General features: G+C 41.1%; 2 protein-coding genes across 3 annotated transcripts in view; one reads left to right on the top strand and one right to left on the bottom strand.

Annotated features, from left to right (window-relative positions):
• RFK (riboflavin kinase) overlaps positions 1-4,362 on the bottom strand; it is a 5,489-nt gene extending 1,127 nt beyond the window's left edge. The window contains exons 1-4 of the mRNA XM_036433762.2: positions 4,140-4,362; positions 2,956-3,107; positions 834-936; positions 1-153 (exon numbers count right to left, since the gene is read on the bottom strand). The exon at positions 1-153 is cut by the window's left edge and continues 18 nt beyond it. Of these exons, the coding sequence (XP_036289655.1) occupies positions 23-153; positions 834-936; positions 2,956-3,107; positions 4,140-4,221 (468 nt within the window). The 5' untranslated portion in view covers positions 4,222-4,362 and the 3' untranslated portion in view covers positions 1-22. The remainder of the gene's footprint in view (positions 154-833; positions 937-2,955; positions 3,108-4,139) is intronic.
• Positions 4,363-38,550: 34,188 nt separating this feature from the next.
• GCNT1 (glucosaminyl (N-acetyl) transferase 1) lies at positions 38,551-69,597 on the top strand. 2 transcript variants are annotated; one of them, XM_045580104.1, is made up of 4 exons: positions 38,551-38,676; positions 39,700-39,813; positions 64,987-65,104; positions 66,573-69,597. In XM_045580104.1, exon 4 carries the CDS (start codon positions 66,710-66,712, stop codon positions 67,994-67,996), a length of 1,287 nt encoding a protein of 428 aa, XP_045436060.1. In that variant the 5' UTR covers positions 38,551-38,676; positions 39,700-39,813; positions 64,987-65,104; positions 66,573-66,709; the 3' UTR covers positions 67,997-69,597. The 2 variants fall into 2 exon arrangements, with proteins under 2 accessions (XP_045436060.1, XP_036289652.1); XM_036433759.2 differs by having other exon boundaries at positions 64,987-65,133.
• The last annotated feature ends 2,492 nt before the right edge of the window (positions 69,598-72,089 follow it).

Here is a 72,089-nt window from a genome sequence, read left to right as displayed (position 1 = left end):
GAATAAGTAAGATGATTTTTCATCAGTGGCCATTCATTATTTTGCCTTTTGGAACCTGGAAGAAATTGTCTTCTTTGAGTTTCAAATGTTCTGGTAAATCTAGTCGTTTCTTAGCTTCTTCAATATCACCTTGAATTGCAGAAATAAGTGACTCTGCAGAGAGAATATAGATAAAAACAATGAAAACTGCTGCTACACTTTATACTACTCCTATGTTCAACCTCTCCAAAATACTCCCAAGGCTGGCTGTGTCTGTGCAACAGGATATTTGTCTAGTAATTGTTCTACCCATTCTTCCAGACTTAAGTAAAAAGTAAAAAGATGTCTCTATCTTATTGCAATTTCTTAGAGAAAGGCATTAACAAAAAGGTATATTGCAAATACCTAATGGAACAAATATTCTCTCAATTCTCTTCAGCATTTACACTTGTAAACAAAACTCTACAATTAAAACCACCACATTATACTAAGATACTTGATACCATTTGTTTCAAATGTTTTATCATTTTACACCAAACATTGCAACACATCCATCATTCGTTACAACTTATTTACTTGTTCTTAAAAATATGAAAAGGAAATAAAGGTTTTATTAACTGCATACTGCTGGGTTTAATAACCTATGGTGCATCACTTACTATGTGACCCTGAGAAAATTATGTAACCTCTCTGCAGAATAATCCCTCATATGAGGATAAAATAAGTTAATCTATGTAAGGCACTTAATACAGTGCCTGGCACATATTAAATGCTCAAATATTATTGTGTACTGACACGATTATTATTAGAAGCAGTAGTTGCAATAATACTTTATGATATAACAAAGAACTTACCTAAAGAATCAAAGTTCTTTTCTGGTCTGAGGTAGCCAGCAATGGCCACATTGAGGATTTCCCCATAGAAGTCCTCTTTGAAGGTATGCATGATATGAGTTTCCTACAGGCAAGAAATGTTTAGAAAATAATTACCATCACATTGCAGAATAAAGCTAAAATATGGAATACACATATTAATAGTGGAGTAAATTAAATAAAACAATCAACCCTAGTTAGATCTTGGGTTAAAACTTAGAAATAGTTTTTCCTGAATCTTCTTCCACTGCTCCTGTTCCTGCCCCTGGCCTTACATGTAAACATTAGTACTGAGTAAGGTAGAAGCTATACCACAAATCTGACATGATTTGCTGTTTATAGAAAAAAATGCCATGTTGTAAAGCAATTTAAGAGTCTTACCAAGGTGAAAAAACTGAGCAAAGACATCAAAGAGGGAATGAATGTAAAGTATTAAGAGATGTTACCACTAATACAACTAGCTCTAAAGTTTACCTCTAACACACACACTCATTTCAGAAACTATCAAACTATCAAAGCTGAAGACTGATGTGGGGGGTAGAAGAGCCCAAGCAGGTTCCTGATGCAGGGATGGTGTAACAAATGGGCACAACATGTGTTGGAACAAAATGGTGCAGGGGGTAGAAGCAGCTCTGGAAATCTGAACTTAGTAGATGCCTATAAAAAAAACAAATCTGAGCTCAGAAAGCAGAAAAAGCAATGTAAAGAGCAAGCAAATGCACAAGGCAGTGGAAGCTGGATTGGGATGGAGTCACTGGGAACCAAGAAGGTTACACAATTTAGAAACATGTAACTTGAGACTAGAAGTATATTTTGAAGTGTATGACTTAAGAAAATTTAACCTATAAAGTGATCCTTAAATCTGAAGTAGCTGTTACAAATCCGCTAAGTATTGCTAGATCATTCATTAATATAACTGAGATATAAGAGCAACTTATGCTTAATATAAATATGATCTACCTAAAAGAAATCAAAGACAAAAATCTGAGTAAACATAGCAAACATAGCAAGTTCACCCTGAGCTTAAAATAATTCAGACCAAAAACAAAAACAAAATTTGCACATAGATTCTTCTATTAAGGTAAGCTTTTTTTCCTCTCTTACATAAAACTAGAGGCCCGATGCATGAAATTCATTCAAGAGTGGGCATTCCCTCCTCTGGCTGCCTGCAACTGGCTTCCCTCTGGCACCAGGGACTGGGCTTCCCTCGAAGCCTCAGCTCACTCCGGAAGGGGAAGGTTGTCTGGTCTAATTAGCATATTATGCTTTTATTATTATAGATAACCCAGTCTCTCATAATGTTTTGAGTTTGTTTGGATGGGGGCAGGGCCATGATCCTTTCAGGACATTAATATGGGCTCTCTCCAAGTGTCCCTAACTAAGACTCTGCATGCAAATTAATGGTATTTATGGATCTTATAAAGTCCTGATTTAAACAATTTTTTAAAAGAAAATATGGATATTAGAAACTTCTCTTAAAGCTCTTATTAGAGCTTTGATTTTGTTAGATAACTAAATCTTTTGTCATACAAGAGTTGAACGTAAGCAAGGAAGTACTGTAGCAAGAGCACCAAGTTAAAGTCTCAGGTCACACATTTGGCTTTCAAAAGGATACCGTAACCTCTCTGGGGCTCAGTTTTCTCATCTGTAATTGAAGGATGAGTTAGAAGACATAGATGTTTCCATGGCTTTGAACTAATAAATTTGACTTGCCTCCTTTCTTTCCAGTAAATTTTTGAACCAAAAGGAAACTCAGATGTGTAAGAGCTTGACACTATTTTAAGAGAAACAGCAAAAATGTTCACTTTCCCTAAATTTATATACAGATTCAATGCTATGCCAATCAAGAGTCAACTATACACTTATGAGATTCACTTTAAATCCAGAGACCAAGATTTAAAATGAAAGGAACAAGTTAATTACATTCAAATAGTAACTAAGTACTTCACTTTTAAATCCTTCAAGTGTGATGCCAAAAACTTAGAATTTAAACTATGTTGTGATTACCACTGAGGTAGTCCATTACCTCTATATGTGTATCTAATACTGCATATTGCTCTAAATCATCATCCATTTTCAGTTACAGAGTGAAATACATTCTTACCATGGACTTTTTCGTGTTCTTGTAGTATGGGTTCCATCCTATGCTCACCACCATCTTATGGACTTCTCCACTTCCCACACTAGCCCATCCATAATAAATGCCAGTGGATACATCAGCGGGAAGATTATCTACCACTTGTTCAGGAAAGTTCGCTTAAAAACAGAAGTAAATGTTATGAGTGTTAACAGTTTCACAACCTTTATAAAAATCATACCCAAAGCTAATCTAAATAATTAGGTTCAAAAGACTCGGAGGGCTTTTCCTATGGGTTAACCCTACCATTTCATATTCTTTTTTTTAACTTTTGTTTTTTAATTCTTTATTGTTTAAAGTATTACATATGTCTCCTTTTCCCCATTGACCTCTCCCGAGCAGTTCCCGCTCCATTTGCCCTCACCCCCCTGCTGTCTGTGTCCATGGCTGCTGCTTATATGCATGCATACAAGTCCTTTGGTTGATCTCTTACCCCACCCCAACCCCCTCCTCCCGCTCCATCTGAGGTTGGATAAATTTCTCCTTTTTAGGTGTCTAGGTTAGGAACAAGGCAACAAGTACATGAACTGCTGTAATTTTTAGACCTGGTCTTTTGGAATCACTTGAAACACACCTATCTCTAAACTCAGACTGCTTTCATAGGTCTGGGGGCAGCTATGACTAAAACGAAAGTAAAAAGAAGAGAGGGGGGGGGGAGGGGGAGGGAGAGGGGGAGGGGGAGGGGGAGGGGGAGGGGGAGAAGGAGAGGGGGAGAGGGAGAGGGAGAGGGGGAGGGAGATTTTTCTCATTCAGCTATCACTTGGACACCATCTAATAGATTTTTTTAAAAAATAACCCTACAATTGGCTTGAGAATTTAACAACCTGCCCAAATTAATTACGTTTCCTAACGGGCTAGGCTCCTGCCATGCTTGACAGCTCTATCACAACAGGCAAAGGGGGACCCCAAAACTCAGCTCCAGCTTCCTGCTCTCTCCACCCCTCAAGCCAGGTGGTGCCTGGAGAACCCAAAGCCACGGCCCAGGACCTGCTCCCTCAGTCCCACTGAAGACCCTCCGCCTAAACAGCGCAGGTGTCACCTCCGTCCGCAGCCCTACAGCCCTGCCCCGAGCCCCGAGCCCCGACTGACGTCCCGCCCCCACGTGACCGGTCCCAGCGGCCCGCGGCCCCCCCCCCCCCCCCCGCGCTCACCGGTGGGGATGCCCAGCTGCTTGGAGCCGCGGCCAAAGCCCCGCACGACTTCGCCGCGGCAGAAGTACGGCAGGTTCTTCATGACGCCGTCCGCTCGGGGCTCAGGCTGCGGCCCGGTGCTCAGGTCCGGAGGGGCCGCCGTGGAGGCGGTGCCCGGACCCCCGGACCAGCCGGGGGATGCGGGCGGGAGTCCGGCCGGCGGGCCGGGCGGAAGCACTGCGGGCCGGGAGGCGCCGAGAACACGCCGCGGCAATCCCTCCGCTGCTGAGCCAACAAAAGCTGCCAGGCGACTGGGACGCTGTGTCTGGTTCGGGAGCGGCGCGGCCGGCCGGGATAAATGCGATGGTGGGCGTGGAGTGCGCTGGGGGCGGGCCTTCGCGGAGGGACCCCCAACCCCCTCAACCCATGGAGCGCCACGCGCCTGCGCAGATTCACGGTCCTGAGAAGCGGAGCGCCTCCGGCTTCCGTAGCCCCGCCCCCACGAGCCCGGCTCCAGCTTGGCCCCGCCCCCTCCTGGCCCCGCCCCCAGGCCTGGCGCAGCTTCAGGGATTTTCCGCTCCCAGGTCCTTGGAATTGCGGATTTGAAATAACCGTTCTAGTACTAAGTGTTTTTGTTTGTGGTTTTTTTTTTCCCCCTTCCTCGTTTTCACTAAAATCCTAACGCCAAATAGAAACATTCTTTAGGTCCTCAGTAACCGCTAGATGGCTTGTCATTCGCCGCTCATCCGGCTCTTAAACATTTATTTGTTAAAGTTCAAAGTCCCAGTTCAGAGGTCACCTCTCCACAGAGGCCTCTCCTGCCTGCCTGCCTGCCCTAAGCGGCCTCCATTTGAGCATGGTCTGAATTTCAATCAGAATGTGAGCCCCAGCCCTGGCCGGTTTGGCTCAGTGGATGGAGCGTCGCCTGCAGACTGAAGGCTCCCAGGTTCGATTCCAGTCAAGGGCACCTGCCTGAGTTTCAGACTCTGTAAGGGGGCATGTAGGAGGCAGCCGATCAATGATTCTCTCTCACCATTGATATTTCTATCTCTCCCTCTCCCTCTCTGAAATCAATAAAAATATATTTTAAAAAAAGAAAAGAATGTGAGCTCCAGGGGCACAGGGCCTTGTCTGTGACCAGTGGAAGGTTTCAATAATGAGGTTCCCTCCCTTCTCACCTCCTCACCCCAGGAGGCTTGCAGACCCCTCTCCAAGCTCCCTCTACGGGCTGTGTTCTTGGCAACTTCAAGAACCAGATGAAAGCCTTGATCTCCACTGAAATGCAAACCTGTGAGCCTCTGGCCCTTGCAGGTAAAGGTTACTATCCCCAGAAGTACAGCTCAGGAGATACACGTGACTCACAAAGTCATCTTCCCGTCTTGGTCTTGAGAAAGAAGTTTTAATTGTTCTCTCTTACCTTTCTCTGCTGAAGGCGAGCAGAGTTTGCCACCCCCAAAATATGCCTCTTTGGGGGTATGGGTTATTTTAGGCTGGTGAATATAAAAAAGCAAATGTGGGGGAAGCTCTGAAAACCAAGCATAAGGAGGTCCCCTTTGTAAGAGAACATTCACATTGGTGAGGGAACGCTGCAAGGGTATTGCCCTCACTGTACCCGGAAGAGGAAGCTATCACAATCTCTGTAAAACTGTTAACAATGAAGAGGGCGTGGACTTGTGCCTAACAATCTTATCCTTGTTAACTGCTTTTCCTGGGTACCTCCCGTAACGGACTCCCACCCCCAACATCTTCCTTTGCCTTTAGCTGAAGGTGGCATGTAAGGTGATGGCTTCCACCATTTTGCCAACTTACTCAGTGTTCCCGGGTCTCTCCTGTGGGTAAGGAGGCATGCGTGTTATTAAATTTAATTCTTCTTCTGCTAATCTGCTTTGTGTCGATTTAATCGTTACACCACCCAGGAGAACTCTGAAGGGTAGAGGAAAATTTTCCCCACCAACACTACAAATGTGTGTGAAGTTTTGTCCAGACTTAGCAATTACTTTTGTTACAGAGAAAATCCACCAGCCCAGAATGCTGTCACTTTGTGCTGTGTCCCTGGATACCAACTCTATGATCAATGGAATGAGGAGCAGAGGTTTATTCCTCCAGGCTCATGTCTGGCAATGCTGAAGAATGACCTCCACAGACCGGAAGATTGAAACAAGAGTGTGGAAAATTTATTACAAGCAGATTCAGACTCTCCTCATGGGGAGTCGGGGCCCAGTAATGGGCTGCCCCCTTAAGCCTTGTAGTCCAGGGATACATATTTGCTACAATTTACCCTGTTTGTATATCTGTGTCACCTGACTGATTCCCTCATTGTTCTTGCCCAGCCAAGGACCTGAACTTTCCCTGTTTCTATGTGTTCTTTCTCTGTTTCCACTCGTTCGTACACATTGTTGCTACAGGCCCTCCCTTGTTTTCCTATGCCTCCCGCTTTGCTGCTCGGTTGGTTCCTGTGATTATGCTTGCTCAAACTGCGTGTCTGCCCCTGCCTTTTCCTCCTGCCTTTGTTTCCCACCCGAGCCCTGCCCTGTCTGCCTGCCTTTCAAGTTAACCCTCTCACCTAGATTTAACACCTGACCCTACTGCTGTTTCCAGCTTTCCCAATCACCAAAGGACTATCTGTGTATACAGGGTGGATTCTCTTGACAAAGGGGTTACTAACCATTCACTGGTGGGACCGAGAGGGACGAAGCGAGATTGCTCATCATGCTACTTAGAATGGCAGGCAATTTAAAAACGTATCCATTGGTAAGTATATGATTGTCTAACCACAATGCTGTACACATGGAACCAATACAAAATAATATTTTAAAACTTTAAAAAATAAAAGTAAATAAGATTCATTGCTATAGAAGAGTAAGAAGCTAGTAAAATTCCAGGACACGTGAGATAGGGAAGCTAAGACAATTAAGGTAAATAGCAGTTTCCAGCCACCTAGTAAATCCTATCTTCCCTAAACCCAGGACACTTAAGAGTAAATGATTTGTACTTCTCCTCCCTAACCAGAAGGTAAATAGTTTAAACCACCCCATTCAGGGAGACAGATAACAGAAATTCCCATTAGGTGCCATTGGCCAACCACACCCAAGGACAGACAAATTAAGAGAATAAATCTCATTTTGGTACATCCGCTTAAAGCTGATGAATATTCTATTGATCTGCCCCTAAAAGGGAACACGGCCTTGCCATTCCCTTCCCCCACATGCAGGTGTACCCTAACCTCTAAGGGACCCTGTGAGACTGAGCAGCAGCTCAGACCCAGGACACTCTCCCTGCAGGATGCATGCCTGTGCCATCCCCTTCCCTCTTCCTTCCCCCAAAGGAGCTATCCCCTAACCTCGAAGGGACCTAACCTCTAAGGGACCCCATGATATTTTTGCTATGGTCAATACATTCTTGCTTGCTTTTCTACCTTTGTCTATTGATTAAAATCTTTCTCTCAAGAAGATAAGAACTGAGGGTCTCCCACCTCCCCAGAAACAGTAATTAGCTAGATATTAATGAGAGAAAGGAATATTGGACAGAGCCTGTTTGCTTTGCCAGGAAGCTACAGCTTCACAACCCATAGATCATTGGGAGAAGGAGTAGAGGAAGGGGACGGAGGTAAGCATGTGGGCAATGAAGTCAGAATGGCACAGTGGGAGGTGGTGACCATAGAGGCCTCTACCCTGAGAAAAAGATAATTGGTTACTGGGATGGAGCCAGTGCAAGCACGAGAAAGTTTGAGAAGCTGGTTGGTTATTTTGGAAAAGCCTCTTGTTCCTCCTAAGCTGAGAATACATAATCCCGGGTGAACTAAGATGCTCTTTCTCCCTCAGTGACCAGCACTCACTCGTTTGTCCTTGTTCTATCCTGCCCAGGAGCTGGAGACCCAGTAGGCTCCAAAAAGAATAAGCTTTAATATGAAGCAGAAACTCTGGCCCTGCTGAAGACAAGATTGGACATTTTCCATGGCAGGACTGAGGGAGATGGAACATTGGAAGCTCAGGGTCAGCCATCGCAAATGAATCATCTTGCCACAGCCATAACACAATCTTCCATGCATGAATCCTTGAAATGCTTTTCTCATGATCCCGTGGAAGAGCCTGTTTTCAATGGACAACAGTCCACTTCTGGAATTTTCCACTTAATATTTTTGGATTGTGGGTGACTGTGGGAAGTGGAATCTCAGATAAGGGGGTTCTGCTAAGAATCAGCATCTTATCATAGTGATCCCTCAGTAATAGCTATTATTATTATGAGTACCTGTTGATTGGTAATAGAAAATTTACTATAGCCAGACTATTATACAAATGACTTGGCTGAGGTATAATGGCTTCAGAATTTCATCCTTAAAAACAAACATAAAATCTCCCATGAAACCTAATATAAAAAAAGAAACAAAAATTATATTTTGTCACCACAAATGTACTTTGTAGTTCAAACTTGGAAAATTTTACTTTGTATAGTTAAATTTACTTGACTGCTTCTGCACCCTTGCTGCCCCCCACCATCCCTACACACATACACACACTGGGGATTGAGTCTGCAACCCAGGTATGTGCCTTGAGCAGAATCGAACCTGGAACCCTTCAGTCTGCTGCTCTATCCACTGAGCCAAACCAGCCAGAACCACTTTAACATTGTTTAAAAACAAAATTCAATGAAGTTAAATTGAAGATTTAATGCTTTGAAAAAACCAAGATGATGGCTTAAGGTAAACACCTGTACGTGCTGCCTCTCACAACCACATCAAAACTACAACTAAAAGACAGAATTACTATCACCCAGAACCACAGGAAAACTGGCTGAGTAGAATTCTACAGCTAGAAGGAAAGAAAAAAGTGCATTGAGACTGGGTAGGATGTGCAGAGGTAGGAAAAGCAGAGGTACGGAGGTGCGTGAATTGTACCTGCAACTGGATGCGCTATTTTTTTTTTTTTTTTCAACCAGGAAGGAAATACAAGCGCCCTACTGCTCTGCACTCCAGTTTCCAATGAGACTCTGGACTGTCTGGCATCAGGTCGGAAAGTGAGGGTGGCTTTCTTGTAGAGGTGTGGGCAGGAATCATTGTTTACTGCACTGGGGCGTGGGGTGTGGGACCTGGAAACACGGAGACACAGAGACGGCTGCCCAGCAGCCATTGCTGTTTACTATGTCCTGGTGATTCCCTGAGACCCAGCGCCACCCAATTTACATACCCACCCAAACTGTGCATAGTGGCTTTTGCATATGAATAGCTGCCCTTTTACAGCTTAACCTAACAAACTGCAGCTGGGTCAGACAGCTCTAAAACTTCCAAACCCCAAACAAAGAGGAGAAATCTGCAGGTCTCGCTGTAGCTCCTGCTGGGTGGCCTCAAGCAGTAGGTGATTTGCACCTCCTTGGAGATCCAGGAGCCAATGTACCTAGTGGTCAGTGTGAGATGACACCAGATTTCAACTCCTCACATCCATAGTGACACACTCAAGAGGCAGACTCAGTGAGCACCAAAGCCCTACGGTAGCAAGTCCTACCCCATAAGGATGTCTCCAGCACAGCAATTCTTCCATTATAGACACAGTGGGTCCTCACAGCCAATTGGCCTGGAGGTCAATTCCTCCCAGTGTACCAACAGCAATCAAGGCTTAACTACAACAAGACTGTGCACTCAGCCCACAAAGGGGTGCACCAAGAGTGTTCACCTCAGATGATTGGTGAAGCTGAGCCACTGGACCCCATAGGTCACCTACCACACAAAGCCACTCCATCAACATAGGGAAGCAACCAAAATGCAAAGACAAAGAAACATATCATGAATGAAAGAAATGGAGGAAAGCAAACTACTGAATATAGAGTTCAAAACAACAGTTATAATGTTACTCAAGAATCTTGTAGAAATCTCTGAGGAACTTAGTGAGACCTTCAAGGATCTTAATTAATGAGAATGCAAAAAAAAAAAAAAGGCCAGTCAGAAATTAAGCATACACGGTCCTGAAATAGAGAATAATATACAAAAATTCAACAGTTGATTAGAGGACCCCAAGAATCAAACCAAAGATTTGAAATATAGCAACCAGAAAAACAAAAAGAAAAAATAATCCAAAAATATGAAGATAGTGTAAGGAGCTTCTGGGACAACTTCAAGCATACCAACCAAATTATGGGGCTGCCAGAAGAAAAAAGAGAACAAAATATTGAAAACTTATTAGAAGAAATAATGACAGAAAACTTTCCCTACCTGGTGAAAGAAATACACTCACAAGTCCTGAAAAGCGCACAGAACAAGAGGAATCCAAAGAGGACCACACCAAGACATATCATAATTAAAATGCCAAGGGCAAAAAACAAAGAGAAAATCTTGAAAGCAGCAAGAGAAAAACAGTTACCTACAAAGGAATACCCATATGACTGTCAACTGATTTCTCAACAGAAACTATGCAGGCCGGATGAGAGTGGCAAGAAATATTCAAAGTGATGAATAGCAAGAACCTACAACCAAGATTACTCTACCCAGCAAAGCTATCATTTAGAATGGAAGGTCAGAAAAAGAGCTTCACAGACAAGAAAAAAGCTAAAGGAGTTCATCACCACTAAACCAGGATTACATGAAATGCTGAAGGGTATTCTTTAAGAAGAGGAGAAAGAAGAAAAAAAAAGGGTAAAGATAAAAATTATGAACAACAAAGTGACAACAAATATATATCTATCAACAAGTGAATCTAAAAATCAAGTGAATAAAAAATCTGGTGAACAGAATAAACTGGTGAATATAATAGAATCAAGGGCACAGAAAGGGAGTGGACTGACAATTTTTACAGGGGAGAGGGTATGAGGGGTGCAGGAAGAGATTGGACAAAAATCTTACACCTACGGATGAGGACAGTGCTGGGGGGTAAGAGCATGTGGTGGTGGTGAGGGGGGGGGGTGGAATCAGATGGAGAAGAATTATGGGAGGAAAAAAGAGGAGCATCTGTAATAATCTGAACAATAAAGATTTATTTTTTCAAAATTTTAAAAAAGATCTAATGCTTTTATTAAGTGAATCATGAATCACAAATAAATCTAGCTGATTAGATTGTACAGATTGAAAGGTTTTCATAGGAAGCAGTGTCAGTTGGACAAGGGAGCTATTAATAAAAGAAAAGAAAGGATTATTTTGAGGCCCAGTCATCTTTCCTAGGTATCATCTTTTCAGAGAAGAGAGTGGGAAGGATTTTTATCATATACCGTACATTGTCTCTTCTTTCTATCAGGGGAATGGAGAGGACCCATAGTGACACATTAGCCTATTGGTGTTCAACTAGAAAATTCCAGACTGATTAAGATTACATTACAGTGGGATCAAATATTAAATCTAGGTTTGGTATCATAGGCTTTGAGCATCAGTAATGCCATTTTGAGCCTGTGGTTTTCTCTTTAACATGTAGACAGTCTCTAATACATCCAATTTTGGTTCATATCACTGTATATAATTTTTTAACATACTGAATTCAGGAAATATACATTTACAATAAAATTTGAATCTAATTTTTTGGCACTTCTTCAAGCACACAGTGGGAAAACCACTACTCTGGTCTAACACTATCATTTCAAAGAAAAGGAAATTGAGACCTAGAGTCTGAGACTTGCTAATGCCCCCAACCCAAATGATATTCTATAAAATATTGGAGAGCTGTCTCACCCTGAATTCTGTCTTTACAGTGAACCTATGATCACCCTTTCTGGGAGAATTAACTGATCTCCTGGTCTTTTATATCAATCTATCTCAAAATATCCTATAGAGAAATGTTTGTTTAGTTTAGTGTTTAATTAATACATTCCACACACAGAAAGAGAGAGTTATGGATAGTACAATAAAAATTTTTATATCGCTGAAATCGGTTTGGCTCAGTGGATAGTGTCGGTCTGCGGACTGAAAGGTCCCGGTTCTATTCCTGTCAAGGGCATGTACCTTGGTTGTGGGCATATCCCCAGTAGGGGGTGTGCAAGAGGCAGCTGATCAATGATTCTCTCTCATCGATGTTTCTAACTCTCTATCCCTCTCTCTTCCTCTCTGCAAAAAATCAATAAAATATATATATTTTTTTAAAATTTTATATCTGTATGAAATGTAAATATAATTTTATTACCTTTTATCCAAATAGAACATTAATAATATTTCTGAAAGATAAGATTCTAATGTTAGGCCAGGCCTGGGGGCCAACAGATTACCTGAAAAATAAGATTTTTAAGGAAAATTCGTTTGTTAATTTATTATACTACTTCAATAGGGTACTCTCCAAGTCAAGATTGGGATGATTACATTTTTTCTCATATAATTCAGTAATATTTGAATTTCCACTATTCTTTATGTTTTCCAATATATTTTGCACTGTATAATTATTGCTTGTATAATTGGAAGAAAAACATAACATAAACATTAAAGTCTCGCCACAAAAACCCTACATCAGGTCATTCTTTGTACATCCACAAGGTGGCACATTAACACTTTATTTTTACTTCACTGATACTTGAACTCAGAAAGACAAAAGGAAAGTCATAGTTAAGTAATTAGGTTCACTTCAGGCACTGTGCTAGGCTAAGGATAATCCTATACTCAGCAGAAGGGTTTGTCTTACTGCTTCATGCACTAAGACTTGTTACATTGGTGAGGCATAACCATTGTTCACTACCTCTTTTCTCAATCACAAAAGTGTTTGATAGTAGATTGCTCTAATTTGAAAAGTTAAGATTTTTTTTTTTAAGCTTTCCTTGAATATATGTTTCATTAAGAAAGATAAGCTGGATGCCCTAGCCCAATAGTCAGCAAACTCATTAGTCAACAGAGTCAAATATCAACAGTACAAGGATAGATATTTCTTTTGAGAGCCAAATTTTTTAAAGTTAAACTTCTTCTAATGCCACTTCTTCAAAATAGACTCACCCAGGCCGTGGTATTCTGTGAAAGAGCCACACTCAAGTGGCCAAAGAGCCACATGTGGCTGACAAGCCACAGTTTGTCAACCAACTGCCCTAGCTGGTTTGGCTCAGTGGATAGAGCATTGGCCTGCAGACCAAAGTGTCCCTGGTTCGATTCCAGTCAAGGGCACATGCCTGGGTTGCAGGCTCAGTCCAACATGCAGGAGGCAGCCAATCAATGATTCCCTCTCATCTCTGATGTTTCTCTCTTTCTCTCCCTTCTTCTCTGAAAGCAATAAAAATTAAAAAAAAAGAAAGAAAGAAAGATAAGGTGGAGAAGAAGAGAAGCCATAATTATACAATAGAAAACTACAGATTTATTTCACATTAAAACAAAACAAGTTTTAATTCTATATTTGGTGCAAATAAGTAAAATACCTTTTGAGGATGAAAAATGGGCCACATACTAAACCTGACTGGCTCAGGAGAGGCCTGAATGGTGGACCATACAAACGCAGAGACTGAAAATGACCACACAGGATGGTCTGTACACAAAAATTTCTAACTAAAAGGGAGTCATGGCAGGTAATCATGTCCTAGGCTTGAAGGTTCCTTGGCAAAGGTCAGTCTTTACCTTAAGCGAGCTTTTTATTGTCTTTTTGCATCGAAGGCAACATTCTTTTAAAATGTCAGAGTAATCTTTTCCAGACTCCTCCGGCTTGGCACACCCACCAAACCGGAGCACGAGACCACAGAACCCCTCCTTGTTCTCTTATTCCCTGAATACCACCTCTCTGTGCTGTAAATGGTCATGGCTAGCTACCTTATACCCATCAACATAGAAGTATGTGTTTCTCCATTTCACTCCTGAACCAGTCTCAGAGATTTCCTTACTTGGCTTTCTCCCATCTCCTTCATCTACCACTGATGAATTTTGTATGACACCCTCACCCCCAGTCCCTTGATGTCTCCTTCTTTGATTCTACTGTTAAAATTAACTGTAAAACTGCCATTCTCCAGAGCATTTTTCTCTGTCCCTTGAGATTTAGCTTTCTGGCACTTGTCAGTTTCGCTCAAATAAACTCATAAAAATTCTCTATAGGTTTGGACATACCTTACGTTGGCACCTTTAAGGCAGGATTTACTCTTCATAAAAGTGGCTGTTCTCTATCTTCAGAGAGAGCCTCCTGTCCCAGGTTCTCTCAACCTCATGTAAAAACCATGACAAAAATATCAGTGTTACTGTTATTGATGTAACTAGCTGGTCTATAGTTCCAGTAGAGGAACTTCTCCATTTTTATCATGCCTGGGTAGTTAATTTTGTCAAAAATTTTTTCTGCATTTATTATGTAGTCTGTTGATGTGATAGATTACATAAACTGATTTCAAATGTTGAATCAGCTTTACATACCTGGAATAAAACCCACTTAATCATTGTGTATAATTATTATTTTTTTTTAATATATTTTTACCTGAGGCCCAGTGCACGAATTTGTGTACGGGTGAGGTCCAGCCAGCCTGCCCTGATCAGGGCCGATTGGGCTGGGTTGGCCAGGTGGAGGGGACGCTGGAGGTTGGCCGCCAGTCCCACCCCTGATTGGGGTGGGACGAGGGGCCAATCAGGGTCAGGACTGGCCAGGGGGAGGGGCCACAAGCAGTTGGCTGGTTGGCGCCACCCCCTGGTCTAACTCCTGGTCGAACTCCCAGTCGAGAAGACAATTTGCATAGTAGCCTTTATTATTAATATATAGGATTGGTTTCAGAGAGGAAGGGAGAAGGAGAGAGAGATAGAAACATCAATGATGAGAGAGAAAATCCTTGATCAGCTGCCTCCTGCACACTCCCTAAATGTGCCTTCCATTTTTTCTACTATTTTATTTACTTATAAATACTAATTTATTTGATGGTTAATTTGCATATTATCTTTTATTAGATAATAATATCTTTTATTATCTTTAAAAATATATTTTATTGATTTTGTACAGAGAGGAAGGGAGAGAGATAGTTAGAAACATCGATGAGAGAGAGTCATTGATCAGCTGCCTCTTGCACACCCCCTACTGGGGATATGCCCGCAACCAAGGTACATGCCCTTGACCGGAATCGAACCTGGGACCTTTCAGTCCCCAAGCCGACACTCTATCCATTGAGCCAAACCGGTTTTGGCTATCTTTTATTATCTTTTAAAAGATTAATATCTTTTATTAGATGGTTAATTTGCATATTATCTTTTATTTATTTATTTATTTATAAGTAAGTAAATAAATAAATATTTATTTATAGGTAAATAAATAAATATTTATTTATAAGTAAGTAAATATTTATTTATAAGTAAATAAATAAATAAAAGATAATATGCAAATTAACCATCTAATAAAAGATATTAATCTTATAAAAGATTATTATCTAATAAAAGATAATATGCAAATTAACCATAACTCCATCACAAACATGGAGACACCCATAACCACAAGATGGTGGTGCCTAGTCCCCTCAGCCTTACTGGAGTCCCCCAATCCTGGGGAGGGCTGCTGCTGAGAGCAGGCAGAGTGAACGACCTGTCAGAATGCTTGTTTCATCACTGCAGTGATGGAGGGCCTCTGGGCAGCTGGGCTTGAAGTGGCTGAGGTGGGATGCTTGCTTTGTTGCTGCAGCGATGCCCCGCAGAGGGTCTCTGGGGGACAGGAGGGCTGGCCTGCAGCCTCCATGGCAGAGTGTTTTCAATTCCATTGCCTCGCTTGACTTTCTTTATCCTGGGAGGTAGGTAGCAATAACTTTATATTAAACTAAAACAAGTCTTATAGAGCATTCCGTTTGTTTGTACTGGAATGCAGAACTTTTTTTTTTTTTTTTTAAGTTTTGAAGAGAATGAGACTGCTTCTTTAGCATTTAGCAATTAAGAAAGTATGAGGGAGAAAAAAAAAAAGTATGAGAAACTATGGTCATGAAATTTGTCCTTTATCTGCTGCCTTAAACCTAAACAATGAGGTAAACAATGATTTTATTTGGAATCACTTGTAAAGTTACTTATGAAGTTTATAAAATTAGTTACCTTAATCACTATTTGTAAAATAAAACAAGTCCTCCCTTGTTTCCTTCTTCAAACTATAAAGCAGAAGTTATAACTTACAAAGACAGCAAAAAAAAACATATGGTTAAAAAATTCCGCCTCTGCAGCAGATAAGGAAGTGTGGTCTCATCTTTTTGACCCACTTCAGTGTACTTTTCCAGTGACTCATTGCATTTCAGGAGGATTATGGCAAATCTCACACACCGATCACATTTATGATTGTTTTATGATTGCTGCATGATCAGTATAACCTCAATAATCTCTTTTTCCTCTTTGGATTCTCTGTGCATAATCCTTTATAGTCCCATCCTGGTGTTCACCATCTAATTTAATGATTATTGGCTGGTGCCTGGCACAGAGTTGTTACCTAAATAAATATCTGTTGAATGAGAAAATAAGCTGTTTAAAATGGCTATCAAAGGTTTCTATCTGGAGCAGTGGTACAGATCATACTGTTATGCTCTGACTTGTATTTATTCCACATGTGATTGAAGCCCTAACATAAAAGTTACTGTTTAAAAATAACATTTAAAAGAGCTATTTAGTTTGAATATATGATACATGCACAAGGTACAAAATTGAAAAGGTACAAATATATATATATATATATATATATATATATATATATATATATATATATATGTGTGTGTGTGTGTGTGTGTGTGTGTGTGTGTGTGTGTGTGTATTGATTTCAGAGAGGAAGGAAGAGGGAGAGATAGAAACATCAATGATGAGAGAGAGTCATTGATTGGCAGCCTCCTGCACAGCCCCACTGGGGATCAAGCCCACAACCCGGGCATGTGCCCTTGGCCAGAATTGAACCTGGGACCCTTCAGTCCACAGGCCGATGCTCTATTCACTGAGCCAAACCGAGTAGGGCAAGGTACAAATGATATTGAGTAAAGAGTAAGTTCTCACTAACACCACCCTCATCACCACCACTGTCCTGCCTCTAGCCACCATTTTCCTCTTTCGAGGTCATCACACTTTCAAGTTTCAAAGAGATCTTAATGAATAAAAGAATTATGAGATCTGTCCCCCAAAATAACATGTTCCTTGCAGATCTACAACTAGAAAAGGACAGATAATGTCACTGATATTTTTCATGCCTCAATGAGATGAGGACTCAAGAATCCTTCAAAGAATAACATTAGCCGTGAAAACCATAAAAGTGAATCAATGTGATGCTATCATTAAACTTTCCAATGAAGAATGGCAAAGTGCTCACTGAGATAGAATACTTTGTTTCCAAAACAATTTTTGATCAAAGGTTTGCTTTCTGACAGAGTAGGTTCGCAGTGAAATTGACCTTATTAGAACTAGGGGTAGACATTTTGCATTCCGTACTAGGCTTTCCTTTAATCAAAGGTGATAGCAGTGGAATGTGTACATATTTTCCTGAACTGTGATGGCTTCTAAGGAGCCATCTGTGAGGGAGAAGGATGGAAGAGAGGGGTACTGAAGAGGTGCTTTCCCAACCTGGTGAAATGAAGAAGCAGCCTCATCAATAGGAAAAAAATCAGCCTTTCCTATCGTGTTTAATGTTATAAACAGTATAACATTAAACACGATACTTAAAAAGTCCTTCTTTTTGTCAAAGCTAAATAGAACCTGTAAGATGAAGCATCTGTGTGTTCCAGAGTACTCTGAATTATATAGAACTGGGTGCTCAGTAACTAGATCTCTTTTGTGTCCTAATCAAAACGAAAGGCCAAAAAGTTACGTATTGCTATCAAGAAAACCATGATTCATTTACCCCACCTCAGAAAACAGTAAAAATGAAATCAGCCAACCTGCAAGTAAATTCAACAGCCAAATTTACTTTTTCCAGGACTTTTAGTGAAAAACATACATTGAGTCATTATGAAAATTCACAAGGCTAACAAGGGTCAATGATTTTATTTTTAATATACTTAATATTTACCCAAAAAATGGGCTACTAAGTTTAGGCAACTGGCTAAATATTTAGAAAAAAATAAAATTCATTCCATACTTTATAACAAACATGAAATGAATCCCATCTAGATAACATATTTAAATATGAAAATTTTGAGTGTTTATAAGTTAAAGAAAAACAACCCTTAAAACTAATATTCCAAGTAAACATTTCTTATTGTGTTTTAGGTATATAGATATTTATGAAACTTTTGGAATACTCAGTACAGAAACTATAAAGAAAAAGATTGTATCATTTGACTATACAAAACTTCTGCCCCAAAACAATAAAAGGTTAAAGGACATAAATATGAAAAATTTTAATAGAAAAATTTATTTGGGTAATACATTTATGAAAACACTTGATTGTCTCTTATGGGTTGAATTGTGTCATCTCCAAATTCATATTCTAATTCTCAATACCTTAGGATAAGACTATTTGAAGGTGAGGTCTTCAAAGATATAATTAAGTTAAAATTAGTTCATTAGGATAGACCCTAATTCAATAAGACTGTGGTATTCTTGCTTGATGAAATTTGAACACAGACATACTCTAGTGAAGACACAGGGAGAATACCGATGTCTATAACGGAAGAGGCCTCAGAAGAAACCAACTATGCTGACACCTTGTTCTCAGATTTTCAGTCTCCAAAATTGTGAGGGAAAAAAATCCTGTTGTTTAAATTACCGGACATATGGTACATTGTTATGGCAGCCCTACCCAACTAATGCAAATTAAAGGAGCAATTACAACTCTAAAACTGGTAAAGAGACAGTAAGCAACTATATTACTCAGTGCTAAAAGTGTGCATATATTGTTGGCAGTGGTATAAATTGGTATTACTGCCCAACTAGTGTGGTTCAATGGTTGAACGTCGACCTATGAACCAGGAGATCAAGGTTTGATTTCTGGTCAGGGCACATGCCCGAGTTTTGGACTCAATCCCAGTGGGCAGCAGGCAATCAACAATTCTCTCTCATCACTGATGTTTCTATTTCTCTCTCCCTCTTCCTTCCTCTCTGAAATCAATAAAAAATATATTTAAAAAAATAAAAATAAGTTGGTTTTACTTTTGAAGGGCAATTTGAAAATAATATTGGAAATCTTGAAAACTGAATACTTTGACCCACCAATTATAATACTTCTGAGAATGAATCATATGAAAATAACCAACATTATACAAGATGTTCATTGAAGCCATGTGAAAAATTATAAATCTCCTAGGTAACAAAATTTAAAGAACCAGTTTAAGACACGAATTCTTAAACTAATTCTTGTTGATGATAATTATATTATTACTTTTATATTACTTTGCATTTTACCAAGTTCTTCCACAGTCATGAGCTCAAATAATATTCATTGGATATTTACTATTTTCTAGGCACTATGCTAAGCTGTGAATAAGACAGGTAATAAGAGGAGAGTCTTAACCTAGCGTAGGAAGTCAAGGCAATTGGTTGGTTTTGTTGTTATCAATCTTTTTTTTTTTCTTTCTATTTTCTTAAGATACAATTGACATATAACATTGTGTAAGTTATACAACATGATGATTGATATCTATAATAATAAAAGTGTAATATGCTACTTAGACCTGACGGCCGAATGAGCTTCCGGACATCCTTCTGGATGAAGCCGAGGCTGTGAGGGCTGAGCCCCTTGCACAAATTTTGTGCATTTGGCCTCCAGTATGTACATATTGCGAAATGATCACCACAATGAGGATAGTTAATCTATCACCTCACATAGTTACAATTTTTAAGATTTACTTTCTTAGAAACTTTCAAGCTAGGTGGTTGAAACCTGCCTCAAAATGACACCAGAATAACTCATGAAGAAAACTGGGCTTAGTTTTGTGCTTGTTGAGATAAGGGAGATCACTATCATCACTGACTCAGTAGTTTCTCAGAAGGGTGAAGGCAAAGGCAAGATACTTATGAGGATTGGGGGTCTGGATTAAGGTGGCTATTTTGATGCAGAGCTTGATCAAAATTGGGCAGGTTTCTGACACACTTGTTCAGGATTGATGAACACAGCAGGTGAGCCTCTAAAAGCAAATAATCTCTAGATATTACATGTTTCCTCAGGAAAGAATATTTACTCTATCTAGTGAGGGTAAATTGAACAGTCCAGTGTTCAAATTAGTGGACTTTCAGGAAGTTCCTGGAACAAACAATAAAATTATTTGCTATTTCATATTTCTGGATAAGAATTTCCTGGAATAGGAACATCAGATAATTGTAGACAGTAAGCTTTTTGTGTAAGTTATTTTAATTTCTCAAAAGAAACCTTTTGAAATTTCATTTAACCCACTATTTCTCCAACTCATTTGACCATAACACTCTTCTTTTTTTTTTTTTTTTCTTCATAAAACCTGTTTACATTTCAAATAACAGACCATACCAAGCATTAGACTAGGAGGTAAGTCCCATGAGAGCATTATGAACCAGTGGTTTTCAAAGGGTGGTCCAAAGACCAGCAGCATCAGCATCACTTGGGAACTAGTTAGATGGGTGCCACCTACTAATTCAGAAACTCTGGGGGTGAGGTCAGCAATTTGTGTTTTAATCCACCCTCCTAGGGACACTGATACATGCTAAAGTTTGAGAATCAGCTTTCTAAAAACTCTAACTTCCCTTTCCTCTTTTTCCTTTTCTGCCCAATGCAGAATTGAAACATGTTGTCTCAGCAGGCTACCACCTGGTATTCCTTCAAGGAAACAGTCTTTTACTATTTGTCTGCATATATTTAGTGGAGATTGGGGGCAGACATTTTTTGTAAAAGCTGCATGTCCCTTTCTTTGTATTGTGACTCATCCTCGGATGTTCTCAACTCTTTTTTTGAGCTCTTCGAAAACCATACTCTCTTTGTGATAGATTAGGGCATTAGTAAGTAATATAAAATGTACTCAAGATTTTTTATTTTTTGTACTCAAGATTTTAGAAGAGAGCAGCAGGATAAACTGTTACCAGGATTTGGGTTTTTAAAACAATACCCTCGCAGCCTTGGGGTATCTCTTCTCCCAAACCTCTTCTCTTGACTTTGCAGTTCCTGGATGGTCTTTCTCTTCCTGCTCCTGACGCCAAACCTTCTCGCTGAACTTCTCTTCTAGGAACTCTTCTGTTCCAGTCTCAAAAAGCTTTGAAAGTTTTTACCCCACCTTCTTCAAAGAAACGAGAGGAAATCTGTTGAGCCAGAAGACTTTGCCTCATGAACAAAAGCATCCCCAGTTCCCAGACCCCAGGAAGGCGGTGCTGAGCGAAGGTGCTTCCAGTTACACTTCCACACCTTGGCAGGGAGGAAACCTGAGTTACAATGGTGTCTTGTTTCCAATTGGTTTGTGTCAGATTCCAGGGTGCCTTTTAGATCCTTGTTCCAACTCGAGTCCCCCTTGTTCCAACTCTTGGGTCCTGCACACCACTCACTTGCCTCCCTCTTGGTGGTTATTGGGAGAATGAAGGCTGCATCGTCATTCAGGGACTTGGTCCAGGAGGTGGCCGGTCCAAAAGAGACTTGTTTAAAGTTACCTGAGAGGAGTATTCCCCCGGGGTCAGACTTGGTTGCACATTAGAATCAGCTGGGGAGCTTTAAAAAGGTCACACCCTACAACTGTTACATTGGAATCCTTAGTGCAGACCCCAGGCACCAGTGTTTTTTCAAGCTCCTGCAGGAGTTCCAATGTGCAGCAACTTGAGAACTGCATGGTGGACAAAATCACAACTACGCCGAGACGCCAGAACCATTTTGTTCAAAGTACTTCAAACAACAATGATGTATTTCTATAATACTCTGTTCCACAGATATTACATGTGAAACACAAAGAGAAAATGTTACTCATACAAGGAAGACCACAGATGAACTGTTAAATAAAGGTGAATAGGAGATGTCACGCTCCACTAGCTGCTGTTCCCATTAAAGCATAAAACATGATAGATGCTGTATTATTTTTTGAGGTTTACTGGGACCAAAAAGAGTTCAGATCCCTGGCTGGTGTGACTCTGTTGGTTCAAGTAACGTCTTGTATACCGAGGGATTGTAGGTTTAATTCTGGGTCAGGATAAATACTCGGGTTACGGATTTCATCTCCAGTTGGGGTGTATACAGGAGGCAACTGATCGATGTTTCTCTCTCACATGGATGTTTCTCTCTCCTTCTCACTTCCCCTCTCTCTTAAATACCTCCTCCTCCCCCCCCCCCAAAAAAAGAGAGAGAGTTTGGAGAATGGGTGATACAGGTTATAATATAGGCAATTTGAATGAAATCACCCTGTATTAATTTCTGACTGAAGGTTAAATATCTGAGAAACCTGACATTTGAAGAAGTAACATGGTCATGCTTTTTAAAAAAATTAATCATACAGTTTGGGTTTCAATAATAAAGTCTGACTTAGCTGTGGGAAATGCTCACATGTGGTCAGAATCAACATCAAAATAGTTTAACCTTGTTCCATAGCGATTCACACCGTGTGATTCTGGAGACACTTCTGTTCACTGGTCTGGCTTAACACGAATGTCAACCAGACAAAGGCACCCTGAGGCTACGGAACCCACATCCTGGGGGTTACCGAATATTCAAACTGCAGGGGTGAGGGGGGAATATTCCAGGAAAGGAGTCAATAGGGGAAGAGTTTTTATTCTAAAAATGACTGTTTTAAATTGAATTTCATATGTTTTTTTTTTATAAAGATGTATATATTTTTTATTGATTTTCTTACAGAGAGGAAGGGAGAGGGAGAGAGAGTTAGAAACATTGATGAGAGAGAAACATCAATTAGCTCCCTCCTGCACCTCCCCGCCTCCCCATTGGGGATGTGCCGGCAACCAAGGTACATGCCCTTGACCAGAATCGAACCTGGGACCCTTGAGTCTGCAGGCCGATGCTCTATCCACTGAGTCAAATTGGTTAGGGCTGAATTTCTTATTTTTAATTAACTTTTTTTTCTGATTAATTGAGGGCTGAAGTTAGAAATTACTAACTCCATCATTACCAGAAGGCGAATCAGTCAGAAGAAGGACATAGGTTAATTTGAGCAGATCTGTGTGTGGCTGCTACTGCCACTTTTCTAGTTTCCTTTCCACTATTGAACAATTTCTGCACTTGGATGGGCAGGACAGACACTTGTTAGAAGGAGAAGCCATTTGATTTGGGGGCATTACCAGGGTGGATGCCTCCTATCAACCCCACTGAAAACCTGGCTTACCAGGAGACTACCCAGGATATCCTACAACTGTATGCATGGAAAGCCAAAATGACCCTAAAGATTTTGTCACGGAAGAGTTTTCCCCCAGCCTGCATTCTTCCAACACAGATTCAGTTTTTGGAATAAATATCACCTCCCTCATGATAGATCTTATGGGTTTCCCACTCAATATCTACCCCCTATTCCTTGCTAACTTAGGGTTTTATCAAATAAAGCTCAGGGTGCCCAGTTCACTTAAAAATATATTTTTGTTGTTGTTGATTTCAGAGAAGAGAGAGACAGAAAGAGAAATATCTATGATGAGAGAGAATCATTGATCCACACCCCCCAGCAAGTCCCCCACTGGGGATTGAGCTTGCAACTCAGGCATGTGCCCTGATGGGAATTGAACCAGCAAATCTCTTGGTCAAACCAAGCATACAATGAAGAAAAACATTCTCTTCAATACATGGTATTGGGAAAATTGGATGGCTACATGCAAAGAAGAAGAAGAAGAAGAAGAAGAAGCAGCAGCAGCAGCAACAGCAGCTAGACTACCAACTTACACCATACACAAGAATAAACTCAAAATGAATAAAAGACTTAAATGTAAGTTGCAAAACCATAAAAATTCTAGAAGAAAAATTGGCAGTAATATCTCAGAGATTTCTTGGAGCAATATTTTTGCCACTATGTCTCTGAGGGCAAGGGACAGACAGGAAATAAATAAATAAATGGGACTACCTCAAACTGAAAAGCTTTTTGTACAGCAAAAGAAACCACCAACAACACAACAAGGGAACCCACCATATGGGAGAACATATTTGCCAATGAAACATCTGATAAGGGGTTAATTTTCAAAATATGTAAAGAACTAATAAAACTCAACAAAAGGAAGACAAACAACCCAATTAAAAAAAAATGGGCAGAAGACCTGAATAGACACTTCTCTGAAGAGGACATACAGATGGCCAAGAAACATGAAAAATATGAACACAATCACTAATCATCAGGGAAATGCAAATTAAAACTGCAATGAGGTATCACCTCACACCTGTCTGAATGGCTATTATCAATAACTTAACAAAGAACAGGTGGTGCTGAAACCGGATTGGCTCAGTGGTTAGAGCGTCGGCCTGCGGACTGAAAGGTCCCCAGTTCGATTCCGGTCAAGAGCATGTACCTTGGTTGTGGGTGCATCCCCATTAGGGGGTGTGCAAGAGGCAGCTGATCAATGTTTCTCTCTCATCGATGTTTCTAACTCTCTATCCCTCTCCCTTTTTCTCTGTAAAATATCAATAAAATATATTTTAAAAAAAAAAGATGCCCTGAACTGTCTGACAGTAAATGATCAATTTAATGCATCTTTAAAAAAAAAAAAAAAAAAAAAAAAAAAGAACAGGTGGTGACGAGGATGTGGAGAAAAGGGAGCCCTCATGTACTATTGGTGGGAATGCAGACTGGTACAGCCAGTACGGAAAACAGCATGGAGTTTCCTCAAAAAATTAAATATGGAACTTCTGTTTTATCTAGCAACCCCACTTCTGGGAATATATCCCAAAAATCTCAAAACACCAATCAGAAAGAATATATATGTTTATAGTAGTGTTATTTACAATAGCTAAGAACTGGAAACAGCCCAAATGCCAATCAGTAGATGAGTGGATAAGAAAGCTGTGGTACATTTACCCAATGGGATACTACGAGGCTATAAGAAAAGAGGAAATTCTTGCAACAGCATGAATGGACCTGGAGATTATTGTGCTAAGCGAAAGTAACAGCCAGAGAAAGCCAAGTACAACATAATCTCATTAATATGTGGATTCTAATGAACAAAATGAACTGATGTACAAAAGAGAACCAGAGGCATGAACACATGGAACACACTGACCAATGTCAGAAGGAAAGGGAGTGGGGAGGAATGGATAAAGGAAGGTGAATGGATTAGCTAAAAAATACCCATGCATAGCCCATGGACACAGACAATAGCGTGATGAGGGCCTGACTGGTGCAGCTCAGTGGTTGAGTGTGGACCTGTGAATGAGGAGGTCACATTCCCAGTCACATGCCAGATTGTGAATTCGATCCTCAGTAGGGGGCGTGTGCAAGAGCTGATCAATGAGGCTCTCTCGTCATTGATGTTTTTATGTCTCTCTCCTTTCCTCTCTGAAACCAATCCTACCCAATAAAAGAGAAACATGCAAGTTGACTGCACCTTCAGTACGCCCACAAGCCCTGCCCATCAGCCAATCAGGGTGAGTATGCAAATTAACCCAACTAAGATGGTGCCTAATTTGCATATCAGGGAGTGAAGACTGAAGATGGTGTAGAAAGAAGCCAAGCACTGCAGAAGGGAGCGAAGCTGCGGAGAAGCAAGCAAGTGGAGCAATGGAGAAGGAAGGGAAGCAGGCAGGCTGGGGGAGAAGGGAGGGAAGCAGACGGGGCAGCGACTGCAGCAGAAGCCCTATTGCAGAAATCTTCCTGCAACAGGCCTCTAGTAAAAATATATTTTCTTAAAAAATAGTGTGGTGAGAGCCACGGAAGAGTGGGCAGAGGCTCCGTGGAGTTGCGAAAAGGAGGGGGAAAAGGGTGATACCTGCAATAGTGTGAACAATAAAAAAATAAAAAGATGACGGCCCTAGCCAATTTGGTTCAGTGGGAAGAGTGTCAGCCTGAGGAATGAAGGGTCCCAGGTTCAAATCTGGTGAAGTGCACATGCCCAGGTTGCAGGCTTGATCCCAACAGAGGGTGTACAGGAAGCAACCAATCAATGATTCTCTCTCATCATTGATGTTTCTTTTTTTTTTCCCATTCAAAATTTCTATTTTTTTTTTTTTTCATTTCACAATGTTTTATAGATCCACAGATTTTGATTCCAGAGTTTGCACACTGATGAGAGATTCGGGTTTTTTTTGCAAGTCACGTGAAGGTTTCTTCCCCTTTACATTACTTTCTATCACAGCAAAGTTCTCTGGAGACCAGCCGAATAAAAGCATCACATGCTACATGGTGGATCTCTTCTTTTAAAGTTGCACATAAACCCAAGAAACTAGAAACACCAATCAGAAAGGATATATGCACCCCTATGTTCATAGCAGCACAATCTACAATAGCCAGAATTTGGAAACAGCCTAGGTGCCCGTCAGCAGATGATTGGATCCAAAAACTATGGTACATCTACACAATGGAATACTATGCTGCCATAAAAAAGAAGGACTTCTCATCATTTGCAGCAACCTGGATGGAATTGGAGAACATCATGCTGAGTGAAATAAGCCAATCAATAAAAGAGAAACACCACATGACCTCACTCATTTGTGGATGATAAAGAACATTATAAACTGATGAACCAAAAGATAGATATAGAGACAGTATATCAACAAGTAGACTGTCAAATTACTGCGGGGAGGGGAGGAAGATCTGGGAGAGATAATAGATCAACCAAAGGACTTTTATACATGCATATAAGTACAACCAATGGACACAAAACTCTGGGGAGGGAGGGGATGTGTGGGAGGGAAGAAGGGGGGCAAAAAAAATCAATAAAATATATTAAAAATTTATATATATATATAAAGTTGCACATAAATTCACCGTAGCTAGTGAGGTCTAACTAGTCCAGCCTTTAATTTCATTTTATTCCTTTACCTTTATTCTTGGGCATGGCGGGAGCAGAGGCCGCACGGTGACTCCGACTCTTACTCGGGCGGCAGCGATTCCTCCGAGGGGCGCGGGGTTCACGCATGGAGCCCCGCGGTACCAAGCGGGCGCGAGAGGCGGGTCGGGTGCACCGATGAGTCCAGAGACCGCGCTCTCCTGAGATCAGCTTTACACACGCACGGCCGCAGCAAATGGCGTCGCCTCATCATTGATGTTTCTCTCTCTCTCTCTCTCCCGCTCCCTTTCTCTCTGAAATCAATAAAAAAATATAATTTTAAAAAGATTAACAGATGAAATTAAGGTTGCTCACTTTAAGATTGGGAGATTCCCCTCGACCCAGACCCCTAAAATCACAGGGTCCTTAAGAGTAAAAGATGGAGGCCAAAAAGCAGGCAAGATAAAAATTAGGTAGCTGTCAGTTTAAATACAGATGCGAAGCAGAGGTAATACTTAACTAGCATGAGCTGGGTGAGGTCTTAGAGGAGTGACAGGAGAAAAACAGGGAGGATTCAGTGTCCATTGGAAGAAAGGGTTACAAGGACAAAGAGTGGTGATCTGTTAGAAATGTTGCTCAGATGACAAGTAAGATAAGTTTAGATGAATGCCTCCTGGATGTAGTACTGTGGAGCCGAATTTGACAAGAGCAGTTTCCTTAGGAACATGGCAGGAAGCACTATATTTGGAGAAAGCAGATACAGACAGTTCTTTTGACACAATCAGATTCTTCCAGAAATTCCCTTTGCGGTACTCTCAGGAGGTTTATGCCCTTGGGGATCCTCCGTACTGCTCTAGAGATCCCAGAGAGAGATGCCTGCAAGTGTAAAGCACAGGACAGCTTGTACCTCTGCCCTGACAGGTCACTGCAAGGGTGAACTGACATCAGCTTTCTGTCAAGCAGGGGTCAGTGAACTAGGCAAAGGTGACCATGCTCACACACTTATTGTTGCCTGTGGCTGCTGTCACCCACAGGGACAGAGTTAAGCAGTTGCAACAGAGACCATGTAGCCCACTGTGCTTATAAAATATTTACTATCTAGCTCTTTACACAAAAAAGGAGATCACCAAGCTTTGGTGTGAGAGGATGTGTGTGTGTGTGTGTGTGTGTGTGTGTGTGTGTGTGTCTGAAAGAGAGAGAGAGAATAAGAATAAATTAGGGTAGTAGCTAAAGGAACAATGGGCTCCAGAAAGGGTAGTGTTTTTTTTTTTTAAAAAAAAGGGGGGGGGGGGCGGTAGGAGGGAATAACATTTTTGTATGTCGATATGAAATATTCAGTAGAAAGAATAAATAAGTGTTGTAAAAGAGATCATCACTGGGTGATGTCACTGGAGTATGACAGAACGGTGGGGATCAAGGGCCCAAGTGGAAGAGTAGGCTTTGCTAGGAATAGAGGCACACATGTCTTTTTATCATTATTCAATGAAAAGAAGTAAAACATTTGGTTTTGGATTCTACCACCAGAGGGCACCTCTGCCACATTTCAAACTCAACTGTTAAGTCAGTATTAAAGAAATACATTTACATCTGGGACGTTCTTGCTCCGTTAGCATGGGGATTTTAGCTTGAAGTACTCTGTGAGCCCACCCGATGGTTCCGTGTCCTGGGACAAGGCAGCCCCCTCACCCCCTTCAGTGGCCAGGACACAGTGCTAATCTGTTTCTCCTCCACCCTCACCAACCTATCCCCTTCCTTTGCTGGGCCAGGGCCTCAGAATTGTAAAAATTCCCCACAGTTTCTCTTGGGCCCTCTCACCCTCAAAAGAGTGCATTTAGTGCCCTCGTGGCACTAGCCACCCCGCTCTAAGGGGCTTCTAGATAGGAAAACTGGGGTCCTGGCATATCTCTAAGGCTCAGAGCTTCCCTCTCATTGAGAGTTCATCTTCATCTCAAACTCGGTGTCCAGATCATGCCCAACACATGCTCTCTCCTTTCTATTGGAGCCTTCTAGTACTTTTAAACAGACATTAAAAAAAAAAAATCTATGTTATTGAGGTATAGTTTACATATGAAGGAGTACAGAATTTGCCTCCCCCAAATATGCCTGTTAGGCATAAGGATAAACTTGAACTGGTTCTTTTTTAAAAACAGCAAACATGGGAGAAGTTCTGAAAACTGAGCAGGTTACTCTTTTGTAAGAATATTTACGTCGATAAGGGAAATCTCCACTTGAAAGGGTGTCTCCTGCTCTGTACCAGGAACACAGGGTGACTAAATACAATCTATTATTCCCCGGAAACAATTATCAGTGGAGAAGGCAACAATTTAAAGACTTCAATCTCTATAACAACCATAACTTTGTTTACTGTGCTTTTCCTGTAACCTCTCTTCCTGCACACCCCCACGCCCCATCCAAACCTTCCTTTGTCTTTAGCTGCAGATGGTATTTAAGTGGTGGATTGGGCCATTTCAGGGAGTCACTCAGTTTCCTTGGGTATCTTCCCCATCTACAGCAGGTATGCTATGAAACCTTTGTCTTTGTCCTGTTAATCTGACTTTGTTTTCACAGGGGTCCCCAGCCAAGAACCTATAAGTGTAGAGATAAAATTACTTTTCCTCTTTGTCACACACGTTAAAATGTATCCGTTTTTAAGTGTACAGCTTACTGAGTTTTGAGAAATGTATATACTTATGTAATTACTACCATGATCAAGATAAAGGACATCTTGATCACGCTAAAAAATAAGTTCATCCCCCTTAGTCCCAGGTAACAGCTACTCTCCTTTCTTTCTTTCTCCTTCTTCTTCTTCTTCTTCTTCTTCTTCTTCTTCTTCTTCTTCTTCTTCTTCTTCTTCTTAATGTTTTTATTGATTTTTAGAGAGAGAGAGGAAGGAAGAGGGAGAGAGAAACCGATGTAAGGGGGAAACATCAATGGGCTGCCTCCTGCATGCTCCCTACTGAGGATCAAACCTGAAACCGGGGCATGTGCCCTGACTAGGAATCAAACCAGCAACCTTTCAGTGCACAGGACGATGCCCAACCAACTGAGTCACACTAGTCAAGGCCAACTACTCTCCTTTCTATCACACTAATTAGATTTGCCTATCAAGAATACCAAATACACAAATATGAATCAAATGATATGTGCTCTTATGGGTTTGGCATCATTACCTCAGCATAATGTTTCTGAGACTCATCCATATTGTTGTGTAAATCAGTTTGGTTTTTTAACTAAGTAGTATTCCATTGTATGGCTATGCCACAATCTATTCAGACAGGTACTTCTTTTAAGTCGATTTTTCTGATAAACATCATGATAGGCATTTGCTAACTATAAATTATTTTCCTTTTTGATAAAAATGTTCAATTTATTACTGACTAGTTTATTTATTCATGTATTTTATACTTTTTTTTTTCCAAAGTGGAAATATATTTTTAAAGTTATGATGGTTGCAAAATAATATTTATATGTCTATTTTTCTTTACACAAACATTTAAGTAGTATTGATAGAATGTAAAAATCCCTGGACATGACTGTATATGCATTGCTTATTTATATCTTTGATCATGAGTAATAATTCATATAGTTATTGCTCTTATTTTAAAAATCTACTAATATATTAGCATTAATATATATATATATATATATATATATATATATAATTGATCTTTTTACAGAGAGGAGAGGAGAGGGATAGAGAGTTAGAAACATCATCGATGAGAGAGAAACATCAATCAGCTGCCTCCTGCACTCTCCCTATAGGGGATGTGCCCGCAATCAAGGTACATGCCCTTGACCCTTCAGTCTGCAGGCTGATGTTCTATCCACTGAGCCAAACCAGTTCAGGCAACATTACTTTCTATGACAATATAGAATGATATCCTCACCACTTTTTTACAGCTATATAATACCAGCACAAATAACCATTTTTCTTCTGTTGGGAATCAGGGACACTTTCCCCTTTCCCTCTTAGTTCTTTTGGCTGGTCAAGTAATTTAAGTGACATACAGTAGATTAAAAGAAGAAAAATCAAGTTTTAATACATGTGTATGGGGAATTCACATAAGCATGGAATACCAAAGACAATGAGGAAAAATGGGGTATATATGTCATTCAGAACTAAGGAGGGGGAAGTAAGGCAATTCACAGGGAGATGAAAGAGTTATTATTTAGTAAACAAATATATACAGAACCATCTTGAAGCCATGGGACACAGAGAGGACTTGGATCAAAGTGGACTTGTTAGTTTTCACCCTAATTTATATTAAACTATTTATATTTATATTAAAACACTAGAGGCCCGATGTGTGAAACTCATGCAAGAGTAGGCCTTCCTTCCCCCAGCTGCCGGCACTGGCTTCCCTCTGGCACCTGAGACCCCGGCTTCCCTAGAAGCCCTAGCTTCAGTGGGAAGGTAGTCCGGAAGGACGTCCGGAGGACATCTGGTATAATTAGTATATTACGCTTTTATTATTATAGATATTCATCTATAATGGTAAGTTCACTTCTTAGAGAAAGTCCCTTTGTTTAGGCAGTTAGGGGGATTGGCAAAGGTTCTTCAGGGGCCTTCTGGGCTTTGACTGTTTTCAGATCTAAACAATCCACGTGGCAGAGGGGCACGTCTTGGGTGACTTGTTTTGAACCCCTACACTATCAATGAAAACTGTTTTTAAAAGATACTGTTTCAGTGAAAGACTATATACTGTCTATGACATACCATTTAAAGTTACAAATTCTAGCCCTGTTGATTATCATTGAACTTCCAAAAATAATGTAACTGGCAAGAACATGTGTTTATGTGGTATGCAAAATGGAAGTCAATCCAAAGTCAAGGTGGCAATGGAAGATATTAAAAGCAAACATTTGGGATAACATAATTATAAATAACCATAGCTCTTTTATTTTTTTAAATATATTTTATTGATTTTTCACAGAGAGGAAGAGAGAGGGATAGAGAGTTAGAAACATCAATGAGAGAGAATCATTGATCAGCTGCCTCTTGCACACCCCCTACTGGGGATGTGCCCACAACCAAGGTACATGCCCTTGACTGGAATAGAACCTGGGACTTTTCAGTCCAACACTCTATCCACTGAGCCAAACCGGTCCTGGCAACCATAGCATTTTTAAAAATGAGAATATTTTTTTTAAAAATCAAGAACACGATAAACATAAGGCACGGAAAATTATTGTAAGACATAGAATCTTTGCCTTCTAGGCAGATTACTCAGAAGGTAAAGAAAAACTTGATTACAATTTCTTATTAAGAGCAGACCGGTAATCTAAGAAAAATTTACCATTTTAACATCAAGAACACCAAATTCAGGTTTTTTTTAAACTGTAATATTTGACACTAAAGCTTTAAAAAAAACTTCTTATAAATGAAACCATCAAACCTTAGCCAGATTTTGACAATGACAAAAATCCCTCTCTGAGAACTTTCTACAACTTCCTACATTTTTTCTGGTTTTGTCCTACACCTCTCTCTCTCTTTTCTTCCCCACCACCTTCCTTCCGCCTCCCCCATGGTCCCATCCCTGTCTACCTACCTTCCTCATGTCTCCTCATGAAGGCATGCAGTGTCCTCCTCCCCAGGAATGTCTTTGTGACTAATAAGCTGTTATCAATGGCATCTATCCAGTGTCCTGTGCTTGGCTGTCTCGTACTATTTGGTCAGGGGATTGTTCTTCTTTCACCAATGAGGTAAAGAAGAGGTGAGCATAACAGAGGGAGCCTATATCTCATGGGGCTGGAGTGGGTAGGGAAGTGTAGCACAGGCATGTATAGGAGGTAGAGTCAGTAGAGGTGCTGACAGGACAGATCCAAGGGTTCAAGGCAGCTGAAGAGAACGTTACGGTGATAAAAAGAAGAAATGGAGATAGTGGAAAGGGAAAGGTCTCAGATGAGCCAGTTTGGGAAGATACCAAATTTCCCCTTAATTGCCTTTGGTAAATTTTGCCAATTCTTGAATATATTAAGCTAAATTAATGCCATAATGGCAATCCGCCGGTGGGAGAAACAGATCGAGTAAGAGTTCTCTGTGGGACTAACAGAAGTTAATCCCCCAAAAATAAACTTTAAAGAAGCTGAGAAAGAATCCCACTTCACTAATTCCTTGGCCTAATCCCTGTGTTGAGGAACAAAGGGAGAACAGAGAGGTCTTACAGGAGGGCCAAAGAAGAATCTTTATTGGAAAATATTCTCTTTTTGCTGGAAAGAATTAAAGTAACTTTAACAGACAAGATGTCCTGAGCAGCTCAAGAATGGAACTCACCAAAGGAACTCAAATTGCTGAATGTGGAGGCCCCTAGGGGAGGTCTAATCTTGATCTGGGTCACAGCATCATTAAACTGTCAAATAAAAACCAAATCTGAATTTAGGTACAGGGAAGACTTGTTCAAAGGAATTATTACAACAGGGTCCATTGGACTACAAGGGGAAGAAAGTGTAATAGGGAAAATGTTTCAACTGTAAGATATGTAAGCTTTTGAAAAGGTCTTTTCTTTTATAGGGAGGAGTCCAATGGCTAGAAAGATCCTCTCAGGGATTGGGATTGTTGTAGTCAGTTAGACTGACGAGAGCAGAGCATGGCCGATGGGCCAGGTACAGAAGATCACCAGGGTGCTGTTATAGTAATAAGGATAAATAAAATGTTGAATAAGTATTAAAGTATGGAATTGAAGTGTGATATCTGAAAGTGTGGAATGGAATGTAAACAAACTGATAAGCACCCTTGAGTGGCCTGTGTGTAGAAAATAAAGTGATCTGTATCCCATATGTAAGACCAGATAGCAGGACCCGCTGATAAGACACACTGAAGACTCCTCTGAGCACTGAAGACACATAAAAGGAGGAAACTCCACAGAAGATCAGACATTCCTTCTGCTCCTCCACAGAAGGTCGCCCCCCACTCCCCCCTGCCTGAACCGCGAGCCCTGAACCCTGAGCCTCGAACCCTGAGCCTTCGTGAGAGGCCCCAACTCAAGCTGATCTGCAGCTGCAACATCCTCGGTGAACTGTGTGTGTCTGTCAGTGCCTAGGATTCTGGAACCCACCAGGACTCTGGCAAATAAACTGTGAGTGATTCGTGCACTGCATGTTTGTCTCCTGTGTAATTTATGCTCGGTGGAATTATTAATTACCTAGGGCCGTACGTGTCAGATTTCTGGCTGAGGCTTCCTAGGTCACCTGTGCATACGTCCCTTATGGAATTATTGGGACAGATGCAAAGCCCCCGGTGCCTAGCAACAGGCAATCAATTGTAGGATGGGACCTAGCCCTCAGGTGACTGTTCCTCTCCTAGCATATTGCTGGTCACACAGTTTGGACCAGGACCACCTGACCTTTCCTACCTGGAGATAACATCTATGCCTCAGGAGTATTTCAGCCCCAGGACAAGCAACAAAAGAGCCTCTGGACAAGCTGCATTGAATAATGACACTCTAACTAACTGAGCTACATGGCCAGAGAAGTTGTACTTTTAACCATAGTTGTATTATATTAAAAAATTATTATAATTATCTTAAATTACCACTATAACAGCTCTGTTTACCAGGACATTCCTGCATCTATGTAAGGATATTTAATAGTTGTAATCATGGGTTTACTCCTTATGCTGGTTATGAAGGTATATCTTGAAGTTCAAACCCATTGGTGATGCTGTGGCTGTGACACAGCAAACCATGCTGCCTGTAAAGTTTTCCAAAAAGGGGTGCTGGAGGAGACCAGAAGCCTGGAGTGGGAAGAAGGGACTTGCTTCTTGCTATCAGCTTGCTGTAACTGAGGAGACAGAAGGAAGCTGGTAGTCAGGAATGGGGACCCTGGTGGTGTTGGGGCTGGAGAGAAAGGAAGTAAAACTGGGGAACCCATGCTGAGACCGGTTTAGCTCAATGGATAGAGTGTCGGCTTGGGGACTGACGGGACCCGGGTTCGATTCCGGTATAGGGCATGTACCTTGGTTGCGAGGATATCCCCAGTAGGGGGTGTGCAAGAGGCAACTGATCGATGACTCTCTCTCATCGATGTTTCTAACTCTCTATCTCTCTCCCTTCCTCTCTGTACAAAATCAATAAAATATATTAAAAAAAAACAAAAAACAAAAAAAACCTGGGGAACCCAGCCAGGCAGAATTGCGAGGCAATCCAACTGGGCGTGGAAAGAAGGGCACACAGGAGAGACAAACTTTAAAATGTATGGATTGTTGCTAAAACAAGCAGGTTTCAGATAACCAAGGCAATGAGGCATATAATAAACCAATCCCAAGGATATTGTTAAGGCAGAACTCTTTGAAAAGGCCAGTCAGGAACTAGCAAGGCTGTATCTAGCCCCCTAGATTAAAAATCCGGCACTTGCTCTCGCTCCCTCATGCCCACCCCTGTGGGCTAGATTCCTGGGTTGATGGCAGGAGGTATGCTCCCCATGCGCCCACGTGGTTTACTGCCATATGGGACTCTGCATATGGACTAATAGACCTGAACAGCTGACTCTAACACGGAAAGGAAGCTCTGGGCACTGGCTGCTCCTGGAACCCCTTTTCCAGGACTGGCTTCTCTCAACAAACATTGGTTCCGCTGACCAGTTTGTTCCGCGACTTCATTCTTCAATATTTTGAGACAGTGAACTCAGAATCAAACCCCACATTTTGATTTCATAACTGCCATTGTCACCCAGCAATGGTTCTTTTCCCTGGCTGCAGCAGTTGGTTCCAATTTCTAGTTTTTAACCTACCTTCTCAGATCCAGCAACCTTCAACATTTACCTTCCGAAATACCAACCGGGCGGGTACAGGCCCTTCCTTGGAAGCCTGAATCCCAGCTCCCTCCAGGCCCTTTTCCAGCTCTTAGTTTCTGATAATCTGAATACTTCTCTGTCCAGATCTGTCACTGGCAGCTGCTTCCTGCAGTTACTATCTCTCAGTTACTGCAATGTTTCCTCTTGCCTTTCCAACCCTCCATTGCCTGTTTAAGCAATTCCTTAAAGTTTCTGTAAAAATAGTTGCTGAGATTTCTGTCTTATGAGTAGACCCTGATACCACTAAGAAACCCAGAAATACCCTTTGAACTCCTTATATAGATTTATGATAGGTTTGTTATTGTGGTAAGCAAATGGCATTTATAGGATACATCCAGTGTCCAACTGACAAAAATCTATATTCTAAAGTTAATTTATAAGTCCATTGTTTGAATCTTGAAGTTGTTTTTCCTGGTAAAACAATATTATATATTAAAGTTTGATGAGCAGATCAACCCACCAATGCTCATAATATATCTGAAGCACAACGTTGTACAAATTGTGTTAAAGAGCAGAATTAGCATTGTTTTGGCAATGTTAAAGAATAGAATTCAGTGGAGTAAATTTGGCTTTATTAAGTAACTAGAGGCCTGGTGCACAGATTCATGCACTGGTGGAGTCCCTTGGCTTGGCCTGTGGGGATTGGGCTGAAACTGGCTCTCTGATATCCCTTGAGGGGTCCTGGATTGTGAGAGGCTGCAGGTTAGGCCAAGGGACACCACTGGTGCATGACCAGGACCTGAGAGGGACTGTGGGAGGGCTCCAGGATGTGTCCAGCCTGTCTTGCCCAGTCCTAATTGGCTGGACCCCATCAGCAAGTGAACCTACTGGTTGGAGCATCTGCCCCTGATGGTCAGCGTGCATCATAGCGACCAGTCAACTGGTCAGAATGGTCACTTAGGCTTTTATATCTATAGACTAGAGGCCCAGCCCACAAAATTCGTGCATGGAAGAAGGTTCCTCAGCCTGGCCTCCACCCTCTCTAATCTGGGACCCCCCCATGGGATTGGACCTAAATGGAGTCAGACATTCCTCTCGAAATCCAGGATGACTAGCTCCTAACCCCTCACCTGCCTGCCTGCCTGCCTGATCGCCCCTACCTTGCCCCCTTGCCTGCCTGATCGCCCCTAACTGTCTCTGCCTACCTGATTGCCCCTAACTACCCTCCCCTACCAGCCTGATCTCATCTCCAAATGCCCTTCCCTGCTGGCTTGCTCGCCCCTAACTGCCTCTGCTTCGGCCCCCACCACCATGGCTTTGTTCAGAAGGAAGTCAGACATCTGGAAGATGGCCAGTCAGCCCAGTCTAATTAGCATATTATCCTTTTGCTAGTAAAGATAAATTATATAGGATAGGATTGCTGAAAAAGGCACGGCAGGAGCCTTTTTCAGTAGGAGGAGATGCTCTTGGCAGACAAAATACATAATTCCTATATCATTATGTACCTTAGTAAAAAAAAGGTCACCTGAATTAGCAACAGAGAAGAAAATTACTATTATATTGCAATTATTATTATTATTATTATTCTGTTTTGACCAAAATGCAAATTCTGTGTATATTTGCAGAAGGTTCTTGGATTCAAACTTTTGTTTCCATGATAAAAAATATAAGCCACAGTTTAGCCCTAGCCAGTTTGGCTCAGTGGATAATTGGCTTGTGGACTGAAGGGTCCCCTGTTGATCCTAGTCAAGGGCTGGGTTTTGGGCTCGATCCCCTGTAGGAGGCATGCAGGAAGCAGCTGGTCAATGATTCTCTCTCACCATTAATGTTTCTATCTCTCTCCCTCTCCCTTCCTCTCTGAACTCAATAAAAATATATTAAAATACAAATACAAATATATAAGCCACAGTTTAAAAACTCATGAATTCTTAATGTATTATGAAAACATTACTTTTCTAATTAAAATTAAAACAAGATGCTCCAAGATTATCATTGGAGCAGGAATCTCCTTGGGAAGAAGGCAAGATTTACCTCCCCCAGGAATATTTCATTAGCTCTACATATTATTAGCTGCACTTACCGGCCACTGTCAACCTCCGCTCTGTGCGGACCTGTGCAAGAATGTTCCCCTCCCTTTTAACCTCAGTCGGTAGAAAGCCCAAAAGGGTGAGTTCAGAAACTCAGTGGTGCCCTCTAGGCCAGCCCAGCCCTGCCTTCTGCATTTCATGTGTCTCCCTAGACTAGCAATGACCTTCTTTGGTTAGAATGAGGGTCAGCAAAGCAAGCTTTCAGTTAACAGCTTTACCCTACAGATCCCTACAGCAGAACTCGGTGGACGGGGCTGCGTATGTTCCTTCATTTACTAGTACTTCAATGCACGTAGATGAATTAATAAATGATCCCAATATTAAGAACAACCAATGCACAACGTTCCTCTTGCTACAAAGGAGACTGTGTCAGCTTTTATAAATGACTACCCGGCCACCTGTGCTGTCAGGGTGGGAGAGAGGTGTTTACTATTTTCCCCCGCACTGTGGTTTATTCCACAGTTGATCTTAGTTTTTATTTAGTTGATCTTACACATGAGCACAAGCAGTTTTTAAATGCTAAATTTAGTAAGCAAGGTTCATTGGGGGGGAAAAATACATGATCATCTCTAAACTTTGTATGATATCAAGAACCTTGGCATTACTTCCCCCCCACCCCACCCCCCTCTTTGTTACAAAACATTTTCTTTTTTTTAAAAATCGGAAAAGGCAGGACTTCCTCCAGTTTTCTGCCTCTGACGCAGGGGACATAAAGAAAAGTCCTCTTCGGAGAACTAAAAACCAAGGCGAACTTGAGCAAGCAGAGGAATGAAGGAGGTGGATGGATGCCCGCTCACCTCCGGGAGGAGCGCGGCAATGCCCAGAGGGCGCAGGGACCCGGCTAGGAGGGGGGAGCCCCAACCGCAGCCCTGCGCGCGGGGAGGCGGGCGGGCGGGCGGGCGTGGCCTGGGGGGGCGGCCCCAGGGGCGTGGCGCGGGCGGGGCCCCCCAGCCTTAGAGGTGCGGTTCTCCACAGCAGCTAGCTCGGCGCAGACCCGGGCCGGTGCTCTGCGGGTGCGGAACTCCCTCTTCCCTCGCGTGGCTTCTTGGGGCGCCACGCGGTACCGCACCCTCCTGCGCCTCGGGGCCAGACGATCCTGCAGGTAACCAACTCCCCACAGACTTCCCTGTTCCGCTGCCCCGCGGCGGGGAGGGAAGATGGGAAGGAGGATGGGAGGGGGGAGCGGGCTCTCTGCCCGGACCCCGCTGCTGCTGCTCCGGGCGGGGTGGGCTCTGTCCGGGGGTGGGGCGCGGAGCCCGGGCTGGGAGTGCGGGCGCGCGGTGGGACCCCGCGGCGAGCGAGTGAGCCACGGGCCAGGGATGGCGCAGGGCGCTCCCTCGGACCCTGCCCTCCTGTCTGATCAGTGGTGCCCGGGGCCGGAATGCTGGTACCCAGGGTCCCCTGGAAGCCACTTTTTTTTTTTTTTTTTTAGGCTCTTTAAAAGCTGGTCCGCAAAGGGAGTCTGAGCTTAGACATCCGGAAAGTTGGGGGGAGATAAGAGATCAACCAAAGGACTTGGATGCATGCATATAAGCATAACCAATAGACGCAAAACTCTGGGGAGGGAGGGCATGTATGGGAGTGGAGGGGGGGGTTGGTAAGGTATGTACACATATAATATCTTAATTTAAAAAAAGAAAAGAAAAAAAAGAACCACAAAAAAAGAAAAGAAAGAAAGAAAGAAATCGGGAGAGTTGACTGCAGGCATGGACAGGCTAGAAGCGAACAGTTAGTTACACACTGCCATGCTCTGGGTGCCAGGGACTTTAACCCTCACCATAGACAGACATTACCTCTGGTTTACTGATGACGCCAGAAAACAAGGGACTCTACGGGGGGCGGCTGCAACCGCTGGAAAAGAGGCGCTGGTCTGGGGGCTTCCCCAGGCTTCCCGCTCCCTCCCTGTCCCTTCCCACGCAGGGCTGGGAAACTCTGCTGCTGGGTCCATTGTGAAAACAGGTGATTTTTCTTCAACACGGTTTATCCCTTCCTAGGATTCTTTTTACTTTTTTTTTTGTTGTTGTTGTTATTGTTAGCGTCCAGTTTCTAATTCCAATTCTTCCAGTTTTTGATCGTTAGCTTTTGACGTGTTCGCTCTTGCTCACAGCCCTTTCCCCCCTTGCAGCACTTTCTCTGATTCAGAGCAAAACAGAGGCCCCCTCCCCTGCCACACACCATCTTTCACGGTGGACGAGGTCACCTGCAGACCCAGGCGGGACCTATGGGCTGCCCAGTGGAGGTAAGTTTGGTAGTTACCTGGCATCCTGCATATTCTTTGCTTTGCTGTTTCTTCGGAGACGGAAGAGAGTCTTCGTTGTCCAAACAGAACAAGAGGCCAGTCGGGAGGGCATACAGTGTTCGGAGAAAGCCATAGTGTCTGGAGAGGAGAACATGGCCACAGCTTTTGGTGGCCTGAATTCAGCGAGTGGTAGGTGAGGAACTCTCTCAGGACCTGTCCCCTCCTCTCAGTATTCCGCCCCCCTTTCAGAGCTGTTCTGAAAGGCAGGCTTGTTTTATAGAGGGAAGGTGGAGGGGAGAACAGTTTTCAAAGATCAGTGTAAATTACCTGCTAGGAGCCCAGACAGTTCCAGACAAGCCAGAGGATTTGGTAACAGAGTTCAGTTCTGGCAAGAAGGAAAAGCTCTGGATACCTGCTATTGCTTAATGAATTTTGTGCAGACCTTAAGGATGGTAGCGTTGGGAAACTTTGAGGTCTTAGAAATGACTAACGCCTCTACTTTTTTTTTTTTTTTTTTTAAGGCTTTACCATTTATTTAATTTTTTTCCCCTTTTTGCTGTATTTATTGAGGTGACACTGGTTAACCACAGTAGTCAGGTTTCAGGTGCGCAGTTCTTCAACACATTGTACACTGTCCTGTGTGCTCACCAGCCCAAATCAAGTCTCCATCCATCAACATTTATCCCCCCCATACCCTCCTCTATGCCCACCTTCCTCCAAATCATCACAGAAATCCTCTACTTTAAAACACAATACCATGACTTTTCTTTTATAAAGTTTAACTGGCACATAAGGTAATTTTTTATTTTTTTTTTCCTGTTTCATGGTGAGGGTTTGAAGGTTTACCATCAGCTCCCTCCCTTCAAGCTGGCCCTGGCAAGGACCTCTTTAGCCTTGGCCTGGAATATGTACTGGATTCATCTTTCACTAATTATAGCTTGTTATTGACTAGTTTTAGGACTGTTTCTAGTCACAAAGTCGCTTCTTTCCCATTTGTAATTTAGTTGCTGCACGCTAAGAAAAATGTTTTCCCTGAGAACTATTAACTATCTACAAAATCAACTCTCTGCAGGGCCTGAGAGCTAAATGGGATTTGGCCGGTCCCTGGTGACCTCCAGAGGTCTTGCTAAAATCTGGTTGGACATCAGCCATTTCCTCCACGAAACAATGCAGGAATTCTGGTCCAGTTTGGCCAGAGCTTTTTTTCTCCCTGCCCCGTAACCCCCGAAATAGTGCAAATTTTTTATTTAAAAAAATGTTTAATAAAAAAATGTTTAATATAAGTATTGGCCAATTTTTCTTTTTAAAAACACAAATCAAATTTGGTTTTATGCATCTGTCTTAGAAACTGATATACCTGCTAATTACATTTTCAGGCGAATGAAAAATTCTGATCTATGATGTAGGTCGTGTATATTTTTCATTATATGATTTATGACATGCACATTATTTCCGCTGCATTGAGTCCTTGATGGGGCATCCAAGGAATTTTGTCCCTGTTTTTAATATTAAGTCTAGTGAAAAAAATCTATTCATGGTTCTGGCTCAGGATGTCAAATGCCTAACTCCCTGCCTCAAATAGCAAGTTCCCAAGTGACTGTTCATATAAATATATACATCAGTTCCCAAATGGCTGTCCATTTAAATCAGGTGTGCTTCCTCCAGGGGACTGAATTCTTAACCACATTGCCTTTGACAGAGGAGGGATGGCTTACGGTTGTCCAATTATAGCGAATGCCATGTATGGTAGACCAGAATTTCTCAACTTTGGCACTTTTGACACTTCGGCCAGAGAACCTCTTGTTGTGGGGATTGTCCTGTGCATTCTAAGTTGTGTAGCAGCTTCCTTAGTCTCTACCCAATAGATGCCATAGTCTCCCCTCCCTCCAGTTATAACAACCAACATATCTCCAGGCATTGCCATATATCCCTCAGGAGATAGTCATCCTGTTGAGAAAAACAAGCAAACAAAAAAACAGCCAATATTTAAAATGCTTTAGACATTTATATACTAAAAATTAAGTGAAAACAATTAACTTTAAACTCCTAATGACTTGAGAAGCTATTTGTAAAGTTTAACCAAATATCTGACTTTTAAAATATGTTTAGAATAAAGATGACTAAACGAGTGTCTTCCTCATGAATGGCTACATGTGTCTGGCCAAGTTTTTTTTTTTTTTAATATTTTTTTTTTTTTTGATTTTTCGCAGAGAGGAAGGGAGAGAGATAGAGAGCTAGAAACCTCTATGAGAGAGAAACATTGACTAGCTGCCTCTTGCACACCCCCTACTGGGGATGTGCCCGCAACCAGCATACATGACCCTGACTGGAATCGAACCCGGGACCTTTCAGTCTGCAGTCTGACGCTCTACTGCTGAGCCAAACTGGTTTCGGCTCTGGCCAAGTTTTATCCAAAGAAATTCTGATATAGTTATTGAATTTTTAAAATTTTAAATGTTGAAAACTAAAAACAAATTCTATGGTAGTTTCCAGTTTTCTCCTTTTTAGTAGACTCTCCTTTTGAAGGTGATAGAGTAACAATGGACCATGCTTGTTAATTTGGGAAAATTGACACAATCTCTGATATTAGAACCCCAAACAAAATTCTAAGCAAAAATTTGAATGATGAGATTTAGTATAGACCATGTTCAGACTAGAATTTAGTTCTAGGAAAAATTATAAAGCTTTTTACCTAATAATAAGAGCTAAGAAAAGCATGTATTTTTTTTCCTTTTTTTTTTAAAAAAAAATAAGCTTTTTTTATTTTAAAAAAGTTCCAAACTTTCAAAAAAATTGTGAAGATAATACAGAGTTCCTATATACTGTTTCCCTATTGCTAATGTAATCATATTTCTCTAGTCTGAAAAGTATTAACTTTATGAAAAAAATCCCATCCCCTACATAATACACGATAACGTATCAGACGAAAAAATGTCCTTAAACTATAACCCTCTCTTTTTTTTTTTTTTTTTTTTTTTTTTAATCCTAAGCTTAGGGAGGCTGAAAAGATAGCTCTGGTTATAAAAAAATACATCCTTAGCTAGAGATGGGTTATCCATTGAGTCTCTTCCAGAAATCAAACTAATTTGTAAGACTCAGGACAGGTTACATAATTTATGGGTCTTGTTTTCTAAGACCTCAAAGTTTCTTATTGAGAATTTCAAGATGGTGACAATCAGATGGGTATTAAGCAAAGTGCAGGGTCCTGTGTGACTGCTCCGGTTGTACAGCCATGAAGCTGGTCTTTGTAAAACTGTCCACGGCTCCAATGAAGATAGTGACCACAGACTCAAATCCAGAGAAGGAAATGTTACTGCTGCCATAAAACATGCAGAGTTTCTGATTCATTCCCAATCAGGAGTCCTACATGTATTTTGCAATCAATGCATTAAATATACTAATAAATTTCTCCAATTACTAACTTTTCTTCTATTGTTAAAGAGATAGCCAAAATGTGGCTAAGTAACCTATTTATGCATTCACTGGACAGCTATTTATCATGCAACTGTTAGACGCAACCCATTGTCAGCTCTGGGGCTACAGCTGGGAACAGGATGGAAGGTCCCTGCCTTTATGAGCAAACTAGTCTAATTGCTGGGAGGAGGCATGGGTGTGTGTGTGTGTGTGTGTGTGTACACACGCACGCACGCACTCATGCACACATGCGTGCAGATTAGTGCAGTTACACAGGCCATCACATTATAAGTGGTAATTCAGGAAAGCACAAGATATCCAGAGAATATTTAACTTGGGATCCTAATCTAGTTTAGAGGAAAGTGTTACTCAAGGGGGTAGGTCTCCCTAAAAATAGATATTTAAAATGAGTAGAAAATAGGTGAATTAGGGGTTGAAGTTTTGGATAGAAAGGTTTGAGACCTTGGCAGGAATGTGGCTTGGGATGAGGTCTCTTGGGTCATTTTCAGCATTTTGGACTTTAACAAACAAGTAGTGGGAACCCAACTGAGGATTTTACTTGGGAGATGAGATGATTCGGTCTGGGTTTTGTAAGTGATCATCGTTGCTGTGTGGAGGAGGGTTTGGTGGGGGAGGTGCTGGTGGCATACATGGTGCCTTTGTGCAAAGGAAAAGCCTTCCCTCCCCGGTGGAACAGTTGGAAAAGATGTCCTGCTTGGTCCTGGCTAGGCCAGGCCAAAGGCTTTAGCCCCCTGAGCCAGTCACTTGCACAAGCATAGGCTATGAATTTACACAGAACCACAGTGGGGATTGGGTGGGGGCAAACAATGCAAGGTTTTGCTGTCACCCAGGGATGGTGCAGTGATGCTGAACCTGTCAAGGGCAGAGAGAGACTGAGTTTGTCGTTAAAATCAGTGAGAAGGTAGTGGTTATTTGGCTATAGTTGATGCAGGGAGGAACAAGGATGCTTCAAATGTTTCTGGCATAAAGAACTGAGTGGGACAGAATTGTGAAACCATTTGTGGTGTGAGAGAGCACTGGAGGAGGAGCAGGTTGGCAAGAGGTGGGGGAGGGAGATCATTCTATTTGGACATGTTTGCTTCTGAGACACCCAAGTAGAATCAAGGTGAAGACAACTGGTGGAAATACATGTTTGAGAGCTGTTGCATAAAAATAATCATGCCCATACAAAGAGATGATCCAAATTGGGATGTCAGATGAGAAGATAAAGAGGCTGGCCCCAGAGAGTGAGAGTGTTGTGTTTGGAAGAGGAGAAGCAAGTGAAAGCTACTTGGAAGGCAAATGTGCATGCAAGAGAGGGAGGACATTTTTTACCTGACTTGAGATGGGAGAGAGTTGAACATATCCTGATGCTGCTGGGAAGTTTCTGGTAGAGAGGGTAAGACTCAAGATTTGGGGGTGAAAAATAAACAATAGGTCCAGGTTTCAGAGGAGGTGAAAGTGGATGGATTCCAGAATTCAGATGGGGGAATGGGTCTTTGGTGGAAAGAGAAAGAGAAAGGATGAGTAAAAAGGTCTTATCTCTGGGGACCAGAATTTCAAGGTCTTCTCTTTTCTCTGAAGGAACAGACAAAAAACATCTGCTGAGTTTGGTGTGTGTGTGAGTGAAGTCAAATGTTTTGCCAGCCAATATTTGTGAAACATTTTCTAGTGCCAAACATTGTGGTAGGCACCTTGGAAAGTATTACAAGTGATGTGTATTGCCGCTAGACTTGGCCCTTGTGATATATTTGGTCTTTGTCCCTGGTTCCTGACACGGAGCTGCTAAAAGCCTTGGAATTTCCTGAGTGACAGGAACATCTTTTGTTATTCATAGAGGAGCTCCTTTCCACACCTGAGTTTATGCTAATGAGGTGACTTAGGTGTGGGGGCCCCTAGGTAACCTGAGGATGGGCTGGCAAATTTTTCTTACCCGAAGGGGGATAATGGGCACTCATTTGCAGTGGGCATCGAAAGGGGACAGCCTTCTGTGACTGTGTTAACTCTGGGTAGTTAGTGACAGGGTTGAATTGGATGATTGGTGTCAGAAGTGTTGTAAAAAAAGCTCAGCTCTATACACCTGAAGTAGCCTCTCACCATCTTTTCTACAGTTATTTCCCACTTTTGACCTTGCACTGGAAGACTAATGGCAGTCATGCTCAACTATCCCTCTGATGTACAGCAAAGCCCCTAGCTGGGCGGGGGGAGACTCCTGGAAGGGAAGGGCATTTCCAAACCCTCTCCTCACCACACAAGTGCAATTCCAGGGCCTCAGCTGGCTATACGTGAGGAGTTTTTAAAATTCCTGACATTCAGGCCAAGTTCCAAACCAATTCTGTGTCTCTGGTAGGGGCACCCAGGTATTGGCATTTTTTGAGAGCTCTTTGATAGTTTCCATGTGCAGCCAAGGTTAGGAACCATTTGTCTGGGGGTGAGGAGGGCAGGGGCAGGGGTGGGTCAAAGCCACTCTCTGCCCTTAAGGAGCCCTAGCCTGTTAGGTGCAGTTTATGATATTTGCCAATTGTGTATGAACATGAGATTGAAATGACTGTGCATCAAATGTTTGGCATCCAAAGCAGGATGTGAATATTGAGATAAAGTTTAAGACCTTGTATTTGTAATTGTTTAAGTATTTAAGAAAGAAATCAATAAAAGTGACTGCCAGGGGTGCCTCCTCAGTCCTGTGTCTTGCAGTGTGTGTAATTTCCTGAGGTGGAAGAGGAGGAGGAGGTGGTAATTCCTGGCCCAGGCGTTAAGCATATTGTGAAGTTTTACGATTTAAGAGGTACAGGGTATCATTGACTTAGTTTAGTTTTATAAATAGAAAGGCTTTCAATCAGAGCATCTCTCACCTGGCATTGGATGTTCCTGCATTCTCCTTTCTAATGAACTGGGATTAGTAAGTAATGGACTGCTTCCTGAGTGGGCTACAGTGGTACTGAGGTTTTGATTCTTTCCCAGCCCTCTCCCTTAAGCCAGGTGGGCTTTGGGGATGTATGTCATGACATGAGAGTTGCTGCTCCAGGTGGTAGAAACTGTCTGGCCCTTTGAAATGCTCTGGGGAGGGCACATGGCCATCTTTGGTACCACTCAGAGCACCCCTGGCCCTCTTGTGGGCGGTGCCCAAGGGTAGCTGGATTCATAGGTGTCAGCATCTTTCTTTAATAAAAGAGAGCGTTTCCACATTTGCTTCCTGTTTCTAATGTTTGCTGTGCCTATCAGCACTCACAGATACTTTGGAGAGAAGGAATACTCCAGGATAACTGTGAAACTCTCACAATGAGAGGGAGAGAGTCACTGCTTTTTTTTTTAATTGTACTACAGAAAGGCTGATTGGAAATGTTTTCATGGTAATGTGAACACGTTGCCAAGAAATATGGTGCAATTGTGATTTACCAAAACTAAGTGAGGAGGATCAATGAGTTTTGAACCTGTTTGCAAGGACAGGTGATTGAAACCTACCATCTGAATTTTACCAAAAGCCTTTGTGTAATTGGTAGACAGACTGAAAACTAAGTATTCAGACTCAGATAGTAGAAGGAAGAGGGCTCCAGTGTATTCCTGTCACCCAGCCAGCTGTTGGAACAAAATGCTAGACACACCGAGCTGGGAAGAGGCCTTCAAAGTGCAGTGACTCCAAGTAACTACTAAGAGTTTTCAAAAAATAATGAAGAATATTTAATATATTTTTCTTATAAATAGTACGTTTGTAGTGAGCAAGAAGTTTTGTTCCATAAGTGATTAAGCTAATTAAGGGTATTTCCTCTTCCCCTCCTCTTTAAAAAAAAAAAAAAAAAAAAAAAAAAAAAAATATATATATATATATATATATATATATATATATATATATATATATATTATTGATTTTTTTACAGAGAGGAAGAGAGAGGGATAGAGAGTTAGAAACATCGATGAGAGAGAATCATCGATCAGCTGCCTCTTGCACACCTCCTACTGGGGATGTGCCCGCAACCAAGGTACATGCCCTTGACCGGAATCGAACCGGGGACCTTTCAGTCTGCAGGCCGACGCTCTATCCACTGAGCCAAACAGGCTTTGGCTCCTCTTTTTGTTTTGTAATGCACATATTTAATATAGTTGTACAAATGTTCATTAGTACATAAATAAAGAAATATACATGTATGGCAGGTACTTTCTTAAAGCTTTAACTCTTAGAGTGCATACTAAAATTTTTGCAAACTTATCATTAAAAACTTTCAGCCAGAGTACCCTCAGTAGATACATTATAGATGTGAAAATTTGAGAACTTGGTTTCCTCATAAACTTTACTCTAAAAATGAGTTTTGTCTATGATATGCTCATGTACATCACTTAGTGGAAAATAAAGTTGCTACTAGAGTAAAAATAAGTGCACAAGCCTGGCTGGTGTGGCCCAGTGCTTGAGCGTTGACCTACTAACCAGGAGGTTGAGGTTTGATTCCCAGTCAGGGCACATGCCTGGGTTGCGGCCTTGATCCCCAGGAGGGGCATGCAGGAAGCAGCTGATCATAATTCTCTCTCATCATTGATGTTTCTATCTCTCCCTCTTTCTTCCTCTTTGAAATAAATAAAAATGTGTTTAAATATAAGTGCTCAAACTCTGAAAAGTAATGAATACTCTGTGTGTGTGTGTTTGTATTTGGTTTCTTTTGAAATGTATGTTAAAGTTCCTCTAAACAAGCCACTTAAAACATGGAAGTTCCAGAGATCATGTGGTCAGTCCTTTGTTCCTGGACAGGTAAATCAATGCTTTACGTCTAAGTCACAGATCATGTGGTTTCTCAGTCTGCTCCCCACTAGCCACGTCAGCGCTGCTGTCCGTGATCCAGCCCACGGCACTTTGGGCCTTTTGGGCGAACAGGTTGGTCAGGGCTGCAGTCCTCTGGGCACACCTCAGGCCAACTCTGCCTGGGAGCTCTGATTGCATCTCCTACAAAAGGTTCTCTAGAGGCACACGTATCATCATTCCAGTGATAAGAGTCGCCTGACATGGGGCTGGAGACAAATAAACATGCCTTTCCTGGAATCAGCAGCTGGACTCAGGCATGCACCTCGGACACCACTGCAAGCTATTGGACTTGCCAGACTTCTTTGTTCCTTTGATGTAAGTTCAGGATGTGCCTCTAGAATGTCCCTAACCCATCCACATATCGTGTTTCCCTGAAAATAAGACATCCTCCGAAAATAAGACCTACTTACAGGTTTCCTTCTGAGTGAAATATAAGGCTAGGCTAAACACGAGAGATTTGGTCCACTGATTCTGAAAGAAATGGAGTCACAAGAAATTCACCAGGAAATTCAGGAATTGGATTGTTATGATGATGTTCCAGAAAATGATGACATGATTGTCATTGAATAAATGAGTAAATTCTTGATACTGTAGGATTCACAGTTTGTCTGGTTTGTGTTGACAGCTACTGTACTACCGTACCGTATACAGGTAATAAATCTCTTTTATTTTCATTTAACAATAAATGTGTACCGTATTCTTCTTCATAGAAAAATAAGACATCCCCTGAAAACAAGACCTAGCGCATCTTTGGGAGCAAAAATTAATATAAGACACTGACTTATTTTCTGGGAAACAGGGTAGATGGAGCACCCTGATCTTATCTTCCTTCATTCTTTTCTCACATCTGTTAAGCTAATCCAAGTCATCAAACTCACTAGGAAGATCCAGTTGTAACACTCCTGCTGATTAAACTAAAGCTCTGGTTTGCAGAGAAAATGCCTGAGGGGCAGGTACAGCCGTAGATGCATTTGGAGTGTGGCTGTCCCAGGAATGTGATCTTGTTTGGGCTCTTAGCCGCCACAGCCCTCCGGGCATATATGAAACCCTGCGTGTATCTTGCTGGTTATGCTGAACTATTTTACAAGTACATTATAGACAATCTAACAGTGTTGTTTTGATTGTCTTTTCTCAAAGAACATTTGAATTCCCTGAAAGTATCGATAGGAGACATGGCTGTAAAAATACAAGATTTTAAAATACGAGTACAAAGTGATTGCCTTCAACGTAAACATCTTGCTTGGTATCCAAAGACATTTCTGACCATTTTGAGGATTGTCCTCTGTGCCAAATTGGACCCATTAGGAAGGGGACCAGCATTTGATGGTGGATGTGATTTTGGAACACAGAGAAAGTCCGCCTTACAGGACAGATTGATCATGCTCAGTCATACGGTTTTTTTGGAAGGGGTTAAAAATAAAGTGTAATATATATACATATCTATATCTATATATCTATATCTATATATCTATATCTATCTATCTATCTATCTATCTATCTATCTATCTATATATATATATATATAGAGAGAGAGAGAGAGAGAGAATATAACTTCAAGATTTCATGTTTGACTCAGATTTTTTTTTTGTTTGTTTTTTTTGTTTTGTTTTGTTTTGTTATATTGACCACAAAGGAATGTAGGATTTCTTGTCTGGAGTTCTTTGGGTGGCCCACCCAACAAACCCCTCCCCCCTTAAAAAAAAAAAAAAGAATTTGGTTGAGGCAATGCAGTACAGTGTGAAGGGACATATTCTGACAGAGTGAAGTTCCAGGCTCTGGCTAGCTTCAGCCTTTCACTCATTGTTGACCCTTAGAAGAGACATTTATACCCCTGGGCCCAGTTCCTCTTGAGTTAGGAGGAGAGAAGAACTTGGGACTAGATGGAGTTTTCCCTTACATTCTGGTAACATACTCTAAAATATTTTCTCTTTCTTTACGACCACATTTCTGTTAATATTGGATCAGAGTCCATCCCACCCCCACAACCTCGTAACAGCCCCAGAGCTGGTGTTTCTAACAGGACTAGGTGCCTTCCAAAGTTCCTTTCTGCTCTACAGTGGATGCTTTGTTCCAAAAATAACTAACTATACTGACTAAGCCTCTAATTTCTCCCAGAAGGCTCAGCAAATACCCATTGTGTGGATTCCTTGATATTGGGAGATATGATATTTATGACTGTTTTAACCCCAAAACCTAGATTCAATATGACTGTTTTGTACAATAGATGCTTGGTGTGGAATTAAATTGGGTATATACAGGTATTTGTTAGTAAACTTGAAATAGAGTTTCTGATTTAGGGTGTCTGAAAAAGTTACATTTAGACATGAATTAAAGATATGAACAAAGTCCAGACAAGAAAAAATATAAATAATAATGAATCTGTTGGTTAGAGCACTGTCCTGATATACCAAGGCTGTGGGTTCAATCCCTGGTCAGGGCACATACAAGAAGCAATCAATGAATGCGTAACATTTTTTAAAAAACTGTTTTTTATTGATTTTCAGAGAGAGATGAAGGGAGAGGGACAGAGAGATAGAAACACCAATGAGAAACATTATCAATTGGCTGCCTCTTGCATGCCCCCTTCTGGGAGGTCAAGCCCTCAACCTGGGCATTTGCCCTCACGGGGAATTGAACCAAAATCTCTGGTTCAGCCACTGAGTCACAGTGGCCAGGCTCCATGTTTCTTTCTCTTTCTCCCTGTCTTTCCTCTCTTCTCTAAAATAAATCCTATCTAATTAAAGAGTAATATGCAAATTGACTGTACCTCTGCTGTGCCCACAAGCCACACCCACAAGCCAATCAGGATCAAATATGCAAATAAACCCGACCAAGATGGCTGAGGCTACAGAGAGCAAGGAGGGAGGCTTCGGTTTCCCAGGCGATAGAAGAAGCCAAACTTTCCACCTGCCCTTGCTGGCTGAGGCTTCTGCTTAAGGCTACAGAGTTTCAATTATAGAAGATAAATAAATCCCAACAGAAATGGCTGCAGCCACCTAGTGAGCAGGAGACTTGGCTCTGCTCCAGGCTACAAAGTTTTAATTGTAGAAGATAAACAAACCCCAGATACCAGGGCCTCCACTTGGGTCACCAGGGGGCATGGCCAGCCTGCAAACCACCACAGGCCCCTTGCCCAGGCCACCCCAAGCCCTAAGGGAACCCCCACCCAGATCTGGGACACCTTTCAGGGCAAATCAGCTGCCCCCCACCCATGCACCAGGCCTCTATCCTATCTAATAAAAGAGTAATATGCAGATTGACCATCACTCCAACACACAAGATGGCTTCCCCCATGTGGTCAAAGGTCCTGCCCCCATGTGGACACAAGATGGTCAGCAAGAGAGGGCAGTTGGGAAGGACCAGGCCTGCAAGGGAGAGCAGTTGGGGGGGGACCAGACCTGCAAGGGAAGGCAGTTGGGGGGGGGGGGGACCAGGCCTGCAGGGCAGGGCAGTTAGGGGCAAATAGGCTGGCAGGGAAGTGGTTAGGGGGTGATCAGGCTGGCAGGGGAGTGGTTAGGGGGTGATCAGACTGGCAGGCAGAAGTGGTTAGGGGCAATCAGGAAGGTAGGCAGGTGAGCAGTTGGGACCTAGCAGTCCTGAATTGTGAGAGGGATGTCCTACTGCCTGGTGGGATTGGGCCTAAACGTGCAGTCGGACATCCCTCAAGGGGTCCCAGATTGGAGAGGATGCAGGCTGGGCTGAGAGACAACACCTTCCCCCCCCCCCTCCCCGTGCATGAATTCATGCACTGGGCCTCTAGTCAATAATAATATGGAATAAATTGCTAATGTTCCTTTGGACTCCTTATGTGGCAAATACAGTGTAACCACATTACACATTTTCTTATTTTTTTATAAAAACAGTGGTATGTATGATCCTTACTCCAATTACAACTCCTAAATTGATTAACTTTTGAACCAGTAAAGAAGCTGAAGCTTGGAGAGAGGTCTGAGTTTGTGGATGTGGGGCCAGTTTTTTGCCTGGGCAATCTGGCTCCAGAGCTGAAATCATTACTACCAAACCCTCCTTTCTCTTACATGTAAGCATTCTCAAGAGAAAATATTGAGCCACTGGTAAAAACAACACAGAATGAAACTTCAGTGATGTGCCATTTTACTGTTGCAATATTGATGAAAATAATTATACAAGTACATGCATATGTAGTTTGTAATTAAGGTAATTATACACTAAATGTAGAGGAAATGGTACTCAAACATTATTGGTGGCAGTATAAGAATAGTCCATTTGGAAGGCAGTCAAGAGCCTAGAAGTTTAGAGGTTTTGATCCAAGAATCCCTTTCCTGGGAATTCCAAGGAAATCCTTTAAAAAGACAAAAGAAAACAAAGCTAAAAGTATTCAGAACTCAATTGGGGGGGAGGGGAAAGGAGACCAGGCCTGCGAGGGAGGGCAGTTAGAAAATGTATATAAAATGCTTGGCAAAATACGCTTATGGCAATATAATTTGGAAATACCCTTAATATTCAATCATGAGGCACAAACTAATTGTGACCAAAAAAAATGACATTTTGATATTGATTAAAGGGAAAATAGAAAACCGAATCCCTGCTGCTGTTATACCTGAGCACAAATGTAAGTCAGCAGTGTCCCTGGGTAGACATCAGCAGGGCACATGGAAATGATGTGGGGCTGTAAGTGGCTTTTCGTTTGTTTGGAAATAATCTTTAAGGCGTGGCAAACATATTTAACTGGAGCTTATGTTGGAACATTGGGGCCATTTTATCTCAATGTGCAATTTAAAAGAATTCCTAAAGTGGAAATTAAAAATGCACACAGTACAGAACTGTTTGAATAAATACCTGCTCCCTCCACCACCAAATAAAAAGGTCACTAGATAGTTTTGGGTGTGTGCTTCTCAGATTTTTCCAGGACACATTTACAGTTGGCTTGGAGGCTTGTTCTGTTCTGTACAGACTGAAATACCGCTCATCTCTGAATGCGGTTTCATCTCAAGAACCTTTTTTTCATGTCATGACACAGAGAATTCCTTCATTCTTGGCTTGGGCAGTTATTTTAAATTCAGCAAGTATGCGTAAGTGTAATTTAGATAAGATGAAAATGACGAAGTTTGCCACTCAAGTGACGCTTCTTAAGGGTAACATTCAGAGCTCAGATCACAAATGGTTCTCTGAGAGTTGAAGTGGTTGCTGTGATGTATTTTAGGGTTGAAGCCTTCAGGAGAGTGTCATATTTATACCCTCAGGAAAATTTAGAAGGTGCTGAGGCTCCTTGAAAGGTTACGAGGTAGGGTGAGGTATAATTCAAAGGTGTTAATAACCGGACCCAGTGTTGTTCTTGGCCAGAAAGTGAGACTGCTCTGTTCCCTCTGCCCCCTGGAGAGTCAGTCCTGGGTTGAACTCCACCTACTTCTTTTCTGCTGGTAAACTGGAGCAAATGACCATTTTCAAAGCAGCTAAAGCCTCAGTTCCTCAGCTTCTCTACCAAGTGAGAATGAAAGTGTCTACTTACAGGGTTGTGTGAATTAAAGAGAAAATGTATATAAAATGCTTGGCAAAATACATGCTAACTACTAACATTCACAATTTCCTTAATTTTGAGATAACTTTGATTATAACAGCACATCAATTTAAAAAAAAAAAAAAAATATATATATATATATATATATATATATATATATATATATATTATTGATTTCAGGGAGGAAGAGAGAGACAGAAACATCAGGGAGAGAATCATTGTTTGGCTGCCTTCTGCATGCCCCCCAATCGGGGATCGAGCCTGCAACCTGGGCATGTGCCCTGACTAGGGATCAAACCATGACCTCCTGGCTCATAGGTCAATACTCAATCATTGAGCCACACTGGCTGGGTTAAACCATCAATTTAATATCATCTTTAAGAAAATAGGAAAAAGAAACACCACATAGTAATAAGTACATATTGTATCAGTGCATTAAATAACTAACAATTTAAAAAATGTCAATTAAGAAAAAAATTACATTCTTCAGTGTGGGGGAGGAAGAAATATTCTTCAACCCTTCTGGGATCTTCCTTGCTATTCTAATAATTAAACAGAGGACAGATTAACAAGAGAAAATGAACAAATTTAATTACACTATGTATGTATGGGAAACCCACATTTATAAGAGGTTCAAAGACAGGGAAAAATGCAATTATGGCATTCTAAGGATGAGGTGGGGCATTTTGGAGTTTGAGGGAGGAGGAAGAGGAACAGATGGTCAGCAATTACTTTTTTTTAAATTTAATAAATCTTTATTGTTCAGATTATTATTATACAATTCTTTCTCCCCCCTCTCCCCATAGCTCCCTTCCACCTGGTTCCCACTCTACCCTCTGCCCTTACCTCCCCCACACTGTCCTCATCCATAGGTGTACGATTTTTGTCCAGTATCTTCCTGTACCCCCACATCCCCTTCACCCCTTTCCCCCTGAGAACTATCAATCTGTTCCCATTCTAGGCGCCTGATTCTATTATATTCGCCAGTTTATTCTGTTCCTCAGATTTTTAATTCACTTGATCTTTACATTCACTTGCTGAGGGATATGTATTTGTTGTTCACAATTTTTATCTTTACTTTTTTCTTCTTCTTCCACTTCTTAAAGAATACCTTTCAGCATTTCATATAATACTGGTTTGGTGGTGATGAACTCCGTTAGCTTTTTCTTATCTGTGAAGCTCTTTATCTGCCAGCAATTACTTGTTGGCCCAGCCCTCTATATAGTTATAAAATGTTATCTCTGGTGATAACTCTTATTAAGGGCCAGTCCCTTAACGGAGATTCTTTAAAAGAGAGGTAAACGTTTTCAGGTGCTGGTGGCTTCTCCATTGCCTTCAGCACAAAATGACATTCCAAAGTAGCACGTCCTGGGGAGGCCTGTTCAGAGCTCCTCACCGATTTGTGGAAATACAGTCTGATTAGTATTTTGTCTTGAGCAGGACTTTAGTTTCAAACATTCAAAATATGTGTGTGTGTGTGTGTATGTGTGTGTGTGTGTGTGTGTGTGTGTGTAAGGTGTGGACAAGGAAAAGTCAATCAGAGGATAAGCAACAAATCAAGTCTAGTCTATGTGGTTTCTGTGTCCTTACTGTTTACCTTGCACTGACAAAGGATTTCCAGAATAGTTTCTTTGTCTTTGCCACTTTCCTCTCTCTGGGGATGTCTGAGCATTTTCATTATTTCTGAACAATGTTTCATTTTATGAACGAGGAGGCATCCTAGGAGAGGACATAGTCCTGCATTTGCCTCTGCACAGAACTTTTTTTTACAGCCTTTCAGGATGTTTCTCAGATGAGCTCTTTATTGTAGGTGAGCATTTTAATAATTTTTTTATTTATAGAAGCGATTTATTTGAAGAAATATTCAACATGTAAAAACTACACAAAGTCTTAATTTCCACTTAAGTGGTGAATTTTATATAATGCATAATAAAAACTTAAAGTTCAGAATGCACAAAGTACTGCACAATTTGGTCACTAAGTCATTAGTTGTTAAGCAAACCTTACAGAATAGCTTCATGTAAGCCAAGACCACACACATCATGTACAACACATTTGTACTGACAGATGTCAGCATGTTAAAAATACAGCTTCAGTGCACACTTTGGGGATGTTCTGCTTTCTTTTCTGAAATCTTGCCCTTGTCTCCACAGTGCTTAGAAATATATTCACTGTTATGGTTCATGGTATTGAGAGACAGACGTAGTGCTACAATACAATGGAAAAGGAGGTCTTTGGGTTATGGAACATGAGTGGCAAACATTATCTGTAATTATCTTACTCATCTTCCTCTTGTTTTTAAAATTGCCTTTGCTGCACATCACAATCTCATTTCCCTTTCAGACTTCCATTACTTCAAGCTACCACTTTCTAAGCTAGCACAGAAAGCAGTGAATGCATTACTCTCCTATTTCCTCCCCGTTTTAGGAAGAATAGGGTCAATTGTAATTGAGGAAGTCTTCTTGGGTCCTTTCTTTTCCTCTGGATGGACTTATAGCCTTCCACCCTGTGGTGTATTTTTGTTGTTCTTTATTGACTTTAGAGAAGAGAGAGGAAGAGAGAAAGGAGGGCAGAGAAAGATCAATTTGTTGTTCTACTTATTTATGTATTCATTGGCTGCTTCTTGTATGTGCCCTGACCAGGGATTGAACCCATGACCTTGGTGTATCTTGGTGATGCTCTAACCAACTGAGCTACTTGGCCAGGGCAACTGGGGTATATTTTGTATTTCATCTTTCCTGCCAAGTCTGTAGGCGGAAATAGTAGGTTTCAATTTCTTTCCCAGGCTGTCAGCTACTTATGTCTCTGGTTATTCCTCCAGGGGAGAAAAACCACCAGAACAGAAAGAAATGAGTACTATTTCCAGCAATGAATGAAACACGAAAGTTAATTACTCAACATTTTGTCCCAAAGTAGTGTAATAAGTAAGTGAAAAAAAGTTATCTGCACCTTTTCATGCCATTAATTCAGACATGGAGAACCACTCCCCCCACCCCCTTTCTTTCTTGTGCGGGTGACCACACAGGTGAAACCTAGTTTAACTTAATTTCATCTAACTTAAAATTAGGTACAGGGTATTAAGAAACATAAAATTAACTTTAATAGTAACCCAGTATATTAAAATGTTTAGCATTTTCCTATGTAAGCAGTATAAAAATTATTAGTTCAGTATTAAAATGACCTTTAACATGTACAATGCATGTTCTCTAATACAGCAGTAATGTCTAACATAATGCTGCCACCAAGAAAAATGGAGTCCTATCAAAAGAATCAAATATAAAGACATTTGTATTGCTTCAATTTTAGAAATTTTAAAAGGTAAAAATGGTCATCTCTAGAACTATGCTGTTCAATCCTGAAGCCACTAGTCACATGTGACTATTGAACACTTGAAATGTCGCTAGCCTGACTCAGGGAATGAATTCTAGGTTGAAATAGTTTACTCTCCAAATTTTAAGCTCAATTTTGAATTCTTTGGCATTCCAAAGAGAGGATAGATGTTAAATTTTGTTCTATTTTATTAAGCTATTTAAATATAGTTTTCAATGATGCTGTTAAGAAGCTGAATTCCATTTAAAGGTTTTATTCCTTTGGATTTATTAGCATCATCTCTTGAAACTTGTAGGATCTTCTTTTTCTGGGTGTTCTGAAATATCACTAGATATTTTCTTGGTTAAGACTGTTTTTAAACAATTGTGATGGACACCAGGAGGAGTCTTTCAATCTGCTAAAACCTGTGTTCTTCATTTCCATTAATTCTTTCTTTGATAATTTTCCCCCTTTGTTCACCTCTTTCCCTGTTATTTGAATATTAGATCTCCTGTATTAATCCTATAATTTTCCATTTATTTGCCTTTTTGCTCTTCTTTCTTGGAGCTTTAGCATCTTTAATTTCTAATTCTTCAATAGGGTGTTTTCGTTTCATTTATCATATTTTTGATCTCTAAAAACTCATTTTTTGTTCTCTTCCTTTTTCATAGTCGTTTGTTCTATTTTCATGGCTGTAATATTTTCTCTTTATGTCTCTGAAGATAATAGAGGATTTGGTTGTTGAAACTTTTCAACTCTTTCCTTGATCATAATTTTTCCATGTAATAAGATATTTAATGGGTTCAAATACCTCCCCTTGTAGTTTATATGCCCCTTTACAATATGACTTAACTTCTCTTCCTCTCTAGTACCTTGTTTCCTTTTGAATTGTGACTGGTCTAGTGGCTTTCTCTAATAGAATATGACAAGGGTGTTGTGCATTTTCTAGACCTTAGGCCTTCCTAGGTGTTGGAGCTGCTGTTTGTTTCCTTGGAATGCTGCCCGGAGACTGTCTTATAAAGGATCTGGTCTAGTCTACCGGAGGATGAGGGGCATCCTAGCTGACATCCAGTACCAGGTGTAGGCGAGCCATATTGAACCCTCCAATCTAGACAGTCCTCCACTTGCATGCAGATGCCTAGGTGATTCCAAGTGAAACCAGAAGTACTGCCTAACCAACTCTAAAAGGAGTGAGAGGCATCCCTCGCTGGTGTGGTTCAGTCGGTTGAACATCATCCCATGCACCAAAAGGTTGCCTGTTTGATTCCTAGTCAGGGCACATGACTAGAAATCAATTGCGGGGTTGCAATTGGAATGCATATGTACTGAGAAATAAGTTGTCATTAAGGATTGTGGTTGATTGCATAGAAATAGTTAACCGATACCCTCCCTACTTTTATGTCTGTGTATTTTTCTGTTTGTTTCCATCTCTTTTGGGTCATGAGCTATTATTCTTGGATATCTGGAAGTTCTCTATTTTCTGAGGCATAAGCCTGGAAAGGAGAGGCCTGCCTGCCAATATTCTGGGACAAGTAAGTTTGACTTAGTTCCTCAGTTTTTAGGTCTGTATTCCTCTAGCTGTGCCTTTTGCACTCCAGGTCAGATGTCTTCTGTTTTACATTTTTCCAGTCTTCTCCTGGGCCCAGGAAGGGTATTATTTGGCTTTAATAAATAGGGGAGGGACCTGGGAGTTTTAACTGCCTCTAAAATAGAATTTTTGACCAGTCATTAGTTTTTAACTCCACTTAACCGCTGCTTCCAGAGGAATTTTGCTGCCAACTTCAGAGCCTTCGGAGGAGGGCGGTGATTGTTGTTGGAGAGGAGGGGGTGGAAGCTATAATTTGGGTTTGTACTTCTGTGCTGTAAATTGTAAAGCTTTCCCTGCTTTAGGATTTGGCTTTATGAGGTCGCCAAGCCAGTGACCATTCACCCTTCTAGCTTTCAAAATGTTGATGTGACTTCCTTGATTATATTATTTGTGTTTGAGGATCTTGGGCTTTTTTTTTTTAATCACTTATCATTTCATCTTGAAACAGATCACACGCTCTAAATAGGCTACTCGTTGCTGCAAGTGTAGAGAACCAGAAACAACTCTTCTCTGGCATTCAAAGAGAGAGAGGATAAATGTTTAAGTTTTAGCAGAGGAACATGGAAAGAGACTTGATTCATTCAACAATTATCTGTGCCACATCCTGTGCCTGGCTCTGGCATTGAGGGTCTGAAGAAGGGAGACATGGTTTGGGCCATCCTCTCCCTTCACCACACCATCTGGCTTTGGCTGTAATACCTTATTTCATGTAGAGAGCCCCCTTTTTGTGCTGGTTACAGAAGACCCCCTATTGCCAATATGTCCTTGGCTGGAGCCCAAGAAAACTCTGGAATGAATTTGGGGAGATAATGGCCTAAACTGTGAAGCCTGTTATGTTTAACCATGGTGCTAAGTTATGAGGAACCCAGGGGCTTCTCTTGGCCAGTCTGGAGGGGCCGGCATGGGGTTTCAGTTTTGTCTCAATGGGAGACCTCAGAAATGCCGGGCAGTTCACCAAGGGAGTCACAACGGGCAGCACACACTATCCTCCTGGCATGGCAACCCAGTGGATGGGGACAGAGACCAAGTGCCCCCAGACAAGGTGAGGCCACGGAGGCCCAGGTGGAAAGAACACCAACTTGAATGGCAAGGGATTGTTTTGGTGTCTTAGCTGCTTCCTGCTCTTTCCCTTGACCTGTTTTGGGTGGCATTGGGGCACCCTTACTTGAGTCAGGATCCTCTGAGGTATTTGTGTGGCTTTGGCATCAAGCACAGTAGTGGGTATTTTGCTCCAGTCACAGCAGCCTCTGGGCCACAGAACAATAGTCCTTGGAGAGTCGGTGAAACTGAGCCCTGGAAGAGTGTTCAGTGGAACTAAAGGCCAACTGACCTAACTGAGATCATGCTTCCTGCTGCATCAGGGCAATGGGTCATGGACCCTGATGTATCCATCCAACTTTGTCTATGCATACCCATGCAGACACACAGATGTGTGTGTGTATACATGTGTGTGCATGCCTATGTGCTTTTTAAAGAAAGAATACTTCTACTACTTTAAAAAATGTTAATTTGGTAATAGGTGGAAAAATAAATTCCTCACTTCAGGTTCTGAATATGTTATGTCATACTAACATATAACAAAAAAATAATTATTCCCTTCTGCCTTTGCCTTCTTTTTATTAGTAAAAAGTGAATTATGAAAAAATATAGCCTGAGCCACACATGTAGCTCATTTCTTTAAACATTTCTTTCATTTTCTTTTCTGTATAGTGATATTTTTCTAAATTAACTTAAACTAGTAAGTGTGTGATTAATATCATCTTTTAGAATTGGTTCGTTTTAAAATATAGAGACATGTACTAGTCATGTAGTAGATTTTAATTTTGAAAACCTCTATAGCTTTTTTTTTTTTTTTTTTTTTTTTTTTTTTTTTACATTGTAAGGTCTTCTAATGTTTCTTACCTATTCCAAGCTGAAATCTAGATTTGATAATCAGGGGTTTTTGAACTTCTCTTACACATATCTCATATGTTTATCTCTGTGAAAACAATCCTGTACTGACTTGTACTGTTTTCTTCTGCTTTGTTTTTTCTGTCTGATCCTCACCATTTTGAGCTGCTGAAGACGGGAGGTGGTAAAATAAAATTAGAGAGAGGCCTTTCCCTTGGAGCAGCAATTCAAAACATCCCCATGCCCAGTTAATGTGATGTAAAATATATAATAACCCCTTTCTTTCCACACCCATCTTCCCATTGCTCTGTGCCCCTAATATGGTTTATGAATATTGATGGGAAAGACGGTACTTACATTATTAAGACTGATGCTCACCCTAGCCAGTTTGGCTTGGTGCCATGGTTGGCAAATTGCGGCTCCCAAGCCACATGCCGCTCTTTGGCCCCTTGAGTGTGGCTCTTCCATAAAATATCATGGCCTAGGCAAGTCTATTTTGAAGAAGTGGCGTTAGAAGAAGTTTAAGTTTAAAAAATTTGGCTCTCAAAACAAATATCATTTGTTGTCTGTTGATATTTGGCTATGTTGATTAATGAGTTTGCCGACCACTGCCTAGTGGATAGAGCACTGGCCTGCAGATTGAGGGGTCCTGGGTTCCTTTCCTGTCAAGGGCATGTACCTAGGTTTCAGGCTCTGTCCTTGACCCTGGTTGGGGCACGTTTGGGAGGCAATCAATCGATGTGTCTCTCTCACATCAGTGTTTCTTTCTCTCTGTTTCTCCGCCTCCCTCCCACTCTCTCTAAAAAAAACCAAAAAACCAAAACAAACAAAAAAACACAATGGAAAAATATTCTTGGTGAGGGTTAACAACAACAACAAAGAAGACTGATGTTCTTCAGCGCTAAGCCACGGAGTATAACGTGCTTGTTGTATGCATATAATACATATAACAAATCTTAGTTACTCTCATAGTCATAACTAGAATTTACTAAAATAGAAAGTAACACCTTAGCCATTCAAACCATGAAATTTTAAGATCAGGAAAAGACTAGATTTCTTTGGAGTCAATAGTTATCTCCCCAACCCCCTTCATTTGCTTTGTTTCCAATGGAATTATTACAAATTCACTCCCAAACTCTGCCAGCTGTTTATCTCCATCGGTTTCATCTTCTTGCAGATACTGCTCCCAGGGCCTTCTGACCTGCTCCAGCCTTCTTGTCTGGTGGCCTGCTACATGGCCTTTACTATCATCCTGGAATTTTCTTCTCTTCTTCTTATGGTAGATGCCCTTTCTGATTCTAATATTTTCCCCCTTTCTTGATTTATACTTTTTGGATGGAGCTCATCCTCCAGGATCTTCCTCTGAAAGGATGCATAAAGTGAAATATTTTGAGACCTTGCCTGTCTTAAAGTGTTTTTATTTAACCCTTAACTTATTTAGTAGTTATATGGTTCTAAGGATTCTTATCTGGCATTCAAATTGCCGTTAGCACTTTGACGGCATTGCTCCATTATCTGGCTTCTGTGGTTGATTTTTATGAAACATGAAGACATTTTTCTGCTTCAAATCCTTTTCATGTGGTTTATTTCTCCCCACCCCCTTCTGGAAACCTAATTGAGCCACACCAGCCCAGGTTTTTTCTCATCTATCTGAGAATATTATTAGTTTTTTCCTATGCACGGTCTGTTTCCTTTGAACGTTTTTAAGGAATTCCTAATGTAAACAACATATTTAAGTCTCGACCTTGTTGGATTCCCCAGTAAATAGATTTCTGTATTGGCTTGACTGCCTAAGTTCTTGGGGCTGATAGCTGAAAGTAGGGAATGAGATTTCAATAGTCATTGTCTTTGTCCTTGGGTTCGCTTAGTTCCACTGTTGCCTGATTGGGAACCCTGCTTTCCTTTATGCCTGCTGTGCCCCAGCCTGGAGAACCTCTGCAGAAGCTAAATGTTGGGTCTCTGTCAGGTTTTATGGCAGACACCCAGTTGTTCTGTAAACAGCTGCCAGTCAATACTCTTAAACAAACACACACACACACACACACACAACACAAAAAAACAAAAACATACCACACACACAAAACACTCCCGATCCCCACTGGTATCTGCGCCAACATTTCCCTGAACCTTTTGAAGATCCTGTTGCATAAACAGAACTGGTTCTTTCTTTCCTTACAGTTAAGCCTGAGATTCTTGGGTGTCTTTAACCAGTTGCCTTTCATCCACCTGCTTCTCAGATTTTACTTGCTGCCTCTTCTCTCACTTTTCCAAAGTCATTTTGCCTGTCCTCCCACTCCAGTGAGCACTCAACTACACCTTAATACTGACTGATTGGAGCTTGCCACTTTACATTAGAACACTTCTAGTGACCATAGTTACCTCAAGTGCATTTGGATTAACTTTCCTTGTTACTAGCATTATAAAAAAGCAGAGTTTACTTTCAGTATTTATAGAACTTAGTACTCTTGGGCTGCTTGGTTTTAATTTCAAAAAGCCACAAATTAAGAACCATTGCCTTAGGTACTGGTTTCCCTTTTCTTCTTTGTTTGGTGGAATTATTTTCTTCTGGCCCAAACCAGTTTGGCTCAGTGGATAGAGCAGCGGCCTGGGGACTGAAGAGCCCCGGGTTCGATTCCAGTCAAGGGCATGTGCCTTGGTTGCGGGCACATCCCCAGTAGGGAGTGTGTAGGAGGCAGCTGATCGATGTTTCTCTCTCATAGATGTTTCTAACTATCTAACCCTCTCCCTCTCCTTCTCCCTTCCTCTCTGTAAAAAATCAATAAATATTTATTTTAAAAAATTATTTTCTTCTGCCATTTCTTCTTAGGTTGTGTTTTCTACTTAAAAAAAACACTCATGACAGGATTCACAGGAGGTCTCTCTCAGGAGAGGCATGGGTGTTCTAGGATAGTTGCCAAGTCCTAAAGTAGACTGTTGGTGAGGAAGACTTGGTGTGAAAGACTTACTTTCAGAATTCATGAGCTTTTGTATTTAGAGTGGTTCTGATTCTTCAGTCATTGGCTTCATCGACTATTCTCAACCCATATTCTTCAAGGAACTAAGTCCTTTTATGAAATCAATGTGAGAGAGAAATATCCATCAGTTGCCTCTTGCACACACCCTGACCAGGGACTGAGCCCTCAATCTGGTAATGTGCCCTCACTGGGAATCGAACCGGGGACCTTTCAATGCATGGGGTGACACTTAACCGAGCAACACCAACCAAGGCCAATTATCGTACTTACAATTCCAGACTTCTATTGGTTCTTTTTTTAAAATTTCTATCTTTTTATTGAAATACTCAACTTGGTTAAATATTATTCTCATACTTTCTTTTAGTTTTTTTCCTCTGAACATATTTATAATAACCAACTTAAAGTCTTTCATCTGTCCAACCTCTGGGCTTCCTCAGGGGCAGGTTTTATTACTGTTTCTTTCTTGTGTTTCCAGAGTTTGTTTCTTTTTATTTTTTTTAATATGTTTTTGTTGATTTCAAAGAGAAAGGGAGAGGGGAAAATATTATAGAAACATAAATGATGAGATTGATTTTTTAAAAATATATATATATTTTATTGATTTTTTACAGAGAGGAAGGGAGAGAGATAGCCAGAAACGTCGATGAGAGAGAAACATCGACCAGCCGCCTCCTGTACACCCCCTACAGGGGATGTGCCCGAAACCAATGTACATGTCCTTGACTGGAATTGAACCTGGGACCTTTCAGTCTGCAGATGATGCTCTACCACTGAGCCAAACTGGTTTCGGCGAGAAAGAATTATTGATTGACTGTCTCCTGCACTCCCCCTACTGGGGATTGAGCTAAAAAACCTGGGCATGTGCCCATGACTGAATTGAACCTGGGACCCTTCAGTCTGCAGGCCGACACTCTATCCACTGAGCCAAACCAGCTAGAGCTCCTGTTTCTTTATGTGCCTTGTAATTCTTGTTGTTGAAAGTAGACATTTTATAATGCGTCAACTCTGGAAATCATAGTGGTTTGATGTTGTTGCTGTTTGTTTGTTTAGTGACTCTCCTGAGTTAATTTTCTAAACTCTATATTTGTTGTGTGAGGCCACTTAAGTCTTTGTTCAGTTAGCTTAGAGGTCTCCTAATGATTAGACAGAGATTTCTTCAAATGCCTTGAACCAATAAGGAGCAGGACTTGCTTAAAGGAATAATTTGTTTAGAAATATGAAGTTTTAATGGCTGAGATGGTTACATATTTTACCAGGATTTTCCAATGCTTCCTTTCTAGTGGAGTTTTGGAGTAGGGTGGAGGACAATAGTTGGAAGAAGATGAGGATATCAGCTAATTCAATTGCAGGACTGTTTTTAATGAGCCAGTGAGCATTGGTCATCTTCACAGTGGGGACAGGATATGTTGGATTTTTCCAATCATATTGGGCCATTAAATTATTCCCTGACACATACTTTGGGGCATACTACCAGAGTTTTCATTGAAAGTACTTGAACTAAATTGCGGGGTATTTTCAAACATTAGCACGCCACAAACATAACATTGGAAAAATAAGACTAGAGAGAAGGAAATATTAAAATGAGAAATCAACCAGTCATAATTTTGAGGAGGAAAAAATAGTGAATTTATAGGATTAGTTCATCAGCATGCTTACTGAGTATCTATGTGTGCATTATATCCCTTCACACTTTTCTCTTTTCATTTAACAGATTTTTTTAAAAACCTCATGGGACATAACGCCATTGCTGGATGCCTGGTAGAATTAAGAAACCTGAATGCATGAGAGGCACTTTACATGGGCGAGGATGTTATCTGAATCAGAACTAAGTGAGTCAGACTTTCCTTAATTATAAATGGTTAAAAGGCGGGGGGGATATATATATATATATAGGCACTTATTGTAACATTATACTAATAATTGTCAATTATTTTTATTTGTATGATTAATATTCACAATTTATTTCCTAATTAAGTATTTAAAAGTTCTAGTGCCAATTCTGATGTTGAAAATAAATTATAAGATCTCTATAAATCTTATATGAAGGTACTTGATGATATTTGGCTTTCTTTGTTAGAACAGTAGCACTTAGCCCTAGCTGGTTTGGCTTAGTGGATAGAGCATCAGCCTGAGGACTGAAGGGTCTCAGGTTCGATTCTGGCCAAGGGCACATGCCTGGGGTTGCGGGCTCAATCCCCCTTAGGTGGCAAACAGGAAGCAGCCAATCAATGATTTCCTTTCATCATTGATGTTTCTATCTCTCCCTCCCTCTCTGAAATCAATATATATATATATATATTTTTAAGAACAGTAGCATTTAGTTATAGAATGAACTACCAGGTTATAAAATTGATTTATAGTCTGTTATAATCAATGCAAGAAATGCAAACCTGTGTCTCTGTTTTGAATTGGTGAATGTTTTCTTCCTTTGATGCCTGGTATCGAACTGAACTAAATGAGGTCAACTCAGAACAGTTCTAAACGTGGCCTGGTTTTAGCTGAGCTTTTCTGGTCCAGTTTGAAAATTCCACTGACCAGCTTTTCCTTCAAAGTTTCCTTAGAAGTTACAGCTATTTTTTAATATCTCCCTAAGTGCATCTCCAATCCTAAATGGGTCTGATTTATTCAAATATTTGGGCCTGTTAATGTCAAATGAGGGGCATTAATGGACCTGTCAGTAAGAATCCAGATTAGCCGAAGCCGGTTTGACTCAGTGGTAGAGCGTCGGTCTGCGGACTGAAAGGTCCCGGGTTCGATTCCGGTCAAGGGCGTGTGCATTGGTTGCGGGCACATTCCCGGTAGGGGGTGTGCAAGAAGCAGCTGGTCGATGTTTCTCTCTCATCGATGTTTCTAGCTCTCTATCTCTCTCCCTTCGTCTCTGTAAAAATATCAATAAAATATATTAAAAAAAAAAAAAAAAAGAACCCAGATTAGTAATGATTTTAAGGTCAGAGGTGCTAATTAGAACTGGCACAAGATCAAAAACCCACCAGCTGTGGAGAGTTCAGTACTTACAGTCTAGGTCTTCAACTGTGTTCCACACCCTAGAGGTAAAATGCTTATTGTAAGATATTTTAGCATATCCTTATACTAGGGTTTTTTGTTTTTAATTTTTAAAAAAAACAATGTGGCATTAATACTAGATACTGTGGGTTTCTATTATAGTACTCCTTTTCCTTTGCTTGATTCATTGTTTTTATTTTGAAAACCTGACCTCATAGCAAAGAGGGCAGTTTGGAGCCTGAGAAAATGTCATGGAAGACTGTATTTATAGGTATCCTTTCTGTTTTCTTTTAGTTCCTGCTCTTCTCCTCTTAAAGATGCCTTTGCACTTCTGGTAAACACTCTCAAGGCCACGGCAGAGATAAAATCATTCCTGCTGGAAACCTGGAGGACTGCCCTTAAGAAAGGAAAGTCCCCGATTGTTGTTGGAAATGCTAAGGAAGTTGCTGAGGAGGAGACTGTTTTCTTATCCCACTAAATACTTCTTCTGGTTTCTCGTTTTTTCCCTAGTCGCCTTCTCTGTTTTAAGAATTTATCAAAAGCCCGAATTTCTAAGCATCGAACATTTGGATCTAGTTGGGGAGAATCCTAATAGTAATATTAATTGCACCAAAGTTTTGCAGGGTGATGTAGCCGAAATCGAAAAGGCGAAGCTGGAGAGTCTCACAGTGCAATTTAGAAGGCGCCCTCGGTGGACAGCCTATGACTATATAAACATGACTAGTGATTGTACTTCTTTCATCAAGAGACGCAAATACATCGTAGAACCTCTCAGCAGAGAAGAGGCAGAGTTTCCCATCGCATATTCCATAGTGGTGCACCACAAAATCGAAATGTTGGACAGGCTTCTGAGGGCCATCTACACGCCTCAGAACTTCTATTGCCTTCACGTGGACAAAAAGTCAGAGGATTCCTTTCTGGCCGCGGTGACGGGCATTGCATCCTGCTTCGCTAACGTCTTTGTGGCCAGTCAGCTGGAGACCGTGGTGTACGCATCGTGGAGTCGGGTCCAGGCCGACCTCAACTGTATGCAGGACCTCCGCAGAATAAACGCAGGCTGGAAGTACCTGATAAACCTCTGCGGCATGGATTTCCCTATTAAAACCAACCTGGAGATTGTCAGGAAGCTCAAGTCACTGACAGGAGAAAACAGCCTGGAGACGGAGAAGATGCCGCCCCACAAAAAAGAGAGGTGGAAAAAGCACTACGTGGTCGTGGACGGGAAGCTGACAAACACGGGGACTGACAAGACGCAGCCTCCTCTGGACACACCTCTGTTTTCGGGCAGTGCCTATTTCGTGGTCAGCAGAAAATATGTAGAGTACGTGCTGGAGAATGAAAAGATCCAGAAGTTTATGGAGTGGGCAAAAGACACCTACAGCCCGGACGAGTACCTCTGGGCCACTCTTCAGAGGATCCCTGAAGTCCCCGGCTCAGTGCCCTTAAGCAATAAGTATGACACGTCCGACATGCAAGCCATTGTGAGGTTTGTCAAGTGGCAGTACCTGGAGGGTGACGTGTACAAGGGCGCCCCCTACCCGCCCTGCAGCGGGGTGCACGTGCGCTCCGTGTGTGTGTTTGGGGCAGGCGACCTGAACTGGATCCTGCGCAAGCACCACTTGTTTGCCAATAAGTTTGACATGGACATTGACCTCTTTGCCATCCAGTGTTTGGATGAGCACCTGAGGCACAAAGCCCTGGAGGTGTTAAAACACTGACATTTACTGTAGGCAACTTTAGAAATAATGGGGCGGTCGCAAGAGATGTATCCCATCTAACACTTCTGCTCTGTTAATTAGCATCAGAAACACTGTAGGGGTTTAGAGCTGGACTCTAAATCATCGTGTCAGGGAAGGTACATGGTCTCTGCAGGGCACAGCCAGTTAGAAAGGTGATGGCAGTAAACCTTGACTTAGTGCTAATGGGAGGCCAACGCCAAGTTGCAAGGCATTGTGGGGAGAGGTCACGCAGGTGGCCCGGAAGAGGCCCAAGGCAACCACCAGGGACGTAATAAAATGATAAGATGTAACATGTGCCAAAATCGCTTCCAGAGCTTTAGACATGCCAGTCTTCCCAGTTTGAATAAATTTATAGCAACAACCAATCATGGGGGTATAATTTATTTTGTAGGTTATATTTGTTGAATTAGAAAAATTGACATTACTGTAAATGATTCTTGTGAATATAATTTACTGTCTGCTGCAACATTGTGCTGTGTATTGCATCTATGTTATCTCAGGGAACTTGGAAAAAACAGGCTTGACTGAATGTAAATGTTTCTGAGTAATTTTTGCTTCTACCAATGTATCGATACATATGTTTTTAAAAAACAAAAACAAAAAAAGGCGGTTTCTGGTTTAGCTGATTCTATGAATCATCTTAGATGATTAGAAAAGATATCTTAGGTTACTAAAAGGGTTAAGATATTTTTGTTTATGATTATAGTTTCTACAGAGTAACACTCAATTTTGAAAATATTTGTTTCTCTACTGCTTTCTGCCATCTCCCTAGACCCTGCTATCAAGCTATATAAAAGCTTATTTTTCATGACCCCATAGTACTGCCTCAGTTCTAGTATATGATTCGATTGACAGTAATTAGTGTAGTGAGCTAAGACAGAAAGGAATGGGGGGGGGGGGCGCGAGGAATAGGAGTCATATTTTGACCATTTCTGAGGCCCAGAGTGAGGGTGAAAAACCAGCAGTTGGCACTATCCCCAGAAATTACGGCTGTTGCTCTTCGTCTCTATCCAACCTCCCGGAGCCTTGCATCCTAGTGTCACCTAATGTTTCCATTTGAAAGAAACTGGTTTCATTGTCATTGCTTCATGTTACCTGCCCACTGGTTGCTCCTTAGCCCTTGGGTTGTATGTTTTTTCTCTCTCTCAGAGCCTATGAGGAGGGAAGAGGTGTTCTGATGGTCTACTACACGGTGACCTTATTTCAGTATTGGTATTATTCAGAGCACACGATTTTCACTTTACCTTTTCACCAAAAAGACAGATAATTTGAGGTTGCTAATTGCTGTCTCATCTCAAAGTAAATGAAGATATTTAAAAACAACAACAAGCTTGCTCTTTTGCTAACCTGATACTGTTCAGCCAAAGATCTAGCAGGAAATGTGAAGCTTTATCACTTCTGGGACTAAGCAAAAATCCAAACCATGTACTTTACTTTTAAAGCATAACCAACTTAAAAAATATATAAGAAATTCATAATGTCAATTTTCAGGCCTTCAACTGAGAAAACATTTTTTTAATGTTTTTTTGTTTTTGTTTTTGTTTTTTGATTTCAGAGAAGAAGGGAGAGGGAGAGAGAGAGATGAAAACATCAATGATGCGAGAGAATCACTGATTGGCTGCCTCCTGCACACTCCCCACTGGGAACTGAGCCTGAAACCCAGGCATATGCCCTGACCAGGAATCGAAACCGTGACCTCTTGGTTCCTGGGTCGACACTCAACTGCTGAGCTACACTTGGCTGGGCGAGAAAACATTTTTATTCCTCAAAGTCAGGAAACATTTTCATTTTATGGAGAAGTTAGTTATACTGATTGTGCTGAACAAAAGTTTCATGTTTTTTTAAACCTTTATCATTTATAAGCGTGCAAGTCAGTGGATGGCTGTGTTTTGCATGATTTGATATTTGGAAAACTCAAGCGCTGACATTGCTTAGGGTGTTATATGCTTAGGATTTCATCCCTGTTCCCTTCTAACCCAGTTTGCTCTTTTAATGCAAGTCAAATGCTTCTCCCATTCTCTTTCAGCAGAAAGACTTTACCTATAAGTAGGGCATTTTTCTTTACTCTAAAACCAATGATATTCAGTGGCATATGTTGTGTATGTCTTATATTTTTATTTCAGTCATAGAGTCTTGTTTTATGTATTTTTTTCATTTTTATTTAAAAAATTTGCAAATTAATAGGAAATCTAAAAGCAATAGTACAGGGAACCAAGAAGGTTGCGGGTTTGGTTCCCAGTCAGGGCACATATTTAGGTTGTGGGATTAAGACATGCACGTCTCACATCGATGTTTCTCTTTCTCTTTCCCTAACTCTCTCTAAAATCAATAAACATATCTTCAGGTGAGAATTTTTTTAAAAAAGCAATAAGCAATAGTAAAGGGAATACTAAGTAACCCTCTCCTGGAGTTATAGATGTTAATATCATGTCCCCTTTGCTTTAAATTGTGCAGATTTTTAACATTTTATTAAAACTGTAAATTTTTAAAAGTTTTTTAAATTAACATTATCTAAAGTTACATTCATCTCAACACTTATCATAGTGTGATTGTATCTGATTTACATTTAAAGTGGCAGGTTTTGAGGGATTTTTCTCCACCCCAGATATAAAAATAGGACTTTAGAGTTCATTTCCCTGAACCCCACACTAAAACTGCAGACCTACCATCTTTTATGTAGCTGTGGAAACTCATCGTTCTAGAACGGTACTTGTTGAGATGTATCTGAACATTACCCTATTGCTAAAGGCTGTTAAAGGGATTATGTAGAATTTGTTTATCAGGACTCTTTTATATCTTTCAGCTTAACCTAAAGCAAATGAAATTTATACTCCTAAGACAAGCAATTTAAAGAATCAAAAAGTTGGTTTGAAGCAGCCTACTCACCAAAGAGTCACAGGTTCAATTCCCAGTTAAGGGCCATGTGCATGGGTTGAAGATTTGATCCCCAGCCCTAGTTAGAGTGTGTGTAGGAGGCAAACCAATCCATGTATCTTTGTCACATTGATCTCTCTCTGTCTCTTACTCTCTCTCATTCCTCCTTCTTTTCATCCCTCCTACTTTCTCTAAAAATCAATGGAAAAAAATCCTCCCCGCTACCGCCACACACAAAAAGGAAGCCCATACTACATTCAGGGGGGGGCAAAACACCGGTACTTTGGGAAAGATTAAGAAATTATTTAAATTGTTTCATATATCAGCTATTAAACACTAATTTCTTTTAACTGTCATTTAAGAGCTCCTGTATGAATTTTTTATAGCTCATTCACAAATGAACTCCTAAACATAAATACATTGAAATTTTTGATAGAAAGATTATTCTAGTTAATAAAATACTGCAAAAAGTTTTCAATATTACTTATTAAGGACAAGTTGACAAAAATGTTTCTTTCTTTTATAGACAATTGAAACAATGGTTAACAGCCACTCAGCCTTGTGAATGTGAAGTGTTTGTTATCAGTCTCTAAATGTGTATTTGTGTCATTCATCAAATATAATTCACTTAAATGAAATAACATAAATGGTTTTCTTTTGTAGTTATTTGGGGACCAGAGAGTTTTTAGTTTATTTCATTTGTAAGATCAATTGAACTGGATTTTTCCAGTTGCTTAGAAAAATAAAAATAATTTATCATTATGTTAAATATAAAATAAATGCAACACTGTTTCGTGGTAAACATGATTACTGTTAAGTTTACTCTTTTTAATGTGGGCATGACTGAATGCATTTGGAACTTGTCATATTACCACCATTAAAATCGGCCATTAACACCAGCCATTCCAAAACCATTGCCTCCTCTCCACAAATTATTCTTTTTTTGCTAGCTACCAGCACTCAAATGTTAGTAGTCGATGCGGTGTTGTGTGTGAATAGTGATTAAAAAATACAAGATTAATTCCCCAGGCAGAAATGTCTGATAGGGAGAGGGCAGGACAAGGGCAGGAAACATAGCAGAGGTTATGCAAAAAGACTGAGACAAAGGGCATTAGAAGGACGCAGTTTAATAGGCAGTCTTTTTTTCTTTTACTTAAATATGGGAAAACTTAATTGTTTAAGTTTAAGTTTAATTAAT

Source organism: Pipistrellus kuhlii, unplaced genomic scaffold (assembly GCF_014108245.1).
Source record: "Pipistrellus kuhlii isolate mPipKuh1 unplaced genomic scaffold, mPipKuh1.p scaffold_m20_p_12, whole genome shotgun sequence".
Lineage (NCBI taxonomy): Eukaryota > Metazoa > Chordata > Mammalia > Chiroptera > Vespertilionidae > Pipistrellus > Pipistrellus kuhlii.
The sequence above is the reverse complement of the archived record's forward strand: the minus strand, read 5'-3'. Positions and strand labels throughout refer to the sequence as shown.

Bases quoted from the DNA above. Each gene is read 5' to 3' on its own strand.
- GCNT1 (XM_045580104.1), top strand. From the start codon at position 66,710: ATGCTAAGGAAGTTGCTGAGGAGGAGACTGTTTTCTTATCCCACTAAA.